Raw genomic sequence first — 71669 nt, 5'->3', positions numbered from 1 at the left:
TTTATTGTCAAATACTGTTGCAGTAAGTTACATTTCTAAGCAAATTAGTCATGACACAAAATATTATTATGAAGAATGACAATTTGGTAACCATTTGGGTAGATGGAGTCACTGTGTATATGTTTGACTCATGGTTGCAGGGTTTATATGAATGAAGGATGAAGATGATCTGTAATGGCAAACCTCTTAGTAGCAACAGTAAACAGTTTTGGAAACTAGATTATGGGTCACAGTAGGATGGAACTCTGCACTTCCCAAGTGCAACAAAATGTAATGAGGTGCTTTAAATGTACAATGAAATAGCATTACACAAGATAAATTCACTTTAGGAAACATCTAGTTCCCTATTGGCTCCACTGTTCTGAGAGCACTGACAGATAGCTCACTCCCTCTTCTCTGTTGCTCTGGAGTGTGCAGCCTTTAAGAGGCGGTGTTGAGCAGGTCAGGGAGAGGTGAGGGCTGGAACTGAGGCTGTGAAGTCCTGCTTCCACTCTGCCCAGTCTGGCAGAACCAGAGGGCTCTCCAGCTGGCATGGCTCATGGAGCACAACCCGGGCTCGTGGCTCCTGGCCTGTGGTGGGACCTCTGTGGTTCACCTTGCTCGTTCCTTGCAGGTCACCCGTGGCACAGATGAGCCAGTCTTGTGCGGCGGGTGCCCAGCCGAACTCCTGGCAGTTGAGAAACACACACCCCTTGGCTCCCTCACAGACTCAGCACAAATGCTTTTTTAAACGCTCCATTTCCAAACAGTCGGAGGAATTTGGCCCAACAAATTCTTCTGAAAGGAATTCAGCAAAATCCATAGTTTGAAATCCGAGGTAACTTTACTGAATAACTCTGCTTAATGATTTCATGTCAGAAAAACAAGCTCAGTGAATCTTCTAATATAGTACTGCCCTCTGTCTGTCATTGTGTGTAGCTCATACTGAACGTGTTACGAGACAAACAAGGAGAAACCTGTACTACAGTAAACACCAAAAAACTAAACCGATATGTAGGCTGACTTTAATTTACATATGTAACCAGAGGGCAGTTTTAACCATAGTTGTATGAAATTTGTATATCTATGCTTGTTTAGCAGTGCATTATGGCAGGTCTCTACAGGATCCACTAACAGTGGACATATTAATGATTGCTTCCAACTAATGCAGGTATAAACAAACAATTTAGGCTTCTAAATCTGGTTCTTTAAATCTGTGACTTCTTTTCTAGACTACTATAAGGTCAAGTAGAGAAACAGACATGCTGGAAAAAAAGAAAAAAAAGTATCTGATTGTGGCTTTAATAGGTGTGTAATTACTTTCAGGTTCTGACGTTCCCTGAATACTATAATTGATGATTGGCTAAGTAATATGTTAATATGTACTATATTATTATGTGTGTTAAGCATATGATTACAAAGTATGTTAGTGTATTTCCATAATAATTTTGTACAAGCCTAATTGTTAATGAATAAAATGGAACTGGTGGTAGAATATGATATGTGACTAATTAAAATCAATGCTAATCTCTAAATAATATTTATATTTATATGTTCTGTATAAATGTGCTTAATTGGAGTAGCAATATTTTATTTCATTGTTCTTTTCTCTTTAGCAGAATAGGTTTTGTCCTACTTCTACATACAGAAGGGTTAAACACAATATTAAAAGTAAAAATCATCATAATAAAAATGAATTACCCATACATAGCCTATTAGTCAGAAAAAGAGGATCAAACACAAACATCAGTAAAGTGATGTTGTGCCAGTTTGAATTAAACACATTTTTTTAAACAACACTGCAAAGACAACATGATACAGCATCAAGCATTTGGTGTTCTGCCCTTAATTTTGCTTATTTGTCATTTAGATCAATAAATACGTAATATTGGTGTCAAATTATGTCAAGAATGCACTAAAAACTGGCAACAAAAAAAACAATATCATGTAGAAAATTGTAAAGGAGTTGCTATATGTTTATTCAACACGCTCAGAGTTTGGTGAAAATGTCTCTGATTAGCCACAATGACCACCATACTCTTCCACCATTAATTCACTGCTCGTCTATCTGAAGCATGACTCTTCCTAATGCTGACACATACCACTCCATGTGAAAATTCTAAAGGCAAACTGGTGTCCTAGGTCTAGTACAGCTTATTTTCTAATGTCTCTGATCTATGCTCTCCATCCCACAGAACAAATCTAGTAACTGTTGACTAGAGCTGTTGATCAGAGCAACCATGCCCTCAATCCACAATGCAGTTGACCTCAGATGGGTTAAAGTTCTGAAGGTTCACTGGTGCTCCCCCATAATTATTGTCATACCTCCTCACTAGGTTCATCGAGGTCTGTGGTGAGCGTGAGCGCTCAGAGCATGCTGGGGTTCAGCATCTGGCTGTGCATCCTTTCCAGGATGCGGTGAATGCTGCCAAAGCTGGGCCGGTCGCTGGGGTGACTGCTCCAGCACAGCCGCATCAGGTTGTAGAGCTCCAGGGGGCAGTTCTCTGGGCAGGTGAGCACATGCCCATCCCTCACGTAGTAGATGACCTCCTCGTGGGCCATGCCATAGTAGGGCTGCATGCCATGCGAGAAGATCTCCCACAATAACACACCGTAGGCCCACACGTCAGACTCAGTGGTGTAGCGGTTATAGAAAATGGACTCAGGTGGCATCCAGCGAATGGGGATGGCATCGTTCTCGCTGGCCTTGTAGTAGTCAGCAGCGTAGATGTTGCGTGACAGGCCGAAGTCAGCAATCTTTACCACCAACTCCTCAGCCACCAGGCAGTTGCGCGTGGCCAGGTCACGGTGCACGAACTTGCGCTCTGACAAGTAGGCCATGCCTGCCGCCACCTGCTTGGACACAGAGAGCTGCTCCAGGCAGCTGAGTGGTCGTGCCTCCGGCTCTGAGGCCAAGCTGGGGCACGACAGGCTTCCCCGGCTCAAGGCACGCTGCTGGGCTGGTGAGCGCCGCCGCAAGTACTCGTTTAGATCCCCGTGTGCCATATATTCAAACATCAGGCACATGGGCTTGCCCACAGCACATACTCCTGTGGAATATATGGATTGGCAGCAGGTTCAGCAGTACTTTTAGAGCTAATTTCCCCTCATCACTTTTTTGAAAATAGTACAGCTTTACAGTAACCCTATTGCTTAGATAAGCAGAAAATTGATACGTACCCAGGAGCCTGACAATGTTGGGGTGGTCGAACTCAGCCATGAGAGCAGCCTCTCTTTGGAAGTCATTCTGCATATCGATGGAGGCCTCTTCCTTCAGCATCTTCACTGCCACCATGGTGAAGGCCTCATATGACAATAGTCCAGGAGCCCTGCAGAACAGTGAGCCCACTCCACTTACTAAACATTTAACTGTACAGGGCTAAGGCTAGTCCTGACAGATACTTGTGTCAGCTTGTAGATGCTAAGGCATTCTTTTTAGCTTTCTTTGGCAGTGTAGCAATCACAGAGCTCTCTTCGTCCACAGTGTAACTGAGTGAGCATTTTTGGAAAACAACTAAAGAGTCATGCAAAAAAACATTTGACACAGTGGGATACAGTTCGGTGTCCTTATAGCCAAGCTTTTGAATTTGCTATGCTTAAATAACGTAGGATTGTTTTCTTGTTCACAGCACTGCTTTAGTACTCTGTGGCCAAAACATTTATTCTGAATCATGCACAGATCTGCAGTTCATAAGTCTGGTGGCATGCCCACTGTGGCCTGTAATAGTAAACAAGGGCTGTCGCCATAGTGACCTACAGGGAGGTAGTGTCACCATTTCTGCCCTGGCTCAGCAGACAGCTCTCCTCGAACCAGGTTACCCAGGCTCCACCTCCTGACTTCAGCCACAGTGGTCTGGTCTGAAACCCTGCCTTGCCCCAACAGAGCCTTAATGGTAGTTGCTCGTCAGCAGACATAGCTGCACGTCATGCACTAGACATAGGTGCACGTCCTGAAGTGGCCACATTTACACGTCCTGTGGGGACACATTTGCATGTCCTGCACTGGACATGAACTACTCTCAACATTCCAAAATCTTCCTGGAGATGGTAAACACTAATAAATTCATAAATAGCTATGCCTGCTGACACGTTAGCGTTTGCAGGGAAGTTCCATGCTATAAACCACGTGACGCCTGCAGATAGCCCCTTCTCTGTTCCTATTTCAGGAGCAGGCCGCGTGAGCGAGATGCCCCGCACCACTGATGTTCCCAGGAGTCTCCATGCGCTGGCTGGCTGCCTTCCTATCGTGGTCAGATTACATGGCCATGGATTATGCGAACAACAGATGATGTACTGCGTGTGCCTGTATGTGTGTCATGCCCATGCAGAATGATTCGGTGGCAGCTTGAAAGGACATTCATCATGTGGTCTTAGTGAAAGACCCAGCTTACAGATCACATGAGGCAGCAAAGTTTGGCACCAGAGAATCGAAATCTGAACTATCTGTTTTTGGACTTTGGATTCCAAACTGAACCCAGGATGATTTGCTGTTGTCTATTTGCTCAAGTCATTAGTGCTGTAACAATGTGATTTATTCAACTGTATTTTTACCATTAATGCATATGAACATATAAACTGTTAATATCTACATTATTTTATCTGGTACATGCAATTAGATAAAATTAGATGAAGCATGAGCATAGCTATCACATACATCTTCTCAGGCTGTCAATGTTGCTTTTATGAAAAAACGTGCACCCTCTGAGTTTGAGAGTGTATGGCTCATTTTTGAATAGCCAATGTGTTTGTGCAAACGTGTCATACTCACCGTGCCTGGAAGACGCGGCCGAAGGCACCTTCACCAATGTCACGCACATACTCAATGTTGTTACGAGGGTACTCAAGCGTGAGTAGCTTGGAGTTGAGCAAGAGTGGCAGGCGCTGGTACAGAGGGTTGGGGTGCAGTCTGTCCAGCAGCAGCTCGGAAGGCAGGGCTGTGAGGGTGGGCGTTTCTACCACTCTGCTGGGGATGAACAGAAAATTGCAACCTCAGAGGGAGGAGACAATCTTGCCTTCTGACTTAATTTGTGGTAGCTTTCAGGCTAACCAAAATTCCCATGGGGGTTGATTTCAGGAAAAAAAGCATAGACTCATTACACATACCCAAATGTCATTTGAGAATGGCACAATATCTCACGTTTACAAGGGAGTGGACACAGGCAGGCTATGGGTTGGCTATCTCTTGGGGCTTTGAATTTTACACCTAGCTCCTAAAAGATCCATTTGTTTTCACAGTTATGTATTCCTGCACATTCCAGCCAAACAAGGTCAGTGTTTGAACAATGTTGATTAGCTGCTTCATATTCTACCCATAACAGGGCTATAGGTCATCACAGGGCTATAGAGCATCAGCTTCTATGAGGCAAAGAAATACAAAAAAATGACGAAAGGATGAAAAGTTTTACACACCTTTTTTTGCGTTTCCATATTTTCTTCCTCTTTTGAAACATGAGGATGAGCATGGTCAGGAAGGCTACACCTGCAAAGCCAGCGATGATGAATATGATGATGTTCATGTAGTAGGTGATGGACATGGCAGGAACTGGGTTTGGAGGGGTCAGTTTAGAAGCAGGCACTGCTCGCATACTGGTAACCACTGGGAAACCAACAAAACATTTTTATTTTTCAAACGTCTCATCGCTGGACATGTTGACAGTTACAGATTGCATTGTTGAGATCATGTGATCGTCCTTGATCTGCCAAGGCGTGGTGTGCTGAAAACTAATGGTACCTTCCCCGCACTTGGGAACCAGGCAGTACTCCCAACGGACACTGGGGCTGCTGGAGTAGCACCATGGCCTGTCACTTTCTCCCCCAGGGTTGCGGCAGTAGTTCTCAGCTTCCCACAGCTCAGGAATAATATCCACGGCCAGCCTGTGAGGATGAGGATCCTGAGAGGAAGCGCAAGAGTGGTGTGAGAACCATGTCTTTTATGCAAAAAAAAGTGGGGGTTTTTTTCTGAAAGATTGTCACATTTTGGTAAACTCTTACTAATAAAGTCTTAGGGCTTTGTGTTAATACAGCCAAAGACTTAGTAGTAGAATTTAACTCAGAGAATTTAATTTAAGACTTAGTAGTAGAATTTAACTCAACTTCTGAAACCTTGGGTAAGAAGGGGTTGCTATGAGGGCAGTGTACTTACAGTAAGAAATGTGACAAATTTATTTAGCTATACAAAATGATTAATATTTTTTCAGGTTATCAATGGATTTTTAATCTCCTGGAATTCCCAACTTGATCACAAAATGATGGCAAATGATACTGAAGTTACCTGGTATAATTGTTTACAGAGAGATCAAATTTGCTTGTTTGTATATGGTTATTATGGTTTATTTTGTGCATGTGTGTGTGTGTGTGCAATGTACAAAAAATGTTCCAATTCAGCACTTTGGAGCTTCTCTAGAACTAGATGCACTTCCTGGTGTTAACAGATAGCATGATAGCAGCTTTTGGCAATGCTCTAATGTTATACGTGGCCAAATGTTTGTGGTTTCAGAAGCACGTTTGTGTGTGTGTGTGTGTGTGTGTGTGTGTGTGTGTGTGTGTGTGTGTGTGTGTGCGTGTGTGTGTGTTTGTGTGCGCGTGCAGGTTTGTTTGCATGTTTCTGCCTTTTCCCACAAGTCCACATCACAACTCTTTGAATCCCTTTATCCGCACACCCTCACTAATGATTGTGAATGAGTGTGGACACTGTGGATGAACAGTTATGTTTTCATCCCAGCTCCCCAATGGGATTCATTAAAGTAAATACAGATAAATATTTACCTGCTGGTCCCAGCGCTGACAGGGAATTCCAGACGCTGTGACATTGTGAGTTCCTTGGTAAAACCTTCCTCTGCCATTGTAGCATGTTGCTGTTGCAGAAAACAATGTTAAGTAATGTTAAGGTAATGTGTTACATTAAGTAGATTTTCCCAGTCAAGAAATTATAGGTATAAATTATATTATATCTGTTTATTTCTGATTAAACAAATCTAAAAAAAATAATAATAATATAGGAGAAAGTACAGATCAAGAACAAAAATCCCACTTACTTGTAATTTGGTCTTTCTTGATCTCTGTACAGCAAAGAGAAAAGTGATTTTCCTTACTATGAGCACTTACATAAGATATAGTGAGAATTGAGAGATATGTTCCTCTACCATGTAACAACTCTGTCCCATGGTTCATTTCACAAGCCTTTTGTAAAACACTGCTGTCACAGTGCTCAGTCACGTTTTGGTCCAAATACAAAAACAAATATAGAGCTTTTGAGACAGAGGCCAAGCCTGCCCTAGGAAGTGCTGTCTAAAATATTCAATGGCTCTTTTTCTACACTGAGCCAGCCTCATGCCTTTGAGCAGTAAATGGCATCCACATACAGCATTGGGCCTGTGCTATGATTAGTTTACCAATGGGCCCATACATGAGCAAAACCAAATGCTAACAGCACAGCAGAGGCTAATGTACTGTGGAAGCTTCAAGCCACACCCACTGCATCCACATGACAGATATTTCTTTTAACATAGTCTTAGACCAACATCATCATTCCCACAATGTAAAACATAACACATATGGGTAACACTGTGACAGGAACACTAGATTTTGATGGGATTTTGACCACCAAGAGCAAAGATGAATTTAATTGATAGGAAATCTTTGGTACGCTCTTCTTACCAACAAAGGCTACAGCGGTGCACAGGGCTGGATCCAACTGCTGGCTGGGGAGCTGGTGGCAGTCCGGCAGGGAGCTGCTCAGGCCTGGAGAAACAACTCCTCTGTGGCCTCTCTCCTCTGCCAACTGCCACTCCTTATAACAGTAGAGCTCCTTCACAGCCAGACAGTGCTCCCTAAGAGACAGTTTGGGAGGGGTATTTAGTACTGTGCAAAAAGTTTCCAGTAATATGTAAGTTATATGTAAGTAATATGGCCACACTACCAGTCATATTTTATATAAAAATAACTTAGTATTACCCAGCTTGTAAGCTACTGTATTACTCCAGTAATGGTTCTATAAATATAATATGTCTCTTTAAATAAGTTTTGAATGTCAGCAATGAGAAAGAAAGGAAAATGGCTAAGGTTTTCCAAGAAATGGAGCATGTCCGGTCATACCTGCAGACAGGTTTCGGGGCAGGTCCCAGGCTTGAGGGGCTACAGTCCTGGAAGGCAGCATGGCAGAGCAAGGAGCGGGCAGCAGGCCGGCACAATGAGCTCACGCCCTCGAGCTCCGCCAGACCACCCTGGGCCAAGAACTCCTGTGCCTGTTCAGGCTCCAGCAGGGAGGAGTTGAAGAAGAGGAGCGCATCATTCCTCAGCATGCCCTGGCACACCCTGCCCCGGTATGTGCTGCAGTAGCCACTGTTACTCTTGTACAGCCTGAGAAACGAGAAGCACACGACATGACACAGCATTTCGGTGAATAGCCCTTATCCAGGATAATTACTGGAATATAAAGAAATACAATAAATGTGAACCAAGCCTGAGAATTATAATTCATTCCTAAAATACATTTTAAGCAAGTGCTTATAATAGAATAATTATTCAATTGTATTATTACAAATTATTCACAAAAATCTGAATTAAGTGCTGAGTTAACACTATAAAGTGTTCAACTGGCCCAATTAAATTAAATTAACAATTACATTAACATCAGAATGTTTGCTGAATAATGTTCCTGCTACAAAAATGCCTCAAGAACATTCACTTGCTTGACTGTGTAGCAATATGTACACAATTTCGACAAGAACAAAGCACAGACCACATGCCTATTAAATTCTACTGACCTGTTCTCTAACTATGCCCAGATGTAAAATTTTATGTGATGGCAAATCTGGGTTTACTTGAGTTCACATGTAACTCAGGCCTTATGGTTGGGGTGCCTTAGTGCAATGCATCACAATTTGCTTATAAGCCTGTTTATATTCATCAGCCCTTATCTAAGTCACACTGTCTCCTATTTCAGGGGCAGGCTAGCCACTGGCATGAAACGCATTATCCAGCTGTCAAACTCCACTCAGCGCATGCAGTGTACTGTAGGTTTCAGCCCATCATTCTGTCTCCCTTGGAGGTAATGTACCTCTTCCTTATCAAGATTCAGAATGTAAGCCATATCCAAGACTGACTTAAATCTTAATGCCTTTGGGTGTGATGACTGGAAGATTCAGCAGAAGCATTACAAAAGAAGTGAGAAACAATATAAATGAACTCAGATCTATTACTGGGATATAAACATACTGGAATACAACAAACTGCATGGAACACTTATACAGGAAAATCCCAGTGTCAAATTAAACAATACGAAGTTAACGACTTACACTCTAAGGGAGTATGCCCAGACTCCTCACTACAAACCTTTCACGTTACTTACAATGTAGTTGCTGAATGATTCACAGTAGTAATTATATGTCTTAAAATTAACAACTAAATAAAAAGTCTGGTTTAAGAGGAAAATGTATGAAGCTGAGGAGTATCACAAACAGAGATGGCTGTTGTTGATGCAGCCTTAATGCCTTTGTCATGAAGTGTACTTACCTCCATTCTATTGGAAAATCACAGGATCCAGAAACCAGCACCAGGAAATCCAGGCCCAAGAACAAAGACAATGTCAAGGCTTTTTTCTTCCACCGAAAAATGAAACAATGTATCCACTCCATAATGCAGACCATGCTTGTGATGCTGTACTTCTTCCACAATGTCTTTGTGTGTGTATGGGTGTGTGTGTGTGCGCGAGTGTGTGTATGTGTGTGTGTGGCCTAGGATAAAGACAGGTGTGAATTTTAACAGGTCTGGATGGGCAAAGTTTAAAAGGGGTGTAAAAGGGATATTTGCCATAAAAGGAGCCTAAGACATTTCATCCAAACAGTGTAATGGCAATAAATAAATAAAAATAAAAAGACTCTTTTTACTGGATTAAATTGGATTAACAAAAACTGTATGTTTACATCTGTTCATTTCAAACTTGTCAAAGATGCAAAACATTAGTAAGAAAGTAAGAAGTATCTGAATTTATTTAAAGGATTGCCTCTTGAGATATAACATTTCATTTTCAAAGGGGTCTAAAGTATATGTAATCTCACAAGCAGTTTAACAGACCGCAGGGAGGTTTTAAGTTTCAGTGCACTGTGTAGCACATGTACAACTGCACTTCAAAGCACATTTGGTCAGTGGGATCTCTGGGTTGGTAAGGAACAGCTATCCTAACAAAGCCTGACTGAAATAACAACCCCCCAGCAAATAAACACACACGCACACACACACACACACACGCACACACACACACACACACACACACACACGCAAACACACTCACAAACACACATGGGCACACACAGATACACATAGATACACACACACACACACACACACACACACACACACACACACACACACACACACACACACACACACACTGACAAACACACATGGGCGCACGTAGATGCACACACACACACACACACACACACACACACACACACACCTGATGATCCTCAGAAAATTCAAGTCAGCATATGAAAGTGGCCTAAAGCCTATTCAATTACACAGGCTTATTCAGAGACTCAGAGCACAATTATTAGAAGATTGTATGAACATCATAAACTGTCTGCCTTTCAGACATAATTGCATAAGCACAGATTTTATAATGTGTGTTTAAGAAAGTAAATTAATGAATCCAGAAAAATGGTCAAAAATACCTATTTACAAAGAAGAGAAGGTCTGGTGTATAGTCATTACCTTTGGAAGGGGCCCACCTGAGACAGTGATCTTGGCCGTGGCTTTGACAGTGTTGGCTCCTCCGCTGTGCTGGTTGGTGGCCTGGCATGTGTAGAGAGCCGGCTTATTCACCACCACATGCAGCACTGAGACGATCACCTCCCCAACCAGCGTCTCCTCTACTGACGCGGCTGTGATCTGCAGCAAGCGAGGAATTTTGGGACGTTTAAAGGGTGACAATGAAGAATGATCTTCAGCTTATTTGTAGCTGTCTGTCTGTATGTGTGTGTGTGTGTGTGTGTGTGTGTGTGTGTGTGTGTGTGTGTGTGTGTGTGTGTGTGTGTAAGAGAGCGAGAGAGAGAGAGATAGAACTCCTAGTCAGCAAGGCAAGGCAATACAAGTGAAGTACACAAGGCTTCTAGCACTGCTTGCACAGCTGATAAATGACCTCTTTTTGAAACATCCTGTTTATTTATCAAACAAGGAAACCTTGTTTAAACTTGAAGGAGCAAAAGAGGGGCAGAATATATTTATGAAAAATATATCAAATATCATACATTATCTACATGTTTCTGCTACAGTTTCATAATAAGAACCAAGACGTTTGACAAATATATTCTGATCACCTTAGGAGAACATTGTGAGCATGTTTTCCAAGCTTCAGTCATAGATCATAGACTAGAAATATGTTCACAGAGCTGATTTTAACAGCACTTTAACCAGTTACAGGAAATTAATGAGCAGGAAGACTGTCTATGGCCTCCCTCAAACAGGATTATTTTAATATCAGTAAAATCAAACGATAACACCACATATACTTCATAAACACTTCAGAGGATAACAATCAGTGTCTTCAATTCCATTTGGCCCAAAAGGTATCATTTGTGACATGATAAACAGTAGACTATAATATGTACATCACAGCACCACATCCCATATTTCCAATTTCCCCTAGTGAAAACCAAAATTTGAGCACCAATGTAGAACCACCTAGAACTGTATACTACATCATTTAAAATAGAAGCAGCAGTCAAGAGTCTAAAAACATACAAGCCGTCACTCTAGGACCAGCTAATGAAGACAGACTGTAATGGCCCGAGTGCAGTAAGGCACAGAGCAGGACACACAGACTCGCTTGACGGAGACAAATGTTTATTGACGGTATAGACACGGGCACTCAGGTATAACAAACTGTGAAAGCGAACATACAAACAGGAACAACATGAACACGAACATGACCAATGATTGACAATAAGGCACACACTAAGAAGGGTTTAAATACATACAAACAAGACAAGACTTAACCAATGCAGGTGTGTGCTTAGCATGGGCATGGTTACAAACGAGACACAATCGAAGAACTCCCACATCACGTGGTGGGCCATACCACCTGACCAGTGGAAGGGGAGTGTTCCGTGACACAGACATGAAGATTACAGATTTTATTTATTAGTTGAACTAGTTCTAGTAATTAAAAATTGCTGGCAAATTATAGCAACTAAAGAAGAAGAAGAAGAAAAAGAAGAATGCATTGCTCATATTCATGAATTTGGGATATTTTACTACCATTCAACTTTAAGAAAGAACGGTGGCTTGAGAAAGGTCAAGGGCCAGTGGTATATACTGGAAGAAGTTCATGTTTGGTAAGAGAAACCCGAGGGCTTAGGACAGCCAAGAGTGGAGTGCATACTAAGGTTAAATCTACCTCCTACCACAGCCACACTTCAAACAACTTATCTGCACAGCTCCTTATTAACAACTTAAAATAAATTTACAACATAACTCTTAGATAGTACTGGTGTAAATCACGTCAGTACATTTTCAGTTGGGTGTTGAAAGCCACTGGTCTTGAAACAAGGAAAAATATGCTAACACAAGTTACTCTGAAGTAACTCAAAATATACCTTTTGGCAATTTCCTGAGGAGAAATGTATACCATAAGACAACGGAAAAGACTATGACTGTTAAGAACAGGGTGTCAAAGTCATTGGCTCATGTCTTGTGCACAGTATAGGAGGTAGGGAACAGTTTAGGGCACATTGATTGAGCAGTCATCTTTCCTACATATAGAGACTTAGTTTACATTGTGAACCACTTCCTTACAAATTTTCTAGTGTGCTGAGTTTTTTGTTCAACTCTAGCATAGTAGGCAGCATGCAAATATATGCAAATTATGTCTCCAGAAGGCAATGCAGTGATCAAATTCCATTAGCTTCCAGAGGGGGCATTCAAAATGTCACTTGTACTACTGTCTTTCAACACTGAGAGAAGACTGGCCCTGGATATCATTATCTACAGCAGTGATTGCAATCATGTTTATCTAACGTGAACACCTGATTTAAAAGTCTTGCTAAAAGAGGTCTTGTGTTGTTTTTATCAGTGATTTTATATCAGTGCCATGAGGTTATTAGCATGGCCAGAATGGTGTTAATGGTGGTATTGGCTGGAGAATGTGCAGGCTTCTCCCCGAGGCCCCCTGCTAGCTTGGGTATGGACAATGCAGGTGACAAATGGACAATGGACAAATGCAGGTGACAAATGGACAATGCAGGTGACAAATGGACAATGCAGGTGACAAATGCAGCAGTCTGCCATTTCCCCTGAGCTCACAAAGCCCCACTCAATCAAATGATTGAATTATCAATTAGAGTTAATTTGTTTTATAGGGCTTGTTCTTAGAAAAACAAAATTCAATCATTAACTATTGGACAGAGGCCTACCGTATTGCCATTTTTGAGCCAAGTGATGGATGGTACGGGGTTGCCAGTAGCATTGCACTCCAAGACCACCTCTGTCCCAATCTGCACCTTCCTCTCTTTGGGAACTTTAAGTATTTTAGCAGGAGCTGAGAATGATCATCAACATATTGTCAAAAAGAAAGCTTGTTTGTAAGGCTTACACAAATTAGTCCACTACAAATTTAATGGGTTTTTACCTTGTACCTCAATAGTGACTGGCTTTGAGAAGGCGATACCAAAGCTGTTCTTAGCCATACATCGGTACTGCCCTGCATCCTCTTTTTTAATATTTTGTATTTTTAGGGCACCAAATTCTAAAATTGATATTCGGTTATCAACCTGAAAGATGATAAGATAGTAACGTGCAGTGTAAGACAAAGGATAACATTTTTCATCATTTTCCCTGTATTGTGGAGCAGGTATATTTTGTCACATTTGTCAACCAAATACCAATCACAACATTTTGAGACAGCCGATAGGTTTACCTTTATCAAATCGTCATCTTTAATCCAGGAAATATCTGGCTTGGGATATCCTAACGTCACACACGGCAACACTGCCTTGGACTCCAGTAGCATAGTGACATTGGTTGGATGTCTCTTAATTTCAGGCTCTGAAGGATTAAACAGTTTTTTTTGTCAGGAAATCTGTGTAAACATATCCCAAGACTGTTTAATAAAAACATTTTCAGTGCAGATATTCATCTAAAAGTGCTGTTTATTTCAATACTAGGATTAATGTGATATATTATACAGCTCTGTGGAACATTCAATTCTGATTGATGAATCAAGGCATTTCAAAGCATTTCAAGGCTCTTGGGGATCCATTATTTCTGAATAAAGGACTGCTGGACTGTATAATGGTATGGGCAAACACTGATCGGCTTTTATGAGTATGTCATTGTGATTGAAAATTTTTTCTTAGCTGAGGCTTGTATCTGGGTAATAAAATAAATTCCAAACCATTATTTTTTGGCCCAGTTATTGATTTCTTTTGTAAGAAGCTATGCAATATGTGGAATAATGTACTGCTGAACAGACATTATTGTAAAATAAACTCCTCCAGTGTGATAATCTGCTTCCTGTTCCTAATCTGGATCCTTGTAACGCGGAGGCTTTAAGGAGGATGCGGGGACAAGTAGTGTGGAACACCAACACACGTTTAGACACCCACACTAACAGAGGCAAAAACCGACAACACAAACACGTAAACGACAGACCTTTATACATATGATAACGACACAATAAGGAGCAGGTGTGTGACACAAGGAGGCCGTGGCCACATTGACGAACACACACACAGACGGAGACGTTAGGGGTGGGAGTGGGGGGGGGGGGCGTACCGTGACAGAGCCCCCCTTCAAGGGTGCGACTCCCAGCGCGCCAGCCTATTGGGCTGCGGCCCAGAAACCAACGGCAAACGGCGAGGCCAGGGGACCGAGCAACCCGACATGGGCCAGCGCGAGCAGGACAGTGGAGAGAAGGACAGGGATCAGGACGACGACAGACATGGGGACGGACACACTGACAGGCACAGACACAGACACTAACAGGCACAGACAATGTGATGGGGACAGACACAGTAACAGGGACGGGTGCAAAATTACATAAAGGGCTCATGAAAACCTTCCCCCAGTTGTCGGCTGGGCTGCAGTCCCACCCGCCTGAGGGGGATTGCCTCTCATCGATTTGGGGGGCGATGACCTCCGCGCACCCACTACAGGAGGCGCACCAGTTGCTTTTCCTGTCTCTGGGGTGGGCACTGGTGACGCCTCCCCCTTGCCTCTATGAGTGTGCTTGAGCATGGTCGCCCCTCTTTGTACCACTCGGGAAAGTTTGCTTGTTCCTGGGCAGCGCCTCCTAGGCGGAGCCTTGGGTGCAATCTGACGTGCCGGGGCTTCGCTGATCTCAGAGTCTGCAGACGCCACGTCACTGCCATTGAGGGGATCCCCATAGTGGACCTCCTCCACCTCCATAGATGGGTCCTCCCCATAGTCAAACCCCCCAGTCCGACCGCAGACTAACGTCGCTGCACTCCCCGTATTCTCCATTATCTGTGTACCCCTCATAGAAGTCCAGCGGAGTCCACCTCTGTGTGCCGATCCTCAGACTCCGGCTGAGGTCTGTAGGACTCCTCAGAGTCCGACCCTGGACCATACTCGGGGCCCCCCAAAATCGTCCAGTGGCCTCCTCCCCCATGGTCGAAGTGTGTAGTGAGGCCAGAATGATGGAGGGTCTCACTGCACGGATTGTGGGAGGGCGTTTACCTCCCTTCTTCCCCTTCCTTTTCTTGCTGCCCTTCCCAGGCATCCTCGGTCGGTTGGTTTTTATGTAACGCAGAGGCTTTAAGGTGCCTGCGGTGACGGCGGGTACCACGTCACAGCGCCTTATGTTTGGGTGAGGGCGCTATTGCGTGTTTGTGTTTCTGCCTGTTTGTACAGGCGCACCGTCTTGTGGAGCATACCGGACCGCCCTGAGAGAGGCAGGGAAGCTGCCTTTCTCTCTCTCGCCGTGAGGTCTCCCTTGCTGGCGGCACCTGGCCCACCTGGCACCGGGTGGGCACCGGGCATTGCCATGCCGTGTGTATGTGTTTACGTGTACACGGCGCCTGGAGGTTCGCATTCATTGGACAGACGCATCGGGAGCCACGCCCCTTGCGAGGGGGTTCTGTCACGGAATGCTCTCCTCCCGCGAGGCACGTCGTTTGTCCAGCTATGTGCAGTAGGAGGACCCTTGTTTGTGGCCATGCCTGCACACACCTGCACCTCGTTGGTCTGTGTATTTAAACCCATGTCAGGGAATGCAGTGTCGTTGGTCATTGTTGCCTTAACATTTCAATGTGGTGTGTTGTTAATAATGTTAAACGTCATACTCGTCATTGTTAGATGTTAGATGTTTGATGTATTTATTGTGTTCATTTAATGTTAATCATTTCATGTTAATGTCCTTCGTTTGTAATACGTGTGAGTGCCGTTGTCTTTGTGTCTGAATAAATGTACGTCCCAATCGTAGGAGTCTGTGCATCCTGCCCCTCGCCCTGCGGCACTCGGGCCACCTCGCGTTACAATCCTGATCTTTCTGTTGGGTTTTATTTGGCTATAATGATCATATGGGTCTACATCATTTGTTACTTGGTAATCTGACTAGGAGTACCAATATATTTTGATCATATCCTAATCATAAAATCTGCTAACACACAAGTGGTGCGAAACTAAATAATAATTATCCAGGAACAACAGTCCAGAATTAGGCTAAACTACAGTAGATATCCATAGAGAGTGATTATGTAAACACTAAAAATACATTTCATACAGTTTCAATTCCTCAGCACAGGGATACATTTCAGTACCTCAGCACAAAAAAGTACAAATAAAGAGAAAATGAAGACATGGCCTAACCCCCCAGGAAAGTCAATCTGAAAGGTCATGATACTATTTCAACAAAGGTCATCTTTCTGGTTATGTAAGTGTTTTGGTTTAAAGCTGCAGAGTGTACTCTTCACATTTAGAATGGTATTTACTGCCATGTATAAAACATACTCATCTTAAGCTGCAAAGCCCCACAGCTCTTTGCTGGCTCTCCAATTCCATTGTTTGCATTGCAGCAGTATTCTCCATTGTCTGAGTCCTTCAAATTGGGAATGATCAACATTTGGCCATTTTCTCTGATAATGTATCGTGAATCATAGTACCTGTAAGAAATATGAGAAGGACAGGCTATCAAGGTGGCCTACCTTAGATGCTCTTTTTATATGTAGCATATGTGGAATACTAAATTATATTATATGGAAGACTAATTGTAGAATTACTAACCTTATAGGATAATTATTGCGTGTCCATGTAATGTCAGCTAGAGGGTATGAGTCAACCTCACATATAAAAGTAGCATTTTGATCCAACAGGGCGTCTACAGTTTCAAGTGAAGTTGTGATTTGGGGAGCTGGAAAAAGAGAGGCAGAGAGTGAGAGATTAATTAGCATCAACCATGCTTTATGGCACATAAATAGCACTCAAAACAGTCTCAAGCCTAGATCTAGACCTTGAATGGTAGCAAAATCCATGAGTCCCATAGCTCCTGCACCAGTTAGTTCCTTTCCTAATCAATCATCTTAAAAAGGAGGACACAAAAAAGAAATATGTCTTTCAGCATTTGGCTTCAAACAGCAATGAAGAATTAATTAAGGCTGTTGTGAAACTAAGCTTTCACAACAATATAGTTCACATTTTTACAGCACCATTGTCAACTGACCTCAAAATGTATCTGCGATGGACAGGAGACATGCTTCTAAGGCTATTAAAACTGTGACTACAGCAGTACTCATCTAACTTTGGTGTTCTCTCAAAGCCTGCCTAAGTAAACCTTAAGCCTTTTCAGGCTGACGGGAACCATGCAGTTTCATTATAAAGGACAGGAAGTAGAGTGTCAGTTATCACAGTATGATAAATCTATGTACGTTTATATGAAGGTACATCGTATGTCTCAAGTGGTCCTGGTGTCAGAATGCACCAGTTATTAGCCTGTGCCATTTGGCATGCCAACACAAAGGTGAGGCATGTTGCGGCTACCAGTAGCTGGCATTTGTCATGTAGTCTATCAGCAGCAGTGAATACTACAGATTGCAAACACGTACCTATTACGAATTACAAACCTAAATAAACCTAAATAAATCAGTTCAATTCAGTCAATTTTATTCATCTAGCACTTTTCTAAGACAAAGCTACAAAGTGCTATACAATCAAAAAGGAATAAAGTATACATAAAACACAGAAACAAATAATAAACACTTGTAATTGTCAATTACTTTTGAATTACTTCATATTTTAGACTTAGATTTTTAAATAAATAAAAATATACACAAATACATTTAAGACCATTAACAAAAGACCATTAACTGCTTTTTACATACAGAAATTTAATATTTATAAAAAATGGATTTTTGTAGGAAGCATTGCATACCTGTGAACAAATTTATCACATTCTACACACTATGTCTATAAAAAAAACCAATCAAATAATGGAATGGTGTTTACTGTGACATACATGAAACAACAGGCTGAAATATTAATTGCTTCAGTCTTGTCATGCACTCTTGTTATGGGTGAATTTTTACTCAGTCTTTGCTCAGTCCAGTGGAGCCTGAAGAATATCTGCTGGTCTGGAACTTACCTCAGCCTCACTTAAAGTGATCTCAAATATAACACTAGTAAGTGTAATCAGAAATAGCAAAATGAATAAGGCAGTAAATATGTATGACTTATTTTGGCTGTGTTGTTATAATTCATTTCATTTTATTTTTCTGTATCTTTCTACATAATTCTGCAAAGTCCCATTTGGCTAATTAGCTAACATGGGGAAGTTGGCCTTTTAAGCACCAGTTAAACCACTAGCAGTTTCAGACTTTTCTTCACTCAACTGATTTCATGCAGTGTATGTTTAGCAGTAATTGCTAGAGAATGCTTTAGCACTCTGAAGAGGTAAGAAGCATTGAGAGGCTAACAAAACACTTCAAGAGGCCACCTGTGATCCTTATAGCCACTACTGGATAACTTCAGAATGAATAGACTTGAAAGCTCAATGTTTTTAACATGACTTATAGTGGCACAACTCTGAATTACAAACTGAGTACCTGCACAGTATATTCAATGTAAAAAAAGAAAGAAAGAAGGAAAGCGTCTGCATTTGCCTTTCATTAGTATCTTATAAGAAAGGTGAAATATTATGAGCAAAAACTGCATTTTCTACTAATTTGGGGGACACATTTACTAAAACACCAACAGTTTGTATTCCACCCAGTTATTAAATAACAAGCCTTAGAATTTAGTCAGGAAGTCAATTAAAAACCCTGTTTGTTTCTTCACCTGTGATGCTACATGAAATAATACTATCAGTGCTTTTTTCAAATTCACTCAAAACCCTTGAAGCCTTGAAATGCTTTGACAGTTCTCACTCTGCCTGCTATGTTTAGTCTCAAACAGAGATTAAATGTCTTCTAAAATAGAGTCATCCATAATTTAACCACTAATGTAATTAACGTATGGCCCAAAAGCATGTGATGTCCAAGCTATTTTCAGTATTAACCTATGTTTGATGTGATTTATTGAAGCAATGGATGAGGAGTATGAGTAACACTATGGATTGGGCCTGCTGCGAGATTCTGCTATTGTTGTACTCTGTAAAGCATGATGTTCAAGTTTACTCTCTTTAATCAGGTTTTAATCATTTAGTCTGTCCTACTTCTGTTAGATACTCTAAGTGGTTAACAGCACTCCTAATTTACGCAATGACAGTGCAAACCTCGCTTGCATGTTGCTGAAGTTTCTCACACGGATGCGTTATTGCTGACCAATAGTACTTCGTCAGACTGCCGGACCTGGCAGTTCCCAACTTCTGAATCAGCGGATATGTCACCTGTTACCCACATGGTTGGTGGACTTCACACGTGTGTCCGCCAAGGACTGCCTCAGTGCTGTTGCGTTAACTTCCATTCAGAAATAGATGCCACTCCATGAAACAGATCTAAACAACACACACTTCCTGTGCACCAGTGGCCACCAGAGAAACATAGTGCCATAGTGGGTGCAACAAAAACTTCAGCCTTCACACTCTAATGTATGCACTTCCAATGCAATTGTTTGCACTGAATCATCTACAGTAGACCCTTAGAGCATGGAATTCGTCTTCAAGCCAATCTCACACCTCCACAGGACTGTTTTATATTGAAATGTTATGACTGTCCTTCTGCTGCCAGTGACGCTGGATGCTATGCCAAAGCAGATGTACTGCTAAAGGGGGAGAGTTTGTTATTTATTTGTCTCTTTTATATCTCAGAGTTCATCTTGTGAAAGTTTTGTTGCATATAATTCGAGATAAGGCCCATGTCATATCAATGGCCTGCCTATCTGTCTATCACAGGAGTTCATGATGTGTAATTAAATTATGCCAGTATTTTGTGCCCATCGCATTCTCTAAAAGCGCAAGAGATGTGCAGCAGCCAAATATATTATATTCTAAGGAAGACTAATTTTATATCCAGTGCTGTGCCTCATTATGAACTGAGGTGCAATCTCTTCCTAAAAGTCTTTGAAAGCTTCACCATGTTTCATGTTTGACCTCATGAGTCATTGTTTAAGTCTGAATTTATACAAGAAGGTCACATAACATGAAAGCTGAGTCCCCATCTGGATTTCCTTGTGAGACCTACTCACAGGTCCCAAAACCATCAGATGCGATCCTCAGCAGATGCACTGCAGGGTCTGAGGACCGATTGTTCTCCCTATGTGTTTAGGTTCCCTTGGGGTCATAGTCATTACGTGATAGCCTAGGGTAACATATGAGTTCCTGCTTTATATCAGAAATGCATGGATTAAATGTGCTTCTGACAATGTCTGTGTTAAGAACATATGGGAGTTATGTTTCATGTAATAATTTAAGATAGAATTGCTTCCACCATATGGTGAAGAGAGCATAGCTATGAATATATGTAAATACATTCTACTAAATATGTAAAAGGCATCAAATGCATGCTTCCTAATGTTTGTAATAATATGATGCAATTTATGCCCATAGAAATTACTATGCATAAAGTAGCAGATTATATTAAGGACCTAATGCTATAGCAATGTCATAACTTCAACACCAAACATTCCTTCTTACAGTGATCAAGGGATGATCACAATACAGTAAATCAACAGTTAAAAGGCTGTAAAAATGCTTTTTATGATATACTTAGTTTCATAGAAACTGTGAACTCTACTGTTTGTACGCTATTCAAAGCTAATATGTACAGTGTATGTTTTAGGCAATGAGAAGCTTCATGGTAAAAAGGCACAGTGACCCACCTCTTTGCACCCCACCGACCAGGCTCAGAAATGGCAGAAAGAGGATCTGTACAAGTGGAATGTTTTCAAGGAGCTTCATACTTGAAGAAAGCTACGTTCAAACCAGCTTCAAAAATCCATCTGTCATCTTCACGTTAAAATCCCCGCACTGTTGTGGCAAATTTTCTTTCCACCGCTCAGAGGAGCGGCTCCCACAGAGAGACGTCTGAGTGTGCTTAAGCGGGTGTGTGTGTGTGTGTGTGTGTGTGTGTGTGTGTGTGTGTGTGTGCATGTAGCATGCCTAGCCATGCAGTCTGTCAGTATTACTATGCATGTGTGGTTTGCTGAAGGTGACAGACAGCAGCAGCTGTGTGATATCTATGCTAAGATATGAGGTACTGGAGCTGAGAGGAACCTCACAAAGCCTCTAGAGACACAGAAGAGCAGCGTCAGTGAAGACCAGCAAACAGTGCTCACTGTCAACTAGAATATACCATAGCTTAAATCTCTAAATCTATACCTATAGTTTAGAGTTTTGGCATTAAATATTTGGCATTAATGTTCCCCAGGGAGTAAGTAAATAAGCAAGTAAGTAAGTAAATAGGTAATAATAATTATAATGTGTTATATAGAAAATGTAGAGCAAGTGAATCCATCTTATTTTTATTTAAATGATGATGAACAATACATTTAGTCAGTAATATTTCCTCATGAACTCATAATCATATGCTTTTTGTTTCATCTTGTGTGGTTAAATGTGAGTGTGGCAAGACTTCTGCTCTCTAGTGTGCAGGCAGCAATTATGCTGTTCTCTGTGTCCCAGAATCCTCACTCCTAGCATTTATAGCAATAGCGTGACTGCTAGTGGCCCCTACATTCAAGCAGCCTTTGTGTGACAGGACCCACCTGTTGCCCACTGGCCCGTATGCTTTATTTTATTTTTAGCACAGGAATGCCATTTCCCAAAGTATTTGTTTATGGCCCCATCCTCTCAGTTTTTCCTATTAGGGCCGTATGGGGGGTGTGGGTGTAAATAAGGGCTTTGGTTACTGCAAGTGTCTGTCTGAGCATCGGAGTAAAACACGAAATGCTCAGAAAAGGTTGTGCTGTGCCAAGTTTTGCTGTCAGATTTCAAGAAGGCCATGTTTTCAAGGACGTTAGGTTCGTGTGTGTCAGCAGATCGTGTGCTAGTACAAATATCAACTGTGACTCTGCGTGCTGACGGTCCTGCGATGGCCGAAGGGCACGAGATAACAGCCCTGGCACATGCGCAATGGAAAATGAAAGCAAAGTCTCTTCACGGGAGAGACACTATGAAAAGTCAGTTTGAAAAGCACATACTTTTGAAATGTCCTTTAAGAGGCCCTCATCTGAATCATCTTAAAATTAAAATGTGGTAAATCTGATAGCAAATTTGCATGGGGAATCAAAGAGTCAAAATAAGTAATTCTGATAGAAAAAAAAAAACTTGAAGAATGCCTCTGCTTAATTAAAGGCTAATGTGGCGTGCTTTTGACGCAACAGGCACTGCTTCTCAGACTTCAACCCTGAACGGGTAAATTGTCATTAGCATGCAAATGAGCACTAATGAACATCTTAATGCTACATATGCTAAAGACAGATGAGGATGATCACGTGTGACGTGCCATCACAGACAGACACCGTGGCAAGAGATTCTTAGAGGAATGCAATCTTCGTGCAACGTGAGGCGGAGCCTTGGCAAGCTCACAGAACAACATATCAGTGAGACAAGATTTCGAAGCATCCTGAAACCCTAGCTATCCGGCTCTACGTTTTCCTTTAGCGAGATGAACTCAGATCAATATAACGACGGCTTGAGTCACAGTAGTTTTAAATATCCTGTAATTCTAATTACCGGTTCTAATTCTAAACACTTGCGAATCGATTAATGCAAAGTTATTCTGTGTTTGAACATATGACACAATGGACACGATAGTTCGGTATTTCTACAGGGTAAGAATTATCCAGGACAGTCCATAGGACGTCATACTTTTTAATTATGTAACTAAAAATAGAACTCTTTCATTCCCTAAATAAAATGCAGAGCAAAAAAAAAAAAAAAAGTTTGTTTTCTCACTGCGATGTCCGTGAAGTTTATCAGATTGTTTTCATAATTCCACATTGCACATCACCAACACTCTACTGACATCTGCTGGTCATTTGAGATTTACACGTTCACAATCATGTTTATTTAGTATGTAGAACTCGCTATCTATTTGCAACTGCAGCCTATCGCACTTAGACAGATAGACAGCATATAATCCATTCACAAGTTTCGATGGACCACGGGTAAATTTGACAAAACGTATCCGTTTTAAATGTTTATCATTATATGTAGGTATGTACAGGGATTGTAAACACATAACAAAAGGGTGGGAGGGACAGTAGAGTACAGAAGGCTTGTCGTTGTTTAGGGTATCTTAAAAGACATATGAAAATAAGGTTTCATAAGCTTTACTTATGATCTTAAAATATTTTCCAGTGGTTTATTTCCAACTGTTAAATAAACAGTTCTATATTTTATATAATTCTTTAGTCCTGTGTATTCATCTCTCTCTTGTGTGTGTGCTCATGTTCTATGTTTTTGTGTATTGAGAGAGACTACAACTAACAACAATTGTTGGAGAATTGGAACACAGTAACATAATAAAGGAAACAACCACATGACTGCCTTTTCCCGGTCTGTACAAAGGTCAAAGTTCAGAGTTCATTCATTATTGTATTCTGCTAGAGTGGCTTCTCCCCAGTGCTCATAACTGTTACATTCAAGACTCTCATATTCCCCACATGCTGATACACACAGAGAATATTGCCACAAGAATTACACTATGACAGATAGCAAACAGGACATTTAAAGGGCAATAAAATAGTGTCATCCTGTTATTGTGTGAAATTATTTCCATTCGCAGAGAAATAAACAGAATACAGTCCAGAATAGCAAAAAGCACACTGTGTTTGAATAAATAGTAAATTGTGATTCCCCTTTCATAAGCTCTCCTTTTAATCACACATTAAAACCAGACATTTAACTTAGAAAAAATCAAACAAGAAAAAAAAAAGCAGTTGAAACATTAAAAATAAGGCTCATGTTAACCTGTAAATAATACAAGGTTTATGGTCAATCTGCTGTTTGTGCATGGAGCAGAGAGAGTTAACCTGCTATTGTGGAATGAAGTGAGAGATTTGTACTTATGGGTGTGTTCAAAAGTCCACAACTTGCCAAACACTCCCAGAATGCACAGAGGGGAGGTGAGTCAGATCTAGTTACAGCACAGCACTGACTTGAATGCTATCCACCATTACCAGTGATTAAAACCTGACAGTCACTTGACCCTAGTGTTCATACTCTCACAGGTTTGTGGTCTAACCTTACCTCTGCCACCATGGGATCTGCTGGAGCTCTCTGAGGAACTATGGGCACCATTCCAGAGTGGGACTGCTGACATAGGGTCTGGGACGATAACAGGTGAGCACGCTGTTCTGCCTCCCAGTTTATGTGCACGTACATTGGGCGGTGGAGCTATGGTGGCGGTATTATGTTAAAAAAAATTGTCTGACAGGTTTGGAGCTGTCAGAGGAAAACCATATTGCCTGCTCAGTTGGTTGGCTGATGCACAACAGTGTTTTGTGAGCTATGTGTATGAAAAGTACCTGGAGGGAATTAAAATTCAAGTACATTTGTGAAGTGGTAAAGACAAATACACAAACACATCAAATGAACACTAAACACATAAAACCACAAAAGTAGATAAATGCTTTTAAGTAGATGAATGCTAAGTATAGGGAATGCTACAGGTGGGCATGTTCTACATGAATTATGTACTTCCTCAACTTCTGTTCTATCTATGTATCTCTCTATCTGTCTGTCTGTCTGTCAGTCAGTCTTCCCAGTGTAATTTCATTTTCATTTTGTTTGAACGTTGGCCCTGCATTTGAGGCCAAGCGCAAGCCTACTCAAGCATTGGCTCAAACAAAAAGTCCACATAACCTCTGTGAACAGCCCTATGCAGCAGAGTGAAAGCAGGACTGGATAAGCTCAGAATGCTGCACACAAGCAGCTTAAGACTGCTGAAAGTCTGCATGGGCCTGTTGGCTGTGCACACCTCGACGTGGCATGTTTCATTAGCTGTAACTCAAATACCAAAGATTCCGATTCTGAATGAACAAGTTTGAACACATCTTGGGAGTTACTAGAAAAATCATCAACCTGTACCAGAAACAACTGTTTTGATGGCTCTGCACCTTCTCAGAAAAAATGTTCTGGGTTCTGCTATGAGGGAGTGGATCCAGAATTTAAAAAAATACTATTTTCTTGTCATATCTGGGAGGTTTTGGAAATGTCTGCAGGACAGGCGGGCGGCCTCGTTCACATTGGGGATGGGAGAACATTTTCAAGGTTAGTGACTGAGAACCTTTCAAGGTTATTGGCAGCTTGTTAAACTGGTTGGTTGGTTGTAGTTCTTTTGTTTTCATCACAGTAGACTTCTTTCTCTTTTTTATACACAAAGGATGAGATTCTTCTCTCTACTAAACACCTACAATTGTTTTCTGGAGGACAAGGCCCAGCTGCAACTAAATGTCCATGAGGTAACAGTCATAATGTCTTGCCTATTTAATTTGATTGGGTTTAGGTTTTTTATGCTTATTTGGTCTTTATAGCATATTAACATTTATTCTTGAAACTAAATGTTTTCATATTGCTCAGGAGCATAGAGCTGCCTTCCTGTCATAACATAAGCTACTTTGGTTTTCTATTTATAAGGATTTAAATCCTTTATAAGGACTTTTGGTTTCTGTGTTACATACAATGACAACAGTCTTCTTCAAATAAACTTGTGCAGCTCCAAGCTTTCATTCACAGGGGGAAGCCATGATGTTGTTGCTGTAAAATGATAGTGTGTTTTTGTGTCACATGATAGTAAATGCCTGGTATTTTCCAAATGTTGTTACTGTAAAATGACAGTGTGTCTTTGTCACATGATAGTAAATGCCTGGTATTTTCCAAATGCTGCAGAACAGGTTGTTTTAAACTTGAAATTTGGTCATCCTCCAGAGCTAAATGGAAGTTAAAGGAATGCCCCAACATTAAACATGAAAATAAATATTTTATTCAGTAATCAAAAATGGTTTTAGGGTTTTTTTTGGCCAGTACTTGTTTTTCTAGTTTCAGTGGTGAAGGTATTTGAGTTGTAATTGGAAGGTCCCTTAAGACCCTTAACCCTCAATTGCTCAGGCTGTACTCAGTCATAATTGTAAGTCGCTTTGGATAAAAGTGTCGGGTAAATTTGTAATTCGCAATTTTTTAGTTCAGCCTGGATCTAAAAATAGCCAAGCTAAAACTATGTTTAACTATTCTGAAAGATGAAGAATCATGTTAAACTACTCTGATAGCTGACGAACCATGTTTTATAATCATTTGGTGCTGGGGCACAGAAAGACTAACAAGTGATCACTATAGCTGAACTGTCGGATGCATCTTAGGGAAAATAATGAAACTCAAACTACCAAGGTCTAAGTTATATAATAGTTATTTTGTGCATACTATCTTTACTGTCTTTATCAGGCCAGGCAAAAATTTTTCCTCAGGAAAAAAATGTGTGGTTGGTTGTGGTATTTGACATATCCCCCCTGACCACTATGCTAACATTCCATGGGAAATTATTTTTTATGTTACTTTTAAGCTAACGCTGGGGCTTTTTTAGGTTATCCATATATGTTGTGAAAAGAAGGGCTGCTAGTTTAACACATATACCACACATTGCCCTCAGCTGAGCACATGCTGAATGGTTTGGTTATGTGAACTGTTGTTTTCCCACAGAATAGCACAGGCCAGGTGACACTTGAAGGATTTCTGGTTGTGTCTTGGGGAATTAAGAAACCAATCCGCCTCAAAATCCAGGATGAAAAACAGATTCTGCCATCTGACAGCACCGAGTCTCCAGGCTTGTCTCCAGACCCCATCAGCCCACTTGGAAACAAGAGGTTATTGGCCTTCAGGGTCCATTTAACATATGAAGGGTTATTATTTCATAAAAGATGCCCATATCTATGTCTGATAGTCTGATTTAGCTCATGCATATCCAAACAATACAGAACTGAAAATGTTCTTCCTTTCTACCTTCCTTCCTTCATACATTCACTCTTTCATTCACTTACTCTACTTTTTCAGAGGTATGACCCGCTGGGGAGAAGTTGACAATCTTAATTACATTGATGAATTGGAAGAAATCATTCAAGATGGGTCAGAAACATTCAAGAGCTGTGCTGCAGGTTAAATACTTTTTTCATTCAAAGCATTTCCACATTTACATGCAAGTCATTATGGAAAAAGGTTTTACTACACTGTACTTTTTGGTTGCAACTTTTTAAAAGTTTTAAAGACCACAATACATAATTAAAACATGAAAATATGTCCAATACATATTTATATTGTTAAATAAGGGTCATTGAGGAAGAGGGGGTTAAGGGATATATTGTAAATCTAAGCTGTAATGGGCATGATAATGTCACAGCTATTTTTCCTGTTCAAATGTAGGCTATAATGAGTATTACAGCAGGACGCTCCGGACCCGGCGGCCCCAGCCTATTCTAGAAGACACCTCCTCCCTGCTCCGTACCAGGAGCGAAGCATCTCTGGTGCAGAAGCGAGTGAAGAGGAAGACAGCAGAGGAGAAACAAAGTGATAGGCAGCATCGTTTCTCCATTAACGGTCATTTCTATAATTACAAGGTCAGAAAGTACCACTGGGAACTTGGTCACTGAAGCACAGAACCTGAATTTGGTACTCTGGCCCACTAGAGGAATGTAAAATAGAAATCTGAACACAACTGCAGATTCCAGAGCCATGATTCCCATTGCTGGTCCTGGAGTACCCCGGTGTAACAATGACTGCTCAGAGAGCTGGTGAGGAGTCATGTGCAGCTTTAATAACAAATGAACTAGTACAAAACGTAATCCAGAGAGTTTAGTAAAACAACAGTCAAGGGTCTGACAACACAGGCACATCAGCCAGGAAAACTATCCAAAGGGCAACCCAAACTGGTAACAGCAAATCCAAGATCAGTGAACAACATTGCCAGGAATATACATCTTGGAATTACACACAACAAAGTTGCATTAAGTTAGAATAGAGCAGGTTTAAATAGACAGGCTAATCTAGGGTAAACCAGGTACAGGTGGGGAAACACACAGGGAACCACAACTAGAACTCCAGCAAGGGAGACCTCCAGTAGCCAGTGGTGGTGTCATTGCGAGCCGGTGTGATGGCTAGTTTATTTTTTCCCTCAAACACAGCCACATTTAAACTGCTTAATCACTTATCAATTGACTGATGAGATTCCGGTGTATTGAGAGTGAAGACAAGATGAAACAGTGTGGTGCAGGGGTACTTTAGGAGCAACACTGGGAAATTCTGGTTTAAACAAAGCAATTCAGACTAGCTGGTTTAGGGATAGAAGTCCAGAAAAGCAGTGATGACCAAATCCCATGTAGTGCACTTTATAGATTTAATGTGATTAGGACAAATATTGAATTCTTTTGTACTTTCAGACTTCAATCTTTACACCTGCATACGGTGCAACCACAAATGTTCGCATCAACAGCAGATTGAAGACACATGATGTCATCATCCAGCTTCTACATAAATTTAAGGTATAGCTTTGTATAGTATTCATCATTGAAAAAAAACACATAAAATATTCACTAAACAAATTTGTATTAGTAATCAGCTTTTCTTTTTTTTCAGCTAAATGGATGGAATTTAAATTAATTTGCTATTTACCCTAAATATAGTGAACCAATTCTGCTTTTGACCCAATTTTCTTTCCCTAGTTTTGCATGGGAACTATTAGAGTTATATAGCTACCAGTAATGGAAACTTATGACTAGTTATGGGCATATTTCCAACTGCATTTTTTTTTGTTTATGCATATACATTGTATTATTTATACCAACAACAATATTATGAGGCAAGTGGCATTTAGGCATGAAGTTTGCATGATGCTAATGATAATGCTTCCATAAGCTTTAAGTGTCCATTGCTTATTAGCCACATTAACCTTGTAGTGCTGGTGCAAAGCTAAAAAAGCAAACTTTGGACAAACACAAGGTAACTGGAACATTTGTGTAAATTCAATTTTTCCTTGAACAATTTCTTATAGTTTGTTCAACCATTTGCATATTTGAAAAAAAAATGCTAATGTGCAATCAACATTATTCTTTCAGATAGAAAATGACCCAAGTGAATTTGCCTTGTATTGCATTCATCAAAGTGGAGGTAGGAGACTGTTTGTTTGCTTGTTTGCTTGTTTGCTTGGTTAAGTAGGTTTTCCTTGGGGGTGGTGTTTTCTCAAACTCTTGATCACATCACAGTGGTGGCATGCTGCTGTATTGCTTAAGACTTCTGCGTAATGAACTGGGTCAGTTAAAAAAAGTCTACCAGAGACCAAAAGCCTTCTTGAGATATTTCTAAATTAAATTTAAAGCCAAACTCTGCAGTGTTCACCTTCACCTCCCTCCTTCATTTATTCCCTCTTATGCTGACATTTTGTTTTGAGGACTGGCTGCTGTCCAATGAGCCCTGAGCCTATTTCCACAGACAGGACTGAGGCAGAGTGGCACCCTGAACAAGTTTCGATTTGTTTATCCATTTGAGTTCCAGGCTATGCTTTGTTTAAGCAGCGCCTCTCCTGCTGGATTATAGGAACTATTTGGTTTCCATAATCAGTAAATCCCTTAATATTTATTAAGAGGTCAATAAATGAACTTACATAAGGATGGATACATGGATGTTTATAGTTTGTGCCAGGCCTTAGCATGCTTTTAGCCAATTTGAGTTTATTGGCCAGCCCATTTAATGTTGCTGACTACCTGAGACTCATTGTTGAAATATGCATGCGCAATATGTCTTAAGAATTGCATCTGTGTAGTAGTTATCCAGATGTTGATGGTACACAGTAAGTGCTAATCAGTGAAGACAGTAACAAATGCTTTATTGTGTAAACATTGTGTGGCATTTATTATCAAGCACTTGGGGGCCAGGAGGCTATGCTATAATTATTTCATTTTCTCAAGGATATTGTTAGGACTTTTTATATGAGTGACTACTGATTCATTGCTGAAATACGCACAAACAAGTCCAATAATCTTCATTTTTAACATTTATTGTTAGCTTTGTTTGAAATGAACTACTGGACAAGTGGACAAATATTTCTCACTCTAGGCAGCTTTTCGGATGTCATACTTTTGACACTGGCGTGTGAAATGCTGTGCAGTGGATAACGTTCTGGTGGATTGCCCAGTCGTCTCGTCATTCCCCCGTCTGCTGTTACTGATTTGGAGAGGAATATAGTAATTGTTAACTTAACTTATCACGCAGTTCCACACTTCCTGAGGTTTCCTGGGCTGTGGGCTGACAATGTAAGTGATTGAAAGAAATGGCATGAAGATGAAGTACTTTTAGAGAGGCTGTTGTGCGGGCACAAAAAAATGTTGACATGACAAGGAAGTCCTCTGAGGCTCCCATTGAGGGATATTTGCAGATGTGGCAGCACTCTTCCAATACCCTAAGTATCTGGAGAGTAAACAGCAGTGTAACACTTCGCTAAGCAGAAACACACACACAAAATAAAAACACTACAATTATAAACTTTAAAATGATCTACAGAAAGCATCTACTGAAGTTTCGCAAACAAATGCTGCATTTAATTTACAACTCACTCAAAGAAAGAAGAAAGCTGATCAGCTCAGACTTTCCGCTATGGGAGCGTTTTCTTCAGGGACCATCAGAGAACATCATGAGTATATTCCTCATGGACACAGATGAAGAGGAAGTTAGCCTGGATGTACGTCAACATATATTGTCCTATATCATGCTCAAAGTATCTACTATTAGTTCTGAAGCTCAGCCTATCCCTTTGCTTTTCTTAGGTAGCACAGTATGTTAACTTAGACCTGCCCATCCTTCAGCAAGTCCTGCTGAAGCTTCAAGAGGAGGAAAACCATGAGATACAACACATCATCTCAAAGTGAGTCTTGCTGAAAAATTATGTAAACCCAGTTCTTTTTTTGAACATAGCTCGGGAAGTAAACTGTGAACACAGTGCATGTTTATGCAAGTCAGCAGTGGTTAACTGAAATTGTAATTAATTCAATGAATTTTTTTTTTTTTAAGCATGACTCATTAAATTCATTAAGTTCCAAAGTAACCACTTTGTTCATCACACAGGTTTAGGAAGCAGCACATTCTCCTCTCTCACTGCTTAAATTCAAAGCTGGTGTCAAAAACAGAAACAGCTTTGTAAATGGGAACTCTGTGGGAGTCTCACAGAACCTCATCCCCAAAAAGGTGCAACAACTGGAACAATGGCACTATATAGCTTACTGTAACAAGAAGTGACTACATTTATATAAGTCTATATACTGGGGTGTTATGACTGCATTATTGTAATCTAAAGATTGTTAAAAAATATATATCTCATAAATTGTCAACTGGTTGTATTTTTAGAAGAACACATTTTAAGTAAATGAACAATAAATTACCAATAATTAAGAGGAAAAACTGAAAAGGAGTTTGCAAAACAAACAAAGAATGGGTTGCTTGAAGACCACTGGAAAAATAGTATCATGGCAGTAAATGAGTAATGGATCCCAGTGTGTCACCACAGTGCTTTGTCAGACATGCTTTGGGCTGCTCTACTGCACAAATGCCGAATGCAGTCATTCGCTCAAAAGGAAGTTCCAGCAACATGAAGATGCATAGATCTTTCTAGCTGAACTAAAATTATAATCACAACTGCCACTTATATATTTATTTCGGCGGGGCATTTACATTTATGTAAACAACACAAATGAGATGTATTTGTTTATTCCCATAACTTTCTAATTCATTTTCAAGCTGTACAAATGTAGATATTACATTTTCTTAATTTTTTATATCATTGTTTCCCTACCAGAGTGTGTCATAGCACATCAATAAATTGCAAGTCATTTCCTATGACATGTATCTTCTAAGAAAGATAAGCTTCCCCAAGTCCAAATGTAAATATAAAACTCGTTATATGAAGGTGGGTGCAGTGCAGGTAGTGAATACAGTCCATTCTACTGATGGTTAGGTCCATCCAGAAATAGAATCATTTCTTACAAGAGACCATCTTGGCAACATATTTCATCTGCCTTGGATTGAACTGAACCTCACACTTGCACATAAGCGCCTAAGGAAAATAACAGAATTTAGGAATTTCTGAAATATTTACATGATGCTGGGCATAGTGAAAGTAGCTCACACGTATTACAAAGGAATAATTAAATCAGCAGCAGTGTTTAAAATAAATAAATACATCAAAATTACCTTTTTTCCCAAAGCACAGAAAGCCAAATCTGCAGGCTCAGTTTTTAGGCACTCTGTTTTTCCAATGGTTGCCTCAATCATGTAGTTTATCATGTTTGTGACCTGCAAACACAAACAGTAAATGCACCAAGTGCACTGAGCAGACCTTTCTTTCACCTCTACAATGGAGATGATTAAATACAGTGTACTTACCAGTATTATCTCAAGGAGTAATGCTTATGTCTTAAATCAATATAAGTGTAAATTAATCTAATTAATTAAAAAGAGAGAAAATACCCTACCTTTGTGTGTGCAGATATGATGTTCAGAAGCTTGAAATGATACTTTGCCTTGGATTTCAAATTGAACTTCTCCACTGCTTTTGCAGCTGCTTCTTGGACATCTTGTCTCTGAGGGTTGACTTCAGACCACCCTCCCAAGAGCTGTGCCTTTCCTTAAAGTAGACACAAAAAGACACAACAGACCGGGCATTCATGGATTATTAAACATCAAAGAGCATCAGTCATCTAAACAGAAACCTCACTAGTGGTAATAAGATAGGTACATGTTTTTTCTTCTTTTTTAGAACTGCACTATAATAACTGATTTTAAGGGACTAGTACATAGTCAACATTCCAGCTATATGAATGAACATTATAAAAGTTAACTCAACATTGTAGGTGTTAATACAACACTGAAGTTTTTGCTTTATTAATCATAATGATATTAATAAAACCCCAACTGTCACGCCACGGCCCCCTCCTCCCAGACGTCTCCCAGTATGTTTATTTGCTTGACTACACCCTCCCCATGTATCACATCTGTTCCTCGTTTTATGTCATTACTGTGCATGTGTATAAAGTCTTATTTAGTTGTTGGTGTTTGACTCCAAGTTAGCATTTGTGCGTTGCTGTCTTCGTGGTGTTATGTGTGTTAAATAAACGTCACTGTGTTCTACACAGTTAATTTCTGCATTTTGCCAAGCCTCCCACATTACACAATTTTGTGTCAATATAAATCCAAATGTTTATATTCTTCTATGTCTTGATGAACATACAAAAATAGTAATGATGCTTACAACAATAAAAAACAATTCTACTCACTTGGTATAATGAGTTCCTCCTCCACTGGCTGTTGGCCATGGCTCAAGTGAAATGCAGAGATAAAAGAAAGCAGTAAAATAACGCACAAACCCATGTTTTAGTTAGCTGTGTTCTCTCTGAAAGAAAAGCTTGTGAAGGATTGGCAAATGGAGAAAGAGGCGCTCTCTGTAGCTGGAGTGTGTCTAACTGGTCTGATATCTCCACACCCTCCCTAACAGAGTGGGTGGAGTGTGTGTGTAGACTGCACTACTAAGACTTGGTTGGTGTGTGTGTGTGGGTGTGTGTGTGTGTGTGTGGTGAGTCAGGGGACACCTATGTGTGTGTTTATACTGTTTGCCCTGTATGTCTGATTGTGTGAGTGTGAGTTTTATGGGAGAAGAGGAAAAGAAAGAGAGAAACGTTGATTGTGCCTAAAACAAGAATCCTGCTGTGCATAGCTGGACTGCTCTGCTGGAATGTTTGAGTAACCTTACAATTTCTGCATAAACTTAAATGAGTCATGTGATTCTGTAAGCCCTTCACACAGTGCACATTCAAACATATAGGTCGGAAATACATAGTCTATGGTGACACACCTTCCAAGCACACAAAGGCACTGGCAAAACAAACAGGACATGCTGACACAAATGCTGAAAGATGCTGATACAGCAGGACATCAACTGTATATTCTGTTGAGCTGCATATCGCCACTCATTTACCCCTTGCCCCCTATTAGCACGCCACCTCTCCCAGCAATTCACACCAATGTGTCTGTTTTCTACTACTGATTAAAGCACCACTTTACCAGATATATAGTATTTAACCTGATTTTACACAAATGTCCCTTCTTGAGCTGCCCCAATGGCCTAAATACTATCCATATACATATGGGATGATGGATATTTGGATATCAGAGTGGTTCAGAGTGTGTGTTCTTGACCCATCACCCAAAGAGCAAGAGACAGAAACCATCTTCTGTTACGTTTTCTTGATTTTCCCTTTAGAGATCAGTGAAGCATATTTATCAGCTCTCTGTCCTGAAGTAAATTTAATTCAGCACTAGCCAGATAGCCAAGAGAGTGCTTATGCTCATGTAGCCTGGTTAAGGTAATTACTGCATGTGGAGAACCACTTCTTACCACAAACACCCTGCTTTGGAGATTTATTTAGGCTCTGAATCATTTGGCCTAAAAAATGGTTCTGCTCCTTAGTCACTTCTCTTCTGTCTGGTCAGTACTGTTAGAACAGCTCAAACTGTAAAATACATTGACTTCTTGAGCACTCTCAGAATGGTGTGCAAAGTGGTCTGCATGTATTGTAAACCTGCATGCCTGTTAAACCACAGTAAAACGCGAATTCAAAACCTGTTGCATCATAAACTGCATAAGAGTCTGGGATGAAATCAATGAAATGGGTGCAACATTTTGACGATATTTGACTATTTAAAAGAAGAACTATTAAATGTAATTATTCAGTTATATCCAATCGACAGTTATCAACTGTTATTTGACGTTTGCTTAGAATTTTGGCCAGCAGATGGCAGAATTATATTATTTCTTGGCATTTTGATCTTTTTATTATGCTTCACTTACAGCTCTCTTTTGGAAGACTCCTCTAAGAAATCCCACCACCCAATAGAAAGGAGTTCCAGTTCTTTTGTCTCATGGCAGGCACTTCTGTGACCTTCTGTGAGCTCAAGTCCTTACAGGTTTCCGTACATTTCTCCCTGCAATAGCAACACTTTACAGTCCCAAGCAACAGAGTCTGTGCTGCTGTAAGGAGCTCAAGGCTAACATTTGGATGGTACCATCTCATCCAGTCTTGTGCACTGCATGTTTGATTTTTACCTTGGCCACTGATCCATTCACTTTAAATGATAATAGCCAGGTAACCAAAAAATAATACCCTATTAAACTTAGCTGGAAAAGATTTACTGTTTGCTGCTGACTCAGGAAATTGTGCCAGCGCATGTTATTGAACTTCAGTTTTGCTTTTGATACTGTGGACCATAGTATGCTTATAGGCAACTTGGAATACTGGCAGGGTTTACAGAGAGTGACCCTTAGGTGGTTTACTTATTACCTCAGGCACAGAACATTCTCAGTAAATACTGGTAACTGTAACGGGGCAGACAGCATCAGATGCTTGCGGATAAAAGGTTTGGGTTTTATTGTGATCCAAATTCATAGTCAGAGAACAAGCCAGGGTCAGTCAGAAAAATGAGTTCAGGGATAAGCACAATCATAGAGTAAATGTAGCCCAAGTCAAAAAACAAAACGCAATCCAAAAAACAGGGAGACTAATCCAAAGGGCCAGGCAAAACGTAGGTAGATAACACAAAACAAGATCTGGTACACAAATGGTCAAAACAGGAAACCCACTTGGTATGCACAGTGAAACCAGAGACAATACTTCACAATGGGAAGAAGGAGCAGGCTGGTTTAAATACACTGGGGATAGAAGAACAGGTGATGTGAATAATCCGGTTATAATGATTTGATGAACTGTCTGTGATTGGCTGGGTTGTTAACTGGGTGACGAACAGCATGTTGGGATCTGTAGTGAGTTTGGGACAGTAACCTCTTTTCATCCTCTACCAATGTGACTTGTGGTGTTGCATACGTGTCTCTATTAGGGTCTATCATCTTCTCTGTATAGGGCAAATTATCTGGAAGTACATCATCAGCTTTTACTGTTATATGAACAACATACAACTTTACCTCCCCATGAAACTTAATGAGAAACTGTTCCTTAATGTCTTTCAGTAATTTCCTTGAAGGACATTAGGAGATGGATGAGGGTCTATTTCCTTCAATTAAGCAAGGACAATTCAGAAGTAATTTAATTTGATACTTTTTATCTCATTAATAGCATTTCCAATAACCTTGGTGACTTGTCTTCATATGCTAAAACAGTAGTGAGAAATCCTGGTGTTGTTATTGATTTAGACCTTACATTTGACACAAAATTCAATTCTGTATTGAAAAGCAGTTTCTTTCATCTTAGAAAAACAATTCATGCATTCATATTTCTTTGCATTGATTACTCTTCATCTTAGTGTGACATTAAGATTAACCCATCTCTCTTAAACTGCCTACAATTAGTGCACAATACTGCTGCTAGGTTACTTATTGGCACCAAGAAAAGAAATCATATTTCATCAGTTCTAGCAACTCTCCATTGGCTGCCAGTTCAATTTAGAACACAATTTAAGTGCTCTTGTTTATTTTTTAAACACCTAAGGGCTTAGCCTCCTTTTTGTATTGGTTATTAACTCACATTTGCATATCCCTGAGGTCTTCCTCACAGAATTTTTGGATATTCCCAAGGTATGTTTTAAACTTAAAGGCAACTGTGCATTTGCAGCCTGTGCATTGACCTTGGGGAACAGTACTGATATTCACAAGCACTTTTATCTTTGTTTTCAGTGAGGTCTTAAAGCGTAATTGTACAAAGTTAGACTTGAACAGAATGAGAAATGTTAAAAATATAAATTTTAGAGTTTGTGTTTATATGTCTCTTATCATGCTGTATTTTTATTGTCTTTTTTTCTTGATTTTAAGTTTTGTTTATCATATAAACAACTTTGCTTTATATAAATTGTTTAAAATGTAATTCATAAATAAATGCCACTTACTATTTTAGCCCTGTGTATGCTTGCTGACACTAACTATATTTCCAATTAGAATTCCTAATCAATGGATCAGGTAACGGAACAGTTAATGCAACTGGATGGCCATTAGTTTGATCTCTTGATAAGGGAGTACCAACTGGGCTTGTGGATAAAATTATACAAGTAACCAGAGTAATTTCATGATTATTTTTCAGATATACTGCTAAAGCATGGATAAATTCATACATTCTTCAATTCTATTAAGCGCAGGTTAAACATCTTAAATTAAACAATAAAACGTCACATTATGTTACTGGTACACAAAGAATGCAGTCTTTCTGTTAAAATACTTCCCGGACTGGAAACTGGATAGGACTTCCTATTAATAAAAGCCCTCGATCCTAAACTGTCGCCCACAACCTGAACTAACGTGAGAAACGTTAGTTGTTTGTGTTCACGTAGCAAGCGTTATACGTAGAAAGAAGAAAGAAGAAAGAAGAAAGAAGACAGAAGCTTGAAAGCAACAACCGGCGGCTAGTGATGTTGTGAGTCGAATAAGCCGTATCGTTTTCTGTCTGATATTTTATGTTACTGAGATGTGCTCAAAGCATGTTTGAAGCAACTAATCAACGTTACTTAATTATTAATCAGTATTAATATTAACGGAACGGATGTTTGCCGGCGAAATCCTGTTGCGACAGCTAGGTTTCGTTAGCTAGGCTGTACGGTGTAATTGTTAGCTAGGTTAGAATATCAAACATGATTCTGTATGAGTGGCTTTGAATTCATCTGTCGTATATTAGCTAGAGCGTTAGCGAGTAGCTTCATGAAAGCAGACTGTCAATGAATGGGCTAGCTAACGTTACATCATGCAGTTCTTAGTTTTCTCTAGCTACATAACCTCGCTAGCTGGCTTGCAGCTTGTGTGGGAATCACATTGACAGCTATCTTAGCTAGGCACTGCATTTTAGTTAGCCTAACGGCTAGTTAACGCTAATGAATTTATGTTTTGAGTGCCCAATACATGGTATTGTTGATTCACAGCTTTGAACACTACTTTTAGTTGATCAGGAAGGAGTAACTTTATTTAATGGTGTGATGTAAATCCAAACCAATTAGGTAGTTAGCTAGCATAGGTAGTTTATAAACTAAGGTAAGGTTGGAACCATTTCAGACGTGACCCACATTTAACAAGAGAGGCACACTTCCAGCTAGATGGAAGTATTTATTTCAAACCTTAGACAAGCTTAAAATTTGGCAGGTAGATTATTATTTTATTTTTAAAGCATATTGCAAATATCCTTGTCATTTTTGTATCAATACACATTAATATGCATCGCGCTCATCTTCGCCTCATATCTCTCATATAGGCCTTTTCTGCTAGCATAGTAAAACATTTCATGAATTTAACCGACGTGATGAACTCCAACTTTCTCGTTACCTTTTTAAACATCATTTCAGGTTTCTTCCGAGATAGAGCATTGGAGCGTAACTTCTGGAGAAAACGGTGGTGTAAAAACATTAAAAGAGAGAATTTCCTCTGCTGTGATTCATAAACCTGAGCTACTGAGTGTAACTCTCAGTCGTGGGCTGTCTGCCTGTCACAATTTGGTAGTGTATATTTAGAGCATAGTCTTAATCCGCAGCCGAACGGCAAAGGACTATGCAGTTTATATTTATATTAGTCTAAAATCTAATTTCCTTGCATTTCATTACCATGTCTTCCCTATGTCTGTTTGAGGGGAAAAAAAAAATAATTCTGATAAGCATAAGCTATCACATTGACATATAATGTTACCGGGTTATACATTATACACTCATATTTGCTATGTTTGTTTAGCTTTTTAATCTTCTGTCTTGCTTTTATGCTTATTACCAGTAAAAGCAGCCGCTGACCACTTCTTTGGCAGAGGCCGGCAATGCGGGGCTTCCGCTCGAAGCTGGACGCAGGTGCGCCACTCAACCTGGCCGTGGAGACGGAGAAGGCACAGGCACTGCTCCAGACCTTCAGCACAGCGTCGCTGCTTGCCAGTGCAGCCCTCGGTGCCTTCTGCTTCTTGGCCGACCACGTCCTGGCGTTGCCCTTCATCCAGCAGCATGTGTGGCTCCGTGCAGCACTGGACAATTCGGTGCATGGTGCTGTTGGCCTGTGGTCCTGGGCCATCGTCATTGGTCTGAGGAAGAAGAGCGACTTCTATGAAGTAGCACTGGCGGGTTTCCTTGCCTCAGTCATCGACCTGGATCACTTCTACCTGGCTGGATCGCTGTCACTCAAGGTAGGTCTTTTTTTGACTCATTTGACTATGCATGTATGCAAGTTTTGCTGAAGGGCTAGTTCCAGAACTGATCTCCATAACTACAAAACATTTGAAATGCAAATTGCATGTCCTAAGAACACAATGAAATGTTGCTCTTTCAGTTATCTTAATTCATCCGTATAAACCGTTATTTTAAAATGTCAGAACAGTTGCTTTTACTGGCATAATGTGTTGTGTGTTTGAAATGTATTAATTATCATGCCTCATAAAATAAATTTCTATTACTCAGTTTTTATCCACTCAGTTACCATGCCAATACATGTTGGCCCTGAAGATGATCAGGTCATGCGCCCACATGCGGTAAACGTAGCCAGACCATATTTAGACCATGATTTATTTCATCCAAAGAATAGTCCTTTAATCTGTAAAGGAGCATGCTGTATGCTATCATATTGCCACGCAAACCAAATTATGAGGATATTGTAAAGGGGTGCTCAGTAAATTTTTTTGGGGGGGGATAATAACAATACTGAACAAATATGCTTGGCAGATAGCTAATCATTTTCACACTCTTTAGAGTTATAGACTTAATATTGGGCTTGCAGGTCTTTCCTGTAGGAAATTGTTCAGTCAAATGTCCTTCATTGCTCAGTGACTAAAAATGGCCCAATGGCAAGAGTTAGGCTGGAGTGCTTAGTATTCACCAGTTGCCTAACTACTTTGAGGACATTGTGTACCCTTTGGAGTGTTAGTCTAGGTTAATAATTTAGGGCTGTGTGAAATGGTCAACAGTACTCTTTTGTGATTACATATTGCGATTGGGATATGACTTGGCAACATACTTGCTTGCGTAATTTTGAAAACAATTTACCTTTGTTGGATCATGCAGAGTTATCAAAACACCCACAGAATTCTCACTTGGAATATTTGAGAATACCCAGGATGTTTTGAAAATATTTGATAATAGTCAGTGTCCAAAAAACCCCCATAAATGCACCCTATGATTTATTAGAGTTCATTTTAACAATTCAACCTTCTTCCATACCAAAGTTGTAAAGGCCAATATGTTAACAATTAACAGTACATATGAAAAGACTCTTAAGTATTTGACTGATGCAAGAAAACAAAAGCCAACGATCCAGCCAAGTCTAGCTTGTCTGCTGGTCATCAGTCATCATGTCTGTAAATTAACTTCACTCCTGGAGGGCCAAATCTACTGCAACGTTTTCGACTGTCTTTTGTCTTACATGTTCAGATCACAGCTGAAACAGATTAGTCAGTACTAGGAAGACACAAAACTGGTGCAGTGTGGTGGGCTAAAGCCGATAGCATGGAAAATGTAATGATGTGTTTCAGCATCATTTGTTCATCATTATCGCAACATTAAGCTTTACAATACTGATCCTGCTGAATCTCTGCAATATGCAAATAAGCTGTCTAACAATTCACATTTTTGACTCGTCTGTGAGCATCCTGATCAGTGTAAGAGGTTGCAATTGCATGATTCAACAAACACAAATAGCCCTATGTGAAGCTCTAGTGGTTTTGAATAGGATATTTGACATCTTATCCAGTGTATAATTAAAATTTTGTCAAAATAATGCAGATCAGTCATAATTTATTTCATGTCAAGGGATCAACAGTGTGGTTTAAAATCTTTGAAGGCATATTTCTTGCAATTACAAAATCTATACAGTAGTATAAGAATAATAATGCAGTATTTCTGATAGTATATACTACCTAATAGGTCAGTCACACTGAGCCATCATGCATCCCTCTGTCTGTGTCAGCCATTTATGAGGGGCCCAATTGTATCCGTCCTATGTGTGCACCGGAGGTGCTATGAAGCAGTGTGAGATGAGGAATACTTTGATTATGTTCAATTCTGCAGTTCTTCGCAGGCCTCTTCAGTCTGCAGATATAGCACACATAGCTATGTTGGTTACATGGCCTTGTACTTTTCAATAGTACATATTTTCCTGTGAATAAGTTAAATTACATTATGTAACCATAACCCTTGCTATACTGCATGGATTATGTGGGTTTTGGTAGACCACACAGATAACTTGGATTTTTCTAAGTTACCTAGCTGCCTGTTCAGTAACTAGGGACAAAAGCTACTTCGGTGAGAGACCTAAAAGCAGCTTCTCTTCCAGGTATCCTGGGAGGCTGCAGGGGGCCCAGATAAGAAGTTGAGATTTCTTTTAATGTCTTGGTGCTTAGCCCATTTGAGGTTTCCTTCTCATGTATTTTCTGTGTCGTCCCACATGGCGGCGGGTAGGCGGCACTGAACCTGCCACGGCGACCACCGCTGCACTGCTCCACGCTTATCCCGGCAATTTGCTTCTCGCTGCGCCTACTCATGTGGGCATGCCGCCTGAAGGACTCATGGTGCTCACTGCCTTGGATGCTCTTCATCTCGCTCGCCTCACACCATGTTCGCGACGGCGCCCGGCACGGCCTGTGGGCGTGCCCCCTCGGCCACACGCCGCCCATTTCTTACTGGCTGTACATCACCATCACGGCCACCCTGCCCCACCTCTGCTCTGTGCTCATGTACCTGACTGGCACCCGGGACATGATCTCCACCAAGCACGGCGTGGCCATCGATGTCTGACCCAGCCTGGGACTCTGCAGGTGCTCCTGCACTGCAGCAGTCTGGGCCTGCAAACACTAGTGTGACCTTCTGGTCCTCTGCTGTATTGTATCTATGGTCATTTTAACTAGCTGTTCAGGTGTCCCTTTACTATCAGGTTTAATGATTCTGCTCTTGGATCTGTGCAAAAGAGGGACTCAAGTTGCCGTTCTCGTCATTTTTGCCTGTTGGATGGATGTTAACAAGCCCACCAGTCTGTTTTACACTTGTGATGGTTCAAATAAGATGATGTTTTCCTTTCTTACTTTATTTATTGTTTATTAAGTAAATTATTTTTAGTGTAACCAGGCAGGGGCTGCGTTTGCCAGATGATGGTTGTTACATGCCCTCAGGTCTCTCAGGCAGCGTGAGCACCATGTTTGCAGCCCAGAGATTACTCACTTGGCATCATATTGCAGTGCTGCGCTCTAGCCATTGCATCAGCACTGCAGCCGCTCTACTGCTGGCCAAGGGGACAGATGACAGCAGAGACTGGCAGCTTGGCGTGCTCCTTCCGATCAGATGAGGAAACCTGACAGATTTTGTGCACAGATGATCTTATCCACAGGTGATAATTTATCTTAGCATAACAAATTAGCCTTCTATGTTGTGCAATAATAGTCTAGAAATGTGATTATTAAGGATACAGTCTGCAACTGCTTGCTGCAGGAAGGCTATATGTACAGTTTCACTGGGCAGAGATTAGGGCATTAGAATGAGTGCAGTCTAATTAGACATGGGCACTGTACTCCAGCAAATTTAGTTTTAAATGAAACAATGACTTTGTGTAGTGGATGTATTTACATATATATCGGGTAAGTCAGGATTCACAGCCCCAAATTTGCAGTCTGCAATTTCAGGGGACCATCATTCCTGTTTGTTTTGGAGGGCTTTTTGCCTTTTGTCTAGAGTAAGTGAGGTTCAGTTCAGGCCACTTCTTTGGTCAGTCATTTTTAGGCCCTTATTTATAGTGTATTTTCATTCCCTTAAAGTCCTGCTGAAAGGTAAAATGTCCATTATGTTTGAAGGCATTTGGATGGATTAGAGCAATTAAAATGCCTCTGTACGCTTCAGTTTATCTTGCTGCCACCAGAGGTCACTTTATCAATAAAGTTCCACTGTCTATGCTACCATGTTACAGGTATGTTTTGGATAATGAGAAGTTCATTTTTGTCACACCATAGTAAATCAGTCTTCAGTGTAAGATTCTGGCTCTTTCATATGCCACTTGCATTGAGCATCGCTGTAAGTAATGACTAGCCCAGTTACCTTTATTTATCTATTTGCTGACAAGGGACATTGGGACTACAGCTAAGGGTAACAAAAGCCCAACTCCTCTCTTTCATGTTTACAGTTACTGTGTAATTGTCAGTGTATAATTGTACAGATTGTGTAATGTTCTGCACATTTTCGTTTCATTGTTATTTTTGCATTATTAACATATTGTCAAATATGTGCCATAAATCATATTTAATTAAAGTCTCACTAAAATCAGAAGATGGATAATGTGTACTCTACAGCATTTTATTTCTTTGATTGAGTGGACACTTTCTTTAGCTGATCATTGAAATATTACTAAAATATCAGACTGCTGTGACAATCCACCTGTCATTTCTGTGTTGCCTCAGCTTGCATCACAACCACTGGCAAACCCTCTCCCTTCTCTATACAAGCAACAGTTCAAGCAAATGTTTTTTAGCCAGTCTGCACAGTCTGCATTTAAAAGGTATAGCGGCATATTAGAGCGCTACTGTTCAATCTCCATCTTCTGCTGTGTGAGTTAAGTGGTGATTCAGTTACAGAGCCTAGGAGTCCTACAATCCAAACAAAGCAGCAGGTGATTTAAGACCTTGGCCAGATTGTATAGTCACAAGTTATTGATTAGGCTAGACCAGAGGTTTTCAAACCAATCTTGGACCCCCGGCCAGTCCATATGCAGCTCCCAGCATACCCGAAGCAAGTAATAACTTGGCAGTGCAGCCTGATTACCTGTCTACTATTTGGATCCTTATGCTACTATTTGGATCTTATATTGGATTGAAAACCTGTGAGCTAGTCCCTAAAGTGGAAAATTTAGACTGGCCTATTTTTGCTCTTTGTTGTCACTGCAGGATTCTAGGAATTTGAATATTATATGTTTCTCTGCAAAGTTAAACATTTATGGAAATTAGATGTTTATGCAAATATTAGTGATATGGACATAATGCCCTCATTTGGTTTTGTTATTCTTCAAATGACAAAAAAACAAACACAAAAAAAACCCCCACGAAAACAGGAAGTATTTTTCTCACCCAAATTAAATGTTTGTCTGACTAAATATTTGTTCATTTAAGTGAAGGGAAGCTTGTTTACATTTTTCCTAGAGATAGTATGGAAGCTTTTCATATTATTTCCTTGTTAAATAAGGCATACCTTGGCACTGCACCACACTTCCTGGGGTCAGAGATTAATTTGAGGAAGGACTGAATAGTTAAGATGATTACAGATGATTATTCAGGTATGAACATGAAAGGTTGAGATCTTGGCTCAAATTATCAAGGGTCAAAGTCATCTGAGAAATGTACTATAAGGCACTTCCTCAGTCCTTAAGATATAAAGAGCTAAAGGACAAAGCAGGCATTGCTGAAAACAGAATTTTCACATTATATTTCATGGACAGCTGTAAAGGGGTATCTCAAAACTCAAGTAATGTTCATAAAATCTCAAGAGGTCCAAACATCATAAAATAACTTTTATTTCACAAGAATATGAACAGATGGATATTAAAACAGCTTATGTTGTACACAAAAGCAAAATATACTATACATACATTTGTCATGGACTTTTTGCCTTCCCCCATGAACAGTAGCCCAATGTTTACTAACTCACCACATACAAATAAGGCAAATGCATTTTTAAATACACATGCATGGATGTTGCAGGACAAAATGTTGAAGGAAGGCAAACTTTTAATTTACTAAAGCCGAAAAAACCTGGCAACAATAAGGGCGTTTTCTTTAAGAATATTAACTGAAATGTTTTTACATCCTATAGCTAACCAAAAAAAAAAAAAAAAAAGACAAACACCTCAGTCTTTAATGTAGTCATTTGTAATTATTACCAGTGTCCCTTCACTGTGCTGTTGGTTCTGCCCTTGAACCAGCCTTGCCCTACACACCACGAGGCAAAGATGACATGTTCCAAATTATGGGTCATGGGGGCGCATCCAAGTTTCGACAGCATTTACAAAGGTCTTCAGTCCTAATCATTAAGATTTTACGATACGATCAGTTTCTGGACAGTGAGTCACAATTCCAGAGAAATAATTTTACATGTACAAAGGGCTTTGGTACACAAGATCCTGGCTGCTCTGTCCATCTCTTAGCAGTCTCTATCAATTTGCCTCTGGATGTAATCACAAACACAGTGTCTAATCCCACCTATCTGCAGAACCAGCATTTGCACACACGTTAAGATTTTATAAACAATCTTGTCAGGAGAGGGATGAATATGAAAACACACACACACACACACACACACGCATGCACTGACCCTGCAAGCCAGATTAAAAACAAAAACATTCTCTCGTAATATGTACTTTGACATATAACTAAATCGGCAAAGCTAAGTAGTACTGGCAAACGAATTATTTTTTTATTTAAGAAAAAAGTCTTAACAATGGGCCTTTATTCAAAGTATGGGTGGAAAGCAGCACAATTCCCCCCCATTTCGTCATGCCTAGCGCAGAAATGAAACATATTTCTGACAGTGACTTGGAATCAAAACAGCCTCAGAGGCCAAAATAAAAATCTAAGGCACAAATTCTTCTGTGACTCATTTTGAGTAAAAGTGGGATGCAATAATTCATACTACACTGAGTTAGAGCAAATAGCTAAACTCAAACTACACATCAGATTTTCTTTGTAATGCTGAACGAATGCATGGCATAGATCTGAATAGAAACTGTAATTTACAGTGAATTTTATTAAAATCAACCATCAGTTTGAGATACACTGTTAAATTAGATCATGCCTGTGCACCATAGTAAACCTGGTAAAGATGAGGCAGTGTCAGCCCATCATGAAGCAATTCAGTTTTGGTCAGTGCAGAATCCAGCACAGCCCAAAACAATACTGTTAAAACAGTAAACAAGACGCTTCATAAGGGATTGCTTATGGCTAGTAGCTTTTAAAGCCTTGTAAAACTGCTCAATCAAAACAAACTAATTAAAAAGGGTCAGATTACAATACCAGGAAATGCAATACCAAGGAAATACATTTTATCTGTAACAATTTCTGAGCCGTTGAATACAATATCACTACATGCATCTTTGTATGGAAAAAGAGCATATTTGTGCTTCATTTGGATTTCAAAAACAAACAAAAAATAAGCAACAAAAACGCATGCACTGTTTAAGCTTTATATCGCTGGGAACTGTATAAGAGAACAACCTGTTTTATAGACAACTATACAATAACCTAAGTATAAGTCTATATACCAATAAAACTGAAGATAAACTTCAATAGAATTCAATGTCATGAATAGCATTAGCTTCAATATAGATATCAGAAGTTTTTTGTAGTCCTGGAATTTAGTCCAATAATACCTAAGACAGTTATTTGAGTATTATAGTTGTAGTCCAATGCAAATGTCACCCATAATAAGGCAACCAGGAACTCGGGTTTATCAGAACAATGAAGACTTGAGTCCCAAGCAGATCGCAAAGCTGTATTCTTCATACGAAGTCCATATTTGCAAACAACACCCCCCCCCCCCCCCAACACACATACTGTTTTATGTCCTAGAGGTGTTTACCATAATGACAGTCTAGCACATCACAGCAAATTCCTGTTGAATTCTAGGAATTTGTCTGGGATAGAGGAAATGCAACAAGCCTCTGTCTGATTGCTTAGATCACACATATTTAGAGTCTCTGCTCAAGGGTGTCTGATTGGCTGACCACGCAACTCTGCCTGTGAGACTAGAACATGATCAATGGTAAAAATAATACAGTGTGCAGTCTGACCCATGGACCTACTAACATGTACAGTATAGTCTCTGGCGACCCACTAAATTGTACAATCAAGAGTATGCTTAACATGCTCTGTGTCTGTAAACTCGGTGTTAGTCCGGTTATGGCTGTGTTAAGTCCTGAGTGGGGCTTCAACTTTTACATTCACTTTCTATCTCAATGTTCCATGACTGCTTATATTCCCTCTTTGCACGACATTTCTATTTCTTCAGAGATAAACTATTATTTCTCTTGGTCTGTAGAATGCCATCTTGCTGTCAATGACATATGTAGGATGATTACTGTTAAATACACTGAAATGAGAGAATTAAAAAAAATAAAACATTTATGGACAATTACTGCTGACAGTATGCATTAAAGCCAACTCTTGATTTAGAACAAGTCCAGCAATCACAGATAGGTCCACCTGATCTGAGGCTGTCAAGCTACCACTGGGCCCCTGAGCAAGGACTGTAACTTTCAATTGCTCAGGTTGTATTCAGTCATAATTGAAAGTCGCTTTGGATAAAAGTGTCAGCTAAATGCCATAAATTGAAATGTATATCTGAGGCTTTAAGTGTATAAAACTCTTCAAAGGTTCAAATAAATGAAGTGATGAATCAACCTTCGTCTCAACATGTACAGAAGAGCCTCTGAAAATGCTCAGCTTCCTTCAGTCAAGTGTCCAGATGGCTGCAAAATTTCTCTTGTCCGTGTTTAGCAGCTGTGTTCAGATTCTGGAAGTTGAGAATGCCAACTTTATCCATAATGCCCGTTACTTGGCCCACCACTGGTTAACAGCCATGCTTTTTCCCCCCTTTGTTTTCACAGCATTCCAAGTGTCACCACAGCCAAATGGTACAGCTATTGGAGAAGCTGATGCAGCAGAAAACTGAAAATGTTTAGTTTAAAATACCAACTGATTCTCATTGTCCAAAGCTGGCCAAGTTGGCTTTGCATGACAAAGACAGAAAGCCAATAACCCTTTGTGTTTTCTGTTATGTTGTGCTACATTGCAGAGTTGTAAAGGTTCACAGTTCATGGGACTCAGAGCTCCACTGAAAGAAGTCAATCCCATCAGCAGCGATAGGAGAAAGACAGAATTGTGAATATTCTAGACTGACAGTGCTGCAATGGCAGTGGTGATGATTCCCTATGATGAAACCCTATAAGGGCTGAAAAAGTGAGGGCCAACCTGGAGGGAGGGAAAGAGACAGATTAAGAAGAAAGAAAATTCAGCAAAGGAAATGACAGATTAATCTATCAGTTTCAATGTGTCTCAGATTTGTGATGATTATAGGCTCCAACATAGAGCAGATCTATACACAGTTTCAGTATAAATCTTTGTATTTACAATTTTACATCATCCCTCCAGAATGCATCAAGGCAAATTCAGGCCTAGAGCATAGCTCATTAAGAGACATGGTGAAAAGATTAGCATGGTGAGTGCTAATCTCCTTGATAGATCTCCCTGTGTGCAAAAATGAACCTGACACTGTATTGAGACACTTAACCAGGCCTCAGGAATGCAAAAAGCACCCTCACACTCACACTCACACACACACCTAGAACGGGTTATGGAAACTTTGAGAACAAGCAGAGAGACTGGCATGACTCACTTTAGATTGGCAAGGACTTCATCTTCACCATGGAGGTTAGTTCCTGTTTTGTCACATTATGCTGTTTCCGGTTTCTTACCCTGCAATGATGTACAATGAAAAAATATATTAGGCCTAATCCAAATAAACACTGATGACAGTTTCCGTTGTGTCTAGGCAGTGTTGGCTTTGCCTTTTTCAGGCATTAGCACTCGTTTTTCTCATATTAGCACTTGGTTTTTTATATTAGCACTCGCCTATTTTGATCTGCCTCTGGGTACAAAATAAAACATCAACCACTAGTAGCCCCCCAAAAAGTGTTGTTTTTGTCTTCAAATGTATGATCCCTAGGTTCCATGGTGTACTCACTCCTACAGGCTCTTTGCCATCTGGAATAGTTTATTGCATGCTGTAACGATGATGAATGCCTTTCTCCACCTTAGGAACATTTCAAAGATTAGGAGCATGCTCTCCTTACATGATGAAGTAATAAATGTATGGACTAGCTTTTCTGTAAGATTGGACTACTGTAATGCTTTACTATCTGGCTGTAGCATTACGTGCCTAAACAAGCTCCACCTACTTCAAAATGCAGCAGCCAGAGTTCTTACTAGAACTAGAAAATCTGATCACATCACTCCTATCTTAGCTCCCAGTAAAAATTTGTATTGATTATAAAATACTTCTAATAACCTACAAAGCTGTGAATGGTCTTGCCCCATAGTACGTAAGAGAACTCTTAGTGCATTACGATCCACTACGTCTGCTTAGATCAAAAAGATGCAGGCACTTTACTAGTACCAAGAATAAAAAAAATCTACCACAGGGCGCAGAACCTTTTTCTATAAAGCTCCCACACTATGGAATAATCTTCCTGTAAATGTTTGAGACTCAAGACACAGTCTCAATATTTAAGGCTATGCTGAACAGTCAGGCATTTTATTAACTACTTCTCATCTTAGGTAAAGGTACAAATTTGTTGACTGACAGCAGCAGTGCGCTGATGTTCCAGGGTGCCCTCATGTCTGTGTTTCCTTCTGGCTCTATCCTTTTAGCTGGGCTGCTGTAGCCCACCACACCTCCACTCCAGCCAACTCCTCCATTGCCCTTAATCTCTTGCGGGATGTTATGATGTTATGGAGCCTCTATAGGCCTCAGCTGCCATGGCTACTCCCAACACCTCCTGTTATCCCCTCCTGTAGCCCACCACACCTCCCAGCTAGCCAACTACTTCTCTGTTGCCCTTAATGGACATTCTCTTGTGGGATGGGTTTCAGACATATGCACACCATCGGGACAAGACTAGGACCTCTAGAAAGTTGGACTAAACATTTATTTGTTTTTTAAAGTTTTTTCTTCATTTTTTATTTATTTTTCTCTTAAAATTGTTATTATTGTGGTGACCTTTGTCAGCCAGAGGAGGATGGCTGGGACCCCCCGCCCCCCCCCCCGAGTCTTGGTTCCTCTCAAGATTTCTTCCTCATGCTCCAGGCAGTTTTTCGTTTCCACTGTCACCCTTGGCTTGCTTACTGGGGGCTTGGACTTGGACATTTGTAAACATCTTTTGAGATATTTTTTTTATATATATAAAATTTATTTATTTATTTATTTATTTTTTTGGGTGAATGCTATTCACCCTGACAAGGGTACTCACCACAGAAGAAGAGTGATGGTGGACACCACAGCCACCATCGCTGCTGCGAACAGGCTTATTATGAGCAACAAGCTCAGGCTTTCATTTTCAGGTGACATTTCTGAAAAGATGGCAAAATGAAAATGAACAAACACAACTGTTACATTCAATAGACAACAGAAACATCACCACAGACATTCAAAATCAAATGGAGATGAGCATAATTGTTGCATTTGATTCATATTTTTAGGTTGATAAATAATCCAGAAGACATCATCTCGATTTACGTGGACACATGAATTCATCATAAACAGATTTTTCAAACCTTCTAAGCATAATAGCTCTTTTAGTAGAGAAACTTCAATGATGATGAAACTTGTCTACCATAAATGATATTTGCACACTCCAGTTATGCTCAGTCAGTGAGTTGGAGAAAGTGCACAAGTTTTTCCTGAAGAGTTTATTATTCCCCCTGCAGCGTAGATCATATGTTTGTAAGACTGCTGAAAGTTTTACATTTAGACACCTTCACTACATCACTACTGACAGACTGAAAATGGGTATTTCTCTTGGTTTCTGAGTTATATCCTGGTAAGGAGAACTTTTGTAAGGCCTGTAGTATAGATTTGTTTGCTAACTAACTGATTGAACACATTTAAATCAGGCCAAAGCTGGAAACAGTTAGCCAATTAAGGCCAAGTGAGTCACACCAGTGCCTGCCACATGGTCTTCTTTTTAGAATACTGATCTGCCCTGTGATTGGTTGCTCATATGGGGTAATATCGGAGAAAGCACAGCCTCCACACACCAAAGGCCAGAACATCTGGGTAAAGCTGAAAAAAAAATGTATCTATCTGGAAGAGATCTCAAAAAGACATCTTACGAGGCATGCTTGATGTAAGCTTGCTCTCTTCCATGGCCAAAACCTCAAAGCTTTCATGTAAGGAAAAAATAACTTGTTCCAGAGGAGCAAAAGAAGTACACTTTTCAGTTTTTATTTCAACGGTTCTTGTTAAATTCTGGTATAATGATGGTAAAATAAAGTTACCTGGAGATTTATTCGTTGCCTTCACCGGAAACGTGGTAGGGAAAACTGACTCGTCAAAAGATTCTGCTGTTGTCTCTTCTGTACTTGTGTAAGGGTCTAAACCACAAAAGATCAGACTGAGAAAATACATATCAGTACATAATTGGAATCTATACAGTAACAGCAATCATACCAAATCTACCACTACTGGGGCAGTGGTAGTTCAGTGGATAAGGTACTTGACTTGTAATCAGATGGTTGCTGGTTCAAGTCCCACCACTGCCAAGCTGCCACTATTGGGCCCTTAACCCTCAATTGCTCAAGTTGTATTCAGTCATAATTGTAAATCACTTTGGATAAAAGCGTCATGTAAATCTATGACCTAAGGGTAACGTACTGTAAATCATTACTACATAATTTGCACTGAGGTTTTACAGAAACTCAGGCTTAATTTGCAACAGTCACCCCTGTAATGTAGGGGTAACACTGAAATCTAAGCAATTACATTCCTTAAATAAGACAAAAGAGGGTGCCACATCTACAAGAACCACACTGTAACATGATGCTGTGTCTGTTGTTGAAGTTAATGCTTATTTTAGGTGCCAATCAGTGTTGGGTAACTCAGTAAAGAATGGATTTTGTGCGTGCATGGACGCTCACTGCTCCAGGGCCGGCCCTGCACCATGTGACTCCATTCGCTCCACTGGCTGTGGTTGATGAAGGCATCCTGGGCTCGCACTTGGATATGATGCAGCTGGCCTACCATGGCATCCATGATGGTTACGCTGGTGTCCTCCGTCTCCAGCTGGACACACAACAGCCACACACACATACAACATATTCCCACTTCAACATATTTTATCATACAGCAAAGTTTTTAGTAAATACTAAAAGGTGCTTAACAAGGCCTGTTTTATTCTAAAAGATAAATTTTCAAAATGTTTGAGTCCCTGAAGATTTATCTGTATTTCCAGCAAACAATTGACCCCTTTGCATTAAAAAAAAAAAAAAAAAAAAAAAAAAGTACCCGTCAAAGAGTAAGACCAGTAAGACCTGTTTGTTTGTAAACCTTTATACCAGGGAAGTGCTCACATTCAGCACCGAAACTATCAGTTTGCACAGGTGCAACTTCCTATTCCAGCATTCTAACTAAAATTCTAAAATTCATGCTTTTGACATGCAAACTACTTTCTAAATGTGTCTCTTGACATGTGATGAGCTTCCAACTGCTCACCCCTACTTGCACCCCAGTATGCTCAGATACACTCAACATTTCAGTATGCTCACCCCTACTCACACTTCTGTATACTCAAAGATACTCAACACTTCAGTATGTTCATGACTTGTGACAATACTCTGCCCATTCTGCTAGGGCTGCAAAATGCTGCCTGTGATGGCAGTGGTAGCCTAAAAGTGCGCGCACACACACACACACACACACACACACACACACACAAATCTGGTGTCCTGATGCTGATGGTGTCCAAGCTGTCTGGGGGAGACAGATAGGATCAGGAGCTGTGGGATGTGTGTGGAGCTCTGATGAGTGAGGGGGAGAATGAGGAGAGAGGAAGTGTACTGGAAGGGGAGGGGGGAGGAGGGGCCAGAGGTGCAGCAAGGAGGACAGAGTTCTTATCACATGATCAAGGAAAACGCTTGCCAAAACAGACCCTCTTTATGGACCATAGCAGAGGACACCACAGGTGACAGTCTGATAAGAGTGAGGACAGGGTTAGGCTAGGCCAGTTTTGTCCATCACTCCACAGCTTTCACCCTGGCAAGACACAGTGTGTACACTGATGTTCTGTGGTTGTATACTACAGTGGTCACAAAACCAGTCTGGCAGCTACATTAACAAGTAGCAACATTTGAAATGACAAACAAAGATTACAGTACTTGATTAGATATCTGCCACACCAGGTTGTGTGTGAAACAAATGTAATTGATTTACAAGTGGCAGTCATTTGTTGTTATTATTATTATTATTATTATTATAGCTAATAAATCAGCAAAGAAGTGAAGATGGTCAAACACTATTTTTAGGGAACAAGAAATCACACTAGCTTTTAAATAGTTAATGTCATGTGTTTTTCTTTCTTTCTTTCTTTCTTTCTTAGTCTCTTTCTTCTTTTCAAACATGGTCATTTGCAATGCTTCATTAGCTACTGTTGAATGTCTTGATAATAGTAATAATAATTAGGTTTCCAAGCATACAGTGATTTGGACACAGTATTTGGATATTTTTTATAATTTTTCTCTGCTTCAAAGGGTTCTACAGCTGCACCTTCCACCTAGCACACTGGTAAACATTTTGCATCTACTACTCAGAGAAGTAAAATGTTTTGATTGGTTCCTGAGGGGCAATATGGTGCGGATGTTTGCATTTTTCATCCAGCGCTCCTTAGCCAATGAATCATAATTCTTCTTAATAAGATGACTTCGAATTTGCATCTAGTTAGAAAATGGGCCATTTTGCATTAAAAGAACACTGCACATTTTCCAAAAAATGGCCAGCCCTCACAAATATGGGCTTGAACAGCTCAGAAAAACTTTACATGTCCAAATTTAAAAATACTTTTTACTGTTTTCTCATATGGCTGACACACCCAAAAACTGGGCATTTGCCACTTGAAGAGCTTTAATGCTCATCCCTTTATACAGCCCTTACCATACTTGACACCTAGATGCGTGGTGTCACTCTACATGCCAATAGTTACATACTTCGGGCTTTTCAGAAAGAATAAACCTGTTCAAAAACAGTTGCACACTTTGCCCAGTCCTCTACAAACTAAACAGCCTTGTCAAATCAATTTAGGTCAGTACATTTAGATTGGTGGACTTTTATTAGGGGGTGATGTAATGTGTGACTTTTCCAAAATTGTAGGAATCACCAAACTTGGCATGCATGCATGTCTCACATGGTTTTTCATCTCATTCCGCTGTAAACACATTCACACATCAGGCATTTTCACCAGCATCACACAAGCATTTTCCTCCTTTTTACATCTACAGATATACTGAGACAAACTTGTCTGCAAGACTCAGGATGTCTAATGCAACTAAAACTTCCAATATTCAACAACATTACCTCCGTACCACAAATCTGCAGAAGCTCCTCTTGGTCTCACATTGCTTGAAAACCTTACTTCATTGTTTGTGACCAATTTTTTGTTTTTATTATCTATATAATGTTCTATTTAACTGTAAAAAACTGTGAGTAGCTTTCCATCATCATTTCAGTTTGTTTCTTTCCTTTCATTCCAGGCCTTATCCAATTTACATTTTAATTATTTTTTCCATTTCCAAAAATATTTATTTAACAATTTGTTTTTAATGCACACTTATTTTACTTATTTTTACTTTATTTCATGCTACTGAACAACTTCTAAGCCATCAAACAGGAACACACCTTGGACCAGAGGTTGGACCCCACTGGCCTGTACTGCAGCTCAAACTTCAGGGGGAAAGCAATGTCATCGGACCAGGATACTGGAGCTTTCCACTGCACGAGCAGTTGAGTAGGCTGCCCCTCCACTTCCAAAGTGCTCAATGCTTCAGGAACATCCGGTTTTACTACACACACACACACACACACGAGGAGGCAGCTTGGAATAAAGATAGCTTGAAAATGATCCCCAGCACGGTCACATAGTGTATGAAAAAAATCAGTATTCCAATCAGTTTGGGTATTAAACAGAGCGATTATTAACAACCATTTTCATGCCCCAGTATGGCATCCACAACTTAGCCTAAAACTTTAAAATATCGTAAACTGAAAACCAAAGTTGCAGGTTGCTATAGTCAGCCGATGGGCTTACAGTTCTTCAGGACGTCCACCTTGGTGAAGGTGGACATGGAGCCCAAGGGGTTGACCTCCGTGATGTTCACTATATGCCTGTTCCCCCAGAACTGCGGGTTGCTGATGGTGCACTCGTTAACCCCAGCAAGCTCCTGCTTACAGGACTCCGGCCATCCATTGTCCACCCTGTGGGGAGCAGGGCATAACTGCACCACTTGCATCAGATATTTTGGCACTTAAAACCACAATATGCATAAATGGTTTGGAATGTTTTTTCATTCTCTAACATTTTCTTCACCAAGAATAACCACTTTATAGAGTCTGTGAAATGGAATGATTTTTAATTCAGACAAATTTTTAAAATGTGACAAAGCATGACTATTGTGAATTTGCTGATGTTAATGATTTCATCATTTGACACCATTTATTTATTTTCTCAACGTGTTCCTCTCTAAATAAACATGATGGTCTCAATTAAGCCTTATGAGGAAATTAAGGAATTATTTTTCCACTCGCCGAACCTGTAAGAGGAGATGTACTCAGTGGGTAAGTGTGTTGCTACTATCTGCATCCATGAACAAATGATTCTGGAGTGACTTGGCACTTGGCAGGACACCCTGAGATGACCTGGGGGATCTAAAAGACAAAGAAAATCCCTCAAAATGATAAATAAATCCCAAAACAACCAACACCACTGCCCATACATTGCCCACTCTATTTTCCTGAAACCTTGAGGCACAGAGCATGAGCTAAACACAATGGGCTGAAGTCATGTACACACAGACATCAGCAATCTCGCCCTTCCGAACAGGAAGCTACAGGGCTGTGATTTAGTGATTTCCTCTGAGAGGAAGTCCTCAGAGTTCTAACTACACACTTCTTGTCTCCAGTGGCCCTTCCTCTAGTACATCTTCCAATTTTACAAATAAAGTCCCTGACTTTCACACCACATCAATGAAATAAGACTATACCATCAGGGGAGCTCAACATTATAAGTGTATATAAAGAGCTGTACAATTTCTAAGGATTTGTACATTTTTATATGGCAAAATATTCTCTTCTAGCTCATAATTTGTATTTATTCGTATACAACGCATTCACAGATTTTCTAAAATGACAGCTATGATTATAAGAAAGAAAGAAAAACACATGACATTAACTATTTAAAAGCTAGCTATATGATTAAGATTTTTTTAAATGAATTGAATTATTTCATAAATAATATGAATTTGACCAGTAATGCATGTTATAAAAATGTTACAAATTACACTGCCAGTAGAGATTTAGGTCTGAAAGCCTATAACAATAAACTTGCTTGGGGTCAGTCTATCTGTCCAAGCCAGCCATTTTATGTGGCACACATTTCAGAGCATTTCTGCCCTATCTATGTAATCTGCAGCAGCAGGGCTGAGTGTGGTAATGGCTCTGGAGCCCAGCCTTCACTCACAGCCCAGACGCAGGCGGACAGTCTGGAGGAGGGCCCCGCTCTGCTCATGGCAGCTGTAGTTGCCCTCCATGGAGCGTGTGGTGTTGAGGAGAGTGAGCGCCTCCCCGGAGGTCCTCCATGGCTGCACCGAGCTCCCGTTGTGCCACCACTGCACCGGAGACCTGTGGACCGGTCCAAACCCCGCATTCATCATCTCCAACAGTCATGCTTTCAGCCATTTAGCTAAGACCCAGCCCCTTGCAGGGAAATCAGCAACCCCTGAAACACCTAGAAATTATTTGTTTGGGATATCTTTGGAACCTGCTGCTCCCTCAGCTATTACGTTTATTGGCCTAGGATATCAGTGTCATCCAAGAGGCTGCTTTCAGTACAGGGGCCTAGATTGTCAAACATGGGGAGTAAGAAGTTCAGTGGTAGCATGGTGAATGGGACCAGTGTGATTCAGCCATGGCCGCTGGACCCATGCCCCTGTGCTAGGTCACAAAGCCCACCGTTATCTGCGTTTACTGGAAGGACAGACACAACCAGGGCTGGTCACAGACTCGCGGCGGCGGGGCTGGAGCAGGGGAAAGCTCTGGGGGACATACCCATGGGATGCTGCTCCACAGGCCAGTGTGATACTGGAGCCCAGATGGCCAAACTGGACGTCTGCAACTGGACAATACAGACGGGCAGATCAGTGACAGTGTAAATGAATACATAGTGGCAACACGGCAAACTGTGCAGGAATAAATGGTCTAGGTTTTATTCTGGAAAGTATCTTTTCAGAAGAACAGACAGCTATGATCAATTTGAAACATTAAGGCATGCAATGTTATGGCAGAACATCTTATTTTGTTATGTTGTGTCTTCTCAAAATAAAATAACCCTGTTGTTCTTAGGTTATTAGAATGTGTCTGGTGTTAAGCAGCATTCAGAAAAGTTAATATCCCTGTTCTGGTCTTGATATAGGCCAGATAATAGCAAACCAATTCCATTTTGAGCCATCTGAAAGAGCACCTCTTTGCCCTAAATGGATTGCATAGCAAGCCAAGCTGTGACTCCTTGTTGGAGTAGAACCAGATTTTCAGTGTTTATGTTACTGCCCCTTACTGCCCCTTCAGACCACAGTATTTATATCAAGGGTGGAATAACTGCCAAGCACTGGACCAAGAGAGGCAAACACACAGAGCCTCTCTCTCTCCCTCTCTCGCTCTCGCTCTCTCTCTCTCACACACGCACACACGCACACTTACTTATCTATACTCTGGGGAATGGCTAGCCTCCAGCACCCAGGGTCGAACTGTACTCCAGAAATGGTCAGGCTCAATGTCTGCTTTCAGGGAATACTGGCAGGAGCATATGATTTATAAACCACATTTCTCACATTTCTTCTCCTTGAGCCAGCAGAATTACCACCATTTATGCACCAGCACACAAACACGCATGCACACACATGCACATCTTGAATTAATTGCATGAGCTATATTCATCTCATGGGGTATTGCACTCGGCTTGGATTCTTGTACAGACGTTTATTGTTTTTGCAGAATGAGAAGAAAACTGTGTCAATGGTTTGGGGCTCAGGTGAAATGTTAAGGTAGTAAATCTGAATTCTGCTGGCAGGAGCCACAGCTGGCTAACTGGGTCATGCCCTGGCTGCAGCAGGACTTGCTACGGAGAGTTATCATGAGCAGGTCCAGGTGCTGGTCTTAGGCTGGCAGAACTGAATAGAGGCACACAATGTCCCCCATTGATCGGCTAACCCGAGGCACTGGTGTAGTGCAAGGGCAGGCGGCTCACCGGGCTTACCTTCATTGCTCCATATCTCCGAGTTGATGTGAACAAAGGACAGAGTGAGAATCCCGATGACTACCAGACCACCGGGGCGTGACGATAAGCCAGGCATCTGTGAAGAGCAAACACAAACGTGGTGATGGGCTTAGTCGAGGGACGAGCGATGTGAGGTCACTACTGGCAACATGCTACCAGGGTTCCTTAATGGGGGAGGGAATGTCCTCAAGTGAGCTGAGATAATGATATATGGTCTCTTCAAAACTCTACCTGCCTGGTTGTCATCGGTGCAATGGAATATGGCAATTACTGACAGGAGGGACCTTTGGCAGTGAAAACACATCTGCACCAGATGCATAAACTTATCCTGTCCATTCACCATAAAAATGGCACAGCCAATAAACACTGTCACATTGCATGTTTGATGAGGGAAACAAAGCATCTTGTAATTACAGTGTCAACACAGCTCCACCACTAAGCAGCTCAGAAATGATTTCAAACACCATCTCCAGCATCCTTCCTAACAGAAAACATATTTGACATCTCAGATTTCTAAACAAGAAACTCTCGAAGTTAAAACCAAGTCTGTTTGGTCTTTTAGTTCATTAAAATGTTCAGGAATGTTTGCCTTGATGGATTTCGGTCCTCCTAACTCAAGGTTGCTCTGTATTTGTGTGTTACTTCAAGGTCTGCTGCTATATTAAGTAAGGACGACTAAAATGGGCCAAGGCAATCCCCTTTTCCATGCCTAGAAACTCATGAAATGAGCGAAGCTGAGCTTGTGACCATTAAAAAAAATAAAACCAAAAACACACTGAAGCGTTCAAATTTTTTCTGATGGAACAGCTCTATTTGGTGCCTGGAAGCTGCAGTCATACACTAAGACTAAAATACTCTCAGTCTGTATATATTACAGTCTGTATATATGTATATATTACAGTGTATATTACAGAGTTAAGTCTTCTTCCTTCCCAGCACCCAGCCCTGCCTATAGAACCCCATGCTAACAGGTTTAATGAATAACCATGGCTCCTATAGCCAGAGGCATACGATTGAAAGGGAGAAGGATCTGAATAGAGGCATTCCAAAAAGGCCAACTCATTCAAGATGGTATAAAGACAAAACAATAAAACTCCCCATTGTTAAGGAACTTGGTGTAAAAATAAGAGCACATCACTGCCCCACATGCTATGTGTTATGGACAGTTTTCTAAATTAATAAAGGACAACTGCCATGGGTTATGGCACATATTGACCTATGTAAAGTTCAGTAGTGGAAACTGTGACATGCACACAAAGCACTCGTTGATCTTCATTACAGACTGGAGGCCAAAAAGAAAGAAAAACAGCAGAACACAGATTAACTTAAGACAATACAAGGAGTTTATTTTATCTCTGGGCATGACATAATGCATTCATTCATCCATTTATTCATCACAACAAGCTAGTAGTGGCTGATGACTCAGTACACTGTGGCCAGCAGGTTGACTCTCACTCACAGTGCAGTGCAGTTTCACAGGTATTAGATAATACTCAAACAACTACTCACCTTTTAAAAACTAGTAAAACAACAACAAATCATGTAATGTTTATTATTATGATTATAAGGTTATTTTATATGTCACATTCTAAACAATAGTTTCTTCAGTCATGTCAAAATTAGTTCAATCAAAATCACAAAATGTCTAATCATAATTATACTTTAATAACAAAACCCATTATGACTTTCAGACCAACAGAGAGAATGGCCTTAAGTAATAGCACCATCAGAAACATGTGGCAGAGGAAAGATTTGCTCACAGCAGCAGAATAGTATCCGTTCAAACCAGAGCACAGCTGTAATCCATCACTGATTTCAGCGGAATTATTGCAAAACACAACTGATGTATTCTCTTTCTTCTCACATTCAGGAGCATGTACTCAGTGTCAAAAGATGGAAACGGGGGGGGGGGTCAGCAGCACAGACCACAGCCACCAGGGGCATCAGGGGCACCAGATTCTCACGAATCTGACAAATTTAGCACAGAGGTGTGTCCGCTGTTAGCTGGAACCCTGAGAAACACTCTTCTCTACCTGCTATCAGATGGCATTCTAACCAGGAGCTACTATACTGTGCCCACTGAACCCAAACTCACTTACACAGTGAAGGGACAGAATAAGTGTCTTCTATTTGTTTATTTTTCATGGACTCAAAACAAACCAATGGTGAGTCAGAGACCACACATCCATGCTTCATTTTATAAACTTCATATGGAATGAAGATGTGATACAATCATTATACACTGACTGAAGTATTTGATATCCTTCACAGTCCTACTTGTGTGCACCATAACCTAAGCACCATTTCAGTACAAAGGAAGTTTACATTTCAAATCCCGACATTCCAAAGTAGAAGCACCTGCAGCTCTGTGCCACTGCAGCTAAGCAGGGTGCTATTGTGATTCTACACCCCCCCCCAACCCCCAACAAATGGAACATTCCAGCTTTTTCCCCATACCACAAAAAATTAACCTCCACTCCTAATGACTTCTCCTCATACAGCATTTACTCCATAGGCCAGAAAGGACAGGTCTAAGCACTGCCCAGAAGGGCTATACTCAACTGAAATGTCAAAGATAATTCCTTCAAAAAAGGTCCCCTGTCTGCTGGGTTTTTCAATGGGCATGAGAAGCAGCTGGAGAAGACAAACACAGTACTGCTAATCCACAGTAAAAACAAGCCCTGAAGCATAGTTTCACTACCCCTCCTGCCATTTAGCCCAGTATGACTCGGCCATTTAAGAGTTGTGTAAGCCTTATTTATCTTGGGGTGATCCAGCACGGTTGCACAAACAGACAAAGGTGCAGAAATGGGTGGTCAGGCACAGCAAGTGATCCCAAGGTGAATTACTAACCTAATACACTCGCCGCTACAGGAATGGCTCCAAAATGGATTTGGGTTGGAGTCCAGTCTTACTTGGACCAATGGGAAACATTCTTTCTCCAGGGGTAAAAATTATGAAGCAGTGCTTTCGCTGCACATCTGTGTCTGCTGATGCCAGTGGTGATATTTCAGTTTAAAGTATGCATATAGATGTACAGTAAAATTACATTAAACACAGTTTGGTAGCTTTGCCATGAAAAAAACATGAAACATTAGCTAATTATAGGTTTATCTTACTGGCTATAAACAGTAATTGAGTTCTATGACTGAACCTACAAGTACCTATATGGAATTTATCTAATGATGAAACCGTAGGATACCGTATTCAGTAATATACCATACTCATGCTTCACAAGTACAAAGTGACATAGGTCATGTGCCATTATGAGCTGTAACACAGTTTATTTTCTTATTATTTGTTTATTGCATTATTATTTGCCCTTTTCATTTTCAGTGTGGAATGGTATAAAACAGTTCTTCTGAAAAAACAACCATATGGATTGGTTAACCAGTTATCTTAAATCACAGTTCTGCTATTATAGGGCAATAGAGAAGTTTTCCAACCACAAGTTCTCATATTTAAATATGCCAAACCAAAAACAAAAAATTAAATAAATAAACCTACCGCAGAACTATGACATATGCCAACCAGATGTGGGATCTGCAGATCTGCATAAATGTTGAAATGAAACAAATTTTTATGAGTGCCAATGGATGAATGTGTGTGAAGGATCTCTCAGGTTTTGCAAAGCATGGACATGCATGCATTTACCATGCTTTCTGACTCAGTCCTTGTGTTCAGTGATCATTCTCCAGAAACAGATTGCAGCATTGTCCAGTGAAATTAGACCATCAATCAATACTGAACAATCACACTTTTTAGTGCTCCATTTCCCAACAGCTTTCTATAAAGATCTGCCGGATTGTTTCTGGAAGTGCTGACACAAATCTTTTATACTGATTTGAACACAGTGTTGTGGTTTCTCCCTGAAGATCTAACATAATTATTAAAATGCTGGTTATAAGACAGCCATAAAAAGCAACTCTTGACATAAGACTGTTTGGAAGCTTTTCTCTGTAACCTGAATGTAGTATTTACTGTTAAGGTAGTGGCTAATGCTCACCACAGCAACCTATAAATACCATGCATCACAATGCAAGCAGGGAAAGAAGGAGAAAGAGAAATAGAGAGAGGGAGAGGGAGAGGGAGAGGGACCTGGGGGACAGGCTGGCCAAGAATGGGACAGACAGCTCCAAGAAGGCTGAAGAATGCAGCAACCCTGCCAGGATTCTGAGCCTCTAGTAAATCCACACTGTATGGAGAATGTTTAGTGGTCACCAGCTGCTGATGGCTGAGCTGACTTTTCTGTCAGATCCAAGATAACAAGCTGTATCATCATGGTTTAATGACATAAGATATTTGCAGATGCTAGCAGCACCTACTGCTATAATAAGTATTGTTAGCTTTGGAGTCCTGCTTGCTTGTTTGTTTAAGAAGAAATGGAAACATACATCAGCTGATAAGAGCAGTTTGTGTGGAAGTGACCTGCCATGATGGGTGCCCTCAGGGAAGGCACTTTGATGTCCCACATTGTGGCAACTGGCTTTTTCACAACATTTCACAAAACATTCATAATTTATAGATGTTTTTCACTGATCAATTTGTTCTATTAACCCAGACATGTTTGTCCCTGCCAGGGGTTGCCTGATCTCTGCAGAATAACTTATTAGCACCCTTTCAGCACCAGGCAAGTCCATGCATAGTTCTCTGCGATGACTCATGGAAGAATACTCAACAGGCTTCTTTTTTACAAGGGAAAATGTGTGGAGGGGGCTGAAAATAGATGGCATCCCTAATTTGGCACATTCCTCCCAAACAATACGGCCCAGTGGAAAATGAGCCAACACACACCAAATTCCACGGAAGGAAGACCCAACCAACTACTAAAACCACAAAATTCACTGCATGTTTTTCCACTGCTGTGGGTCAGTCTTACTATGCAGATTCATGCATATTAACCAGAACCTATGGACAAACAGCTAAATCAGTGAGAATGCCATTTACAGCTACTGCCCTGCAAACGGTCAACGGTGAAAGGTAATAAAATAAAATGTCAGACTTAATGATGGTGCATCACATAATGCTGATTGATCATTGGCCTAGTTAATGAGCCGCACAAATGAGGAAACTATAACATGCTTGAATTTTAATACTTTGGACAGCAACACATTAATTAGCTGAGGTCATGCCATCAAGCCTGTATTTTATATAGAGCCAAACTCTAATTGCATGTGGTCTGATGATCACTCTTGAGCATAGCGTGAATTCAACCTACATTAATCATTTTTTTATTCCTTATGGCTCCAGTTAAGAATCCCTGCAGCGCTAATAATGCCTTTACTAAAATGTACAATTTACTTTACGATGCTTTCTGGGGAGGTTTACGCACTACTTCAGATTTCTGCTTAAAGGCTCTAAAACATATGAACTGTTGATTTGGTCCTTATTGGTTTTAGAATCTATGAAGCATGTTTTTGCAGCATGTTTTTCCCCCACACTGTGCAGACAAAGTCAGTTAATGGTGCAATTAAGTCAAACAAGAGTAGAGGGGCTAACGGTGTATGGAAACTAGCACTCCTATGATCCCACACTAAATTCTACATATACATTTAAGAGTCCATGAAGCGCAAAATAAAATATTTATTTAAATATTGTTGTTATCTCGTCTTGGATCTACCCCCTTTTCACAAATGGAGTCCTTTTCAGAAAGTTATTTAAAATCTAATTGAAAAAAAAAAAAATTTCCCTCCATATGTCCTTGTAAAAACTAGATGAAAACATTTCCCACAGTTCCCTGCAGTGCTAGGCCAACTCAGGGTCTTCAGAAAAGAAAGAGAAACTTACTCTGTGCATCTTCACACAGAGTTTTAGAGCAAGTCAAAGAAAATAAAAAAGAGTAAGTAATCTTCCTCATTGTTTGGATAGGCAAAGCTTGCTAAACAATCCAGGATGTGGAGACAAGGGGGAGCCAGAGCCAGCATTCTCTCCCTGTAAGCCAAACAGGGACCACCCAGCAGTACAATGATAATGGCATGGCCTACAGCTGATTGGTTTGCAATGCCTGCAGAAACTTCACACTGTTGTTTTGATTTGCTGAAGAGCTAGGTTCAACTTCCTAGGTGTAGGAAAGGAGCCACAAATGACTAAAGACTGTACGATGAACAAGAGGAAGAGGATTATTGTTGTGTTGTTGTTTACAGATGTACAGTTATTCACAGATAAATACTGGGTATACAATGGCATTACAGTTTGCAAAGTTTGGTGAGGGATAGTAGTTAGCAGTAACCAGAAGAAACTGGATTTTTCTGTCATGGGAACAAGATCTGTGCTGAAATTGTGTGGTGAACATTACTATCCTGCCTTAGGCAGTGATTTAACAATGAGCAGTGTAGACAGCTGAACACAAAAGACTGCTGAAGTCAAGGGACCAACTCTTCTCCAATGATATTTTGCATACAGTATATATAATTAACAAAATATGTGGGTTATTCAGTGGATATCAGTGGAAATTAAACTGTAGACCAAGGCCAGCGTTCTGAATACAAGACAGCTGTGTATAACTCAAAATAGTCCCCAGACGCCAGGATGATAAGGGCTGAAAGTGCCCAAGGTTGCCAAGGTTACACAGCAGTGGCAACATACTTCACACCCCTCATGCCACTCCGCCACTATGACTGTCTCTGAGGAAGTGCAGAATTAAATTTAGCTTGAGCAACAATGCAGCCAAGCAAATAAATAAGTTGGAAAAGGGATTGCCAGTTGAAGTGGCAGGAGCAAAGGCTCTTTGCAACACGAGTCTTGGTGAACAGGCTGAAAATAGCACCCATCCTTGGCTCTTCTAAATGCAATATTTATACAATCTGACAGAAACAGACAAAGGGCTGCACTGGAACATCTGCCATGTGCGTCAACCAGCAAGCTGTGCTTACTGTGACAAAAGCTCTGGATTTGGGCTCTGTGAATTTGAAAACATTCTTTCATTTGCAAGACAAAAGAGCAGTTGCAACTGTTGGGCTTACTGGGAATATAGTCATCAGATTTGACATTACACAGGGCTGGCCATGCAGGGTTAGCGCTGTGGAGCTGAGCTCTATACCCGAGCGATCGCAGCCTCTCTTCCAGAGACCCTGGAATTTCCTTCAGGCACTGACTGGGAGAAGATGGCTCCCAGATGCCAGCTATTCACTCAGTTTTGGCTTCTTTCCCAGGATAGTTGCTGCTTTAGCCAGTTGTGCTACAAGTTAGACTACATATGAACACTTAAACCTCCCTTTACCCAGCACAGGATTAAAGAGATAGATGATAACATGTTTGCAGACTGATCGACTTCTTTTGTCTGGGTCTGCAGAATTGGCCTACAGACTTGGTGTTGATTACAAACATGCAAGGCGCAAAAAAAAAAAAAAAAAAAAGGTGCACCTGGAAGTCTGCACTTTTAGGAAACCCTTTGCTATCACTCAAAGCACACCCATCAGTCAGAAAGAGCAGAAGTAATTTACATCATGCAAAAGGCGGTGGTACACTAGAACTGCAAGTCACAGTTATGCCAAACTTCATGTTGACCAAACAACACTGGTGGCCTGTGATCTTCACTACTCATCCAGCAACGGCAGGTGAAATTTCTGGATCAGCAATTTCCTACAAGGCCTAGCTGACAATGACAGCACTCCTCGGCTCCAGCAGAAACTAGGCTCAGCAGCGTGCAGTGTAGTATGTCGCCAAGTTACTGCCGTGCGTAATTACAGAGGCAGCTGGGAGCAAAGTTCACTCCAACATGCCACCACATCATGAATGGCTCAAAAAGTCCACAACACAAAACATGTCATTTGTACAAATGAGCAACTTGAGCCAATGTCAGACAGCACGATGCCGGCTCGCAAAGAGCACATCGGTTGGAGCACGGCCGGAATGCCTTTAGCCTTTGTAATGTAATTGGCACAAAGGATATTGGGCCTTTGTGCAAGCTCACTCAATTTCAGCTCAGAGCCAAATGAGTCATGGAAAAAAGGGCTCTGGGATGGATAGCAAGGCGCTCTAAATAGGTTGTAACATTCTCATTTTGCTCTGGCAATTATACAATGACAATCACAACCTTGGTAACACTAGCGAAAAAGGCAAAATGTGGTTGCAATGCTCCATGTCCCACTCTGAGTTTATGTACTCTACATTTCAAATGCACAGAAAGGCACTGGTCCACTGAGCAAGCAGGAGTTTAGTGTGAAAAACTTCCTGGAGCTCTGTATGATTCCCAAGCACTGGGGCTCTCTCTGCAGAAGATAAAGTACTCTGCCCCCTATGAGTCATGGCTGCTGGGAAGAGCACGAGTGTTCTATTACTGCTGTTCCAACATGTAAGGCTTATGCATGGTTCCTGCCGCAGACATGTCTGGAGCTGGCTGGCATCTTGCCACTGGCACTGCCGATCGCTAAGACCTCAGCAAACAGGGTAGTGCTTCATCGTTTGCCCTGATACCGGTGCAGTCTACCTGGAGCCTGTTATTAGGCTGGTCAGCTCAGTGACTCCTTTTTTGGGAGTAGGGCAAAGAACAGCAGATCTCAGAGATAAAAGTTTTAGCCTTGATCAAAAGAGATGTCTGGCAAGGTCTCGGCCAAGACCGAAAATATCAAACTGCTTGCTCTAATAAACAGTCCATGAAAGAACACAGTAGTGTAAGCACTTTTAAGGAGTTATTTTGTATATCTTTTCCTTAACAGAATACATGAATGCATGCAAACTGGATAAATTAACAGGAACACAATGCAGAGGTTATAGAAATTAGTTTCTTCTAGACTTACAGTATATTAAAATCATATTGTAATAAGAAATCAGGCCAAAAAAAAAAAAAAAAAAAGATCATTACTGTGAGCCTGTCAAAGAACGCTCTGCAGCAAACAGAGCAGAAATTATGTTTTCAGCCAAGAAAACCTGTTCTGAACCTTACATGCTCTGACTGCATTCCAAATGGATGTTCTTCAGGCTATGTCACACAGGGACACCTTTGGTTTAGATCTCTGGAGAGATTCTGATCAACAGCAACAGCACTGTTAAAAAGGTGTGGCAACAGTTGAAACTACAGATATAGGTGGGGGGGGGGTATTCAAAAATACAATTTCATCAAACAAAAAGAATCTTATTAGGTCTGACACTCCTGTCATTCAATAAGTTGCCAAATGCAAATTTTGCCATTGGCCGGTCATTAATTGTAGGAAAGACACATTGGCAGACAGGCACCTTATGTGGTAAATGATTACCCTCCGCTCATAGCATTATGCATTACTGCATTTTACAACACCTGAAGCATGGCTGACCACTCCTTTGCCTTTAGTATTTTTTTCATGTCTGAAGTTTAATATAACATTGTCAAGAATACATTTTATATTTATCAGACAATTGTTTTAAATATCCAAACATTCAGATACCCCAAAATCAAATCTTGCAGCCAACTCATTCAAACCTACTTAAAAATCTTATGGACTGCCACATACAGATACGGAAAAAACCTGACAATTATGGATCAAATGTGTGAGGGAATGGAAAAACAAAGGTAACAAAAAACTAACAGCAGTAGAGTATGTATGCATCTAAAACTACACAGGTTAAAAGCAGCACTTAAAGAAAAGCATGGAGTCTGTGCACATACTTAATACTTCTGAAAATAGTTTCATGCAGTAATTCAAGGTCTTTCAAAGAAGTTATTTATCGTGCTAATTCAGTCATGCAAACATAGCACCAACATAAAGCCTTGCAATAAATGAATGAGCTGGACCCAGTTGGGGACCACTGGTAAAAACTGTTTGCAAACCCCTTATATAGACACATAAATCAGTGAGTCTTCAACTCACAAGGTACATTCAATCAAACAAAAAATATACACAAGAACAGGTTAGAGTTTGTCATTCACTGTCACGGTGCTGAGACAAAGTATGTAATGTGCTGGCTCCCTCTCAGGAGAATTTGACTGGGGTCCCTGGCTCTACATGCAGCATCTACCTTTTCAATCCGTGTGAATGTCAGAGCATTTACATAATGGCCAGTCAACTTCAAGTGTGCAGCAAAAAGTGTGCAGGGAGGGTCTCCCTCTCTCCCTAAGCTTAAGTTGCTGTGGTGCTCACTGTTGTGTGTTTCCAGCACACTGTACCCAATGCACATTGACAGTTGATTACATACATTATGTGAGTGATCCACTCACATAACAAAATATCATGCCAGTCAAATATATTATGAGCTGGTATGATATCTATGACAGGTCATGTTTTTCTGTTTAATGTCAGGCACGTGCCTTCACTTAAATATCACAGGGTGGGATAAATATTTGGAAAAAAACAGTTAAGGGTTGCGTTAAAGATTAATTTCATAGTCTAAATCCTCAAAGTATCTGTTTGTAATTCTGAGTTCTATACTATGTGTTAACTATACCAGATTAACAAGTAGTATAGAACTAAACCTAGCATATAGCCTGTAAAGTCAGTCCTTCCAAATTAAAATAATAAAAGGACTCCTGCTTTTAGGCTGCTGTTATAGGAATATCAACTGACAATAATAGTGTGTCGCGGCCCATGGTCGCAATGTGGGTCAATGTCCCTACACCCACCCTCACCTCCACTCCCTTTGAAAATATCTGAAAAGCACCAGATCCTCTATGCCAGAGTAAACCTAACATCATAAAGGCCGCAATAAGCTATTTCCGTTGAAGTCTGATTGTTTGTATATGATTACATATTATACAGCTATTTTATTTGCATAAATTTTAGATTTTGCTGTTCATGTGACTCAATATCCCTGACAAAGTCCTTCTGGATGAAATAACACAAACCCAAGAGCAGGGCCAATGCAGACATGTTGACTGCAGCTGGGCCATTTATTAAGCTGATACTATTACAGCAAATAGTTCCTTGAATGTAGCTTGACATTGCCATGCCCCAACTCACCATGTGAGCGGGCATCAAAGGCCTCAACTGGCAACCTCCACTTTTGCCCTAATTACCCTCATTTTGAATCTACGTTGTGTTCCAGTCTCTGACACTTTAGGCACATAAACAGGGCCATAATGAAGCTGCACTCTATTCCAGTGACTCATCATTGTCTCCATTGTGCTCGTCATATCAGAGGACACCCATCATAGCCATTTTGTAGGAAACGTGAGTAATATTTAATAAAAAGACATGGATCTTATGTTATTTCATGGGCAGTTCACAAAGTAGCTTGTCTTGAAAAAGTAAATGGGGAAATATGAGCTTGAAACTGATTTCTTCAGCAGGACCATCACAGCTAACAAAAATCCCAATCTTAAGCCAAGTGCAATTTTATTCTCAGAAGTGCTTGATACACTGGCAGCGAAATCCAGTCATTCCCTTAAACGAGGCCTTTTGTACCAATAGAGAAAACCAGTTGGGCTTAATTTAAAACTCATTACAACCACTACACAAAGTGAATTGAAATGAAAGCTGAAAAAATGGATTTGCTCTGTAGATGAGAAACTCAACTTGGCAAGTCAGTAAACAGCCAAGAATTCTGTTCTTGAGAAGAGAATGAGAGCAGAGCCAGAGACGTCAACAGAACACACCACTAACTAAAGTCCATTTTGTGGTATATTAATTGGCAGATACATTTTTCTCTTATTCTGAGTTTCTAAAGACCCAAAAGCCTTGTGTGTACATTCCTTGCCATGCCTCGCCTTTCACTTTAAAACAGAGGAATGCACATCTGGATAGATGTTCGCCATGTACATATTTTCCATGAGCTACTTTGTTCCAAGGTTCTCAGAAATGTTAAGACCTAATAGACAAACTAGACAAAATGACAAACAGACAAAAACTACAAACATATACATTCTTCAACTAGTAAACAAAACCTGCTGAGGTAAGGCTTATATGTGCAATCAGAAGTTGACCACAAGCATTCCTAACACTGTGAAAATCTAAAACTCTATAAATGACTATAAAAATTAAATAAAAAATTAAAAGCTTAAAAGGTTTAACACAATCCCACTCTGAGTAAATTAATCACAGAGAGTTGTTGGAACAATAACGTGGCTATTGGCACAGGACTTCTATGCAGGTAAACTAGAAAAAAATAACAGGGAGAAATGTAAACAACCCAGCAATGAGGGCACAGCTCTGATTTCAGTCCACACTTAGACCACACAACCTTTCTCTTTCAGTTTGCCTAGTGTAGGTTAAGTGGCAGCACATCAACACTTGTACATTTTTATCACCACCAATCATCATCATCATCATAATCGTCATCGTTAATAATAATAATAATTATTATTATTATTATTATTATTATTATTATCATCATTATCATCATCAGAAGCAGCAGCAGGAAGAAGCATTTTTAATCCTTGATCAGTATACTAGTCAGATAAGAATATCAGATAATAACAAGAAAATATATCCCGTCAATTAATCGGATTCCAACTTTCTTGCAGAAGATAATAAAATGTGCTTCGAGTTATAAATTGTATTAACTTTATAATCTTCACAATTTTCTTATATCAACTGCTGTAAACCTGTACGAACAATCACTTCGAAGCTTCTAATTATTCGTGTACATTGCGCATTTGATTCATTTGTGGTATGAGCGCCGTGTCTGCTCTAGTTAATTCTAAAAAAATGGAGAGCGCATATCAATCTCTAAACAAGCACGCCAGTAAAACTATAGTAAATAGTAAAGTTTACATTCTTCGTCTTGTAATTATGATTATGAAATTTTCAATGTACAGAAAATATTCTGTACTTTCATAGTTTTCGAACTTTTCAAAGGTTACAGGGCAAATGTTAGAAAGCTACGCTCCCATGGGAGTCCAAACTTTTCCTGCTCACTACTCTCACTAGCTTTTTGTTTTGTCTGTATATCTTTAAGACATACATTTAATAACGTTAACATTAAATCTTACCTTATTTCTCTTCTAATGCCATACAGGCATTTTGACACGGTTTCCCTCCATTGCTTTAGCTGGCGTAAGTTTATACCTTCGTAGTAGGACGAGCTAAGGATACAGAGCGGCGACGTGCCTCAGAAGTTCCTATTGGACGAAGGTCTTGTCAGTGAAAAGAAGTTTATCCCCACGTTTCCTGTGCGGATGTTGAGGAAATATTAACGGGATGGGTGTTTTGTAGCGTTAAAGTCATTGAAATCCTCTTGGACTCAGACGTTTGAACAAAACAAACAACAGTTTCCTCGTCTCTTCGACAATCTACTATGAATTTTACCTGTGATGAACGCGTGAATTTCAAAGCACGACGGTACAGAGGATAC

General features: G+C 40.4%; 4 protein-coding genes across 15 annotated transcripts in view; 1 reads left to right on the top strand and 3 right to left on the bottom strand.

Annotated features, from left to right (window-relative positions):
- The window catches only part of musk (muscle, skeletal, receptor tyrosine kinase), a 21521-nt gene extending 19 nt beyond the window's left edge, over nt 1-21502 (bottom strand). The window contains exons 1-18 of one of the 4 annotated variants that reach the window (XM_027010342.2): nt 21247-21502; nt 17447-17515; nt 17221-17347; nt 16948-17099; nt 13895-14022; nt 13607-13748; nt 13392-13516; nt 10710-10869; nt 9493-9499; nt 8074-8337; nt 7636-7808; nt 7014-7037; nt 6745-6833; nt 5711-5870; nt 5389-5575; nt 4748-4942; nt 3160-3308; nt 1-3029 (exon numbers count right to left, since the gene is read on the bottom strand). The exon at nt 1-3029 is cut by the window's left edge and continues 19 nt beyond it. In XM_027010342.2, coding sequence (XP_026866143.2) covers nt 2347-3029; nt 3160-3308; nt 4748-4942; nt 5389-5575; nt 5711-5870; nt 6745-6833; nt 7014-7037; nt 7636-7808; nt 8074-8337; nt 9493-9499; nt 10710-10869; nt 13392-13516; nt 13607-13748; nt 13895-14022; nt 16948-17099; nt 17221-17347; nt 17447-17477 — 2796 coding nt within the window. In that variant the 5' untranslated portion in view covers nt 17478-17515; nt 21247-21502 and the 3' untranslated portion in view covers nt 1-2346. Of the gene's footprint in view, nt 3030-3159; nt 3309-4747; nt 4943-5388; nt 5576-5710; nt 5871-6744; nt 6834-7013; nt 7038-7635; nt 7809-8073; nt 8338-9492; nt 9500-10692; nt 10870-13391; nt 13517-13606; nt 13749-13894; nt 14023-16947; nt 17100-17220; nt 17348-17446; nt 17516-21246 lie in introns of those variants that run through there. The other 3 variants (XM_027010340.2, XM_027010341.2, XM_027010343.2) reach the window with 3 other exon arrangements.
- A 2958-nt stretch (nt 21503-24460) lies between these two features.
- On the top strand, nt 24461-43657 carry LOC113577625 (transmembrane protein 267). 8 transcript variants are annotated; one of them, XM_027010379.2, is made up of 12 exons: nt 24461-24495; nt 24601-24712; nt 25575-25642; nt 25755-25833; nt 27065-27228; nt 27416-27516; nt 27782-27975; nt 28795-28896; nt 29470-29521; nt 30970-31088; nt 31174-31271; nt 31472-31959. In XM_027010379.2, the coding sequence occupies exons 3-12, from the start codon at nt 25584-25586 to the stop codon at nt 31545-31547; spliced, it is 1044 nt and encodes a 347-aa protein (XP_026866180.2). In that variant the 5' UTR covers nt 24461-24495; nt 24601-24712; nt 25575-25583; the 3' UTR covers nt 31548-31959. The 8 variants fall into 8 exon arrangements, with proteins under 8 accessions (XP_026866180.2, XP_026866181.2, XP_026866179.2 ...); XM_027010380.2 differs by lacking the exons at nt 24461-24495; nt 31472-31959 and adding an exon at nt 39147-39253 and having other exon boundaries at nt 24525-24712; XM_027010378.2 differs by lacking the exon at nt 24461-24495 and having other exon boundaries at nt 24525-24712.
- Nucleotides 30557-33880, bottom strand: si:busm1-57f23.1 (uncharacterized protein LOC368621 homolog). 2 transcript variants are annotated; one of them, XM_027010387.1, is made up of 4 exons: nt 33676-33848; nt 32875-33026; nt 32594-32695; nt 30557-30574 (listed from the first exon to the last, which is right to left on the bottom strand). In XM_027010387.1, exons 1-4 carry the CDS (start codon nt 33767-33769, stop codon nt 30572-30574), a joined length of 351 nt encoding a protein of 116 aa, XP_026866188.1. In that variant the 5' UTR covers nt 33770-33848; the 3' UTR covers nt 30557-30571. The 2 variants fall into 2 exon arrangements, with proteins under 2 accessions (XP_026866188.1, XP_026866187.2); XM_027010386.2 differs by lacking the exon at nt 30557-30574 and adding an exon at nt 32040-32456 and having other exon boundaries at nt 33676-33880.
- A 3252-nt stretch (nt 43658-46909) lies between the features above and the next one.
- Nucleotides 46910-71439, bottom strand: il11ra (interleukin 11 receptor, alpha). The gene is made up of 12 exons (XM_035535245.1): nt 71308-71439; nt 58446-58542; nt 57242-57308; nt 56655-56815; nt 55729-55843; nt 55227-55393; nt 54818-54981; nt 52069-52213; nt 51430-51525; nt 50403-50502; nt 48770-48849; nt 46910-48345 (listed from the first exon to the last, which is right to left on the bottom strand). Exons 2-11 carry the CDS (start codon nt 58540-58542, stop codon nt 48771-48773), a joined length of 1191 nt encoding a protein of 396 aa, XP_035391138.1. The 5' UTR covers nt 71308-71439; the 3' UTR covers nt 46910-48345; nt 48770.
- Between the last annotated feature and the right edge of the window lie 230 nt (nt 71440-71669).

The sequence above is a fragment of the Electrophorus electricus genome, chromosome 17 (genome assembly GCF_013358815.1).
Source record: "Electrophorus electricus isolate fEleEle1 chromosome 17, fEleEle1.pri, whole genome shotgun sequence".
Lineage (NCBI taxonomy): Eukaryota > Metazoa > Chordata > Actinopteri > Gymnotiformes > Gymnotidae > Electrophorus > Electrophorus electricus.
The sequence above is the reverse complement of the archived record's forward strand: the minus strand, read 5'-3'. Positions and strand labels throughout refer to the sequence as shown.

Coding starts and splice junctions, on each gene's coding strand:
- LOC113577625 (XM_027010379.2), top strand. CDS start 25,584: ATGTCTGCAGGACAGGCGGGCGGCCTCGTTCACATTGGGGATGGGAGA. Junction 25,643..25,754: donor GATGGGAGAACATTTTCAAG/GTTAGTGACTGA, acceptor TTATACACAAAG/GATGAGATTCTTCTCTCTAC. Junction 27,517..27,781: donor ATTCAAGAGCTGTGCTGCAG/GTTAAATACTTT, acceptor GTTCAAATGTAG/GCTATAATGAGTATTACAGC.
- si:busm1-57f23.1 (XM_027010386.2), bottom strand. CDS start 33,769: ATGGGTTTGTGCGTTATTTTACTGCTTTCTTTTATCTCTGCATTTCAC. Junction 33,027..33,675: donor GGAGGAACTCATTATACCAA/GTGAGTAGAATT, acceptor GTCTACTTTAAG/GAAAGGCACAGCTCTTGGGA. Junction 32,457..32,593: donor TCTGTGCTTTGGGAAAAAAG/GTAATTTTGATG, acceptor TATTTTCCTTAG/GCGCTTATGTGCAAGTGTGA.
- il11ra (XM_035535245.1), bottom strand. CDS start 58,542: ATGCCTGGCTTATCGTCACGCCCCGGTGGTCTGGTAGTCATCGGGATT. Junction 55,394..55,728: donor GAGTACATCTCCTCTTACAG/GTTCGGCGAGTG, acceptor TGCTCCCCACAG/GGTGGACAATGGATGGCCGG. Junction 52,214..54,817: donor GGTCCAACCTCTGGTCCAAG/GTGTGTTCCTGT, acceptor TTGTGTGTCCAG/CTGGAGACGGAGGACACCAG.